The 60,948-nt window shown below is 39.0% G+C and overlaps 1 protein-coding gene across 1 annotated transcript; it reads left to right on the plus strand.

Annotated features, from left to right (window-relative positions):
• Positions 1-24,502: 24,502 nt before the first annotated feature.
• On the plus strand, positions 24,503-60,461 carry LOC134674152 (myrosinase 1-like). The gene is made up of 12 exons (XM_063532207.1): positions 24,503-24,531; positions 25,148-25,251; positions 25,425-25,572; positions 26,415-26,581; positions 27,056-27,182; positions 27,813-27,943; positions 34,852-34,940; positions 35,513-35,660; positions 35,976-36,136; positions 36,754-36,906; positions 37,646-37,737; positions 60,253-60,461. The coding sequence occupies exons 1-12, from the start codon at positions 24,503-24,505 to the stop codon at positions 60,398-60,400; spliced, it is 1,497 nt and encodes a 498-aa protein (XP_063388277.1). The 3' UTR covers positions 60,401-60,461.
• The last annotated feature ends 487 nt before the right edge of the window (positions 60,462-60,948 follow it).

Genomic DNA, 60,948 nt, shown 5'->3' on the forward strand with positions numbered 1-60,948 from the left:
AGGAGCCATTAGAAGAGAACCGCGTGCGGGTGAACAAGGAAGGTGTGTTGTTGTGGTTGCAGGGCGGCTGTCCATCGCCAACCAATACATGTGGCACGAGCCCGAGGACCCGGGAGACGAGCACATCGCAGAACTCGTTCGACAGTACATGGTATATTATGTATTTACTATTTACTTTTAACAACACCTATTCGGAAATAGTAGATTGTGTCACAAGGGAGCAAAGAAAAAGCCCTTTTCCGAATAGGTGATTTTTCTTCCCTGCTAGGAGGGTTTCTAAATGGCACTTTTCTGTTATCTAGGACACTATTTTTTACTTTATGCATACAATTTTTTAGCTTAAATCATATGTTCAAACATAAGTACTTAATAATTTCTTCAGAGGTGATGTACAAAGCAGTAGGATATATCACATGGTAGTAAAAAAAGGTAATAAAATAAATTCGCGACAGACCCGTCTACAAATGTGAGTCAATATGTGTTCAAAACGCGAAAGTTTTATAGTATTTTTTAATACAGTTGCTCAAAAAGTGCTACTTTACGTAGCTGTTTAGCGTGCGGAAAGTTGGTTATCTCGAACTAGTGCTTTTTACTTTTCCAATTTTTTTAAATTTATATTTGTTCCAATTCACGACTACTTATTGATGAGTGTTAATATTATTTTCCTTTAAACGTCGTAATCAGCATAAAAACCTACCGTTAATGTAAGAATACGAAAAATATTACATATTTCATATTTAATTACTTACCTCTTCGTCATTATAACACGTTTATTTTTTAATATTCAATATTGAAAATTCCGTTCTTAATAAGTTGACTGAATGGAACGGAATAGCTGTCAAACGCCCATAGATATAATATACTTAAAGACGACGTCTAACCGAGCTGTCACTGTTACCACTTTTGTTTAGTGTACGATTAACAATGTTTTTCTTATTTTTTCGCAACTGTATTAAAAAACGTCGTTCGATACACGTGCGGAAATGTCATTCTTCACTCGTCCCGAGTCTTGCCACTCGCCTGCGGCTCGTGGCAAGATATCTCGGTACTCGTGAAGTAATGACATACCTTCCGCACTAGCATCGAAATGTACTATTATGCAACAGTTTTATAAGAGGGGTCAAAAAATGTGAGTGGCGTGGGTAACAATGTGAGCTGAAGGCGAACATTGTTAATACATACGCCATGAGCATTTTTTGACTACTTATACAACGTTGCATACAATGCTTTTTCTATGAGTAGGCGATATTAAATAAAATACAAAAATTTATAAACAAAACTTTATTTATGAAAATGTCAATGTAAATTTTGGATAGTAGGCATTACTATATGTATGTAGCTTTTGCCTGCGACAAGCACCCATAATACCAAATATTACTGCAATCTGTAACAAGATAAATTTTAAGAAAAAAAAACCGACTTCTATGGGGCCCGGTGAAAGGTTATGGTAGATGGTGCACTATGTAGTAAAGGAGGTAAAACCAGTACTTTCTAGTAGCATTTCGTTTCCGTAAGGGTCGTAGTTCTAGCCTAACCTAACCCACTTCTCTGATAGCAGTTCGGTTCTGTGAGGATCGCAGTTCGAACCTAATCAAACCCACTTTTCTAGTAGCATTTCGTTTTTGTAAGGCTCGCAGTTCTAACCAAACCTAACCCACTTTTGTTAGGTTCTGTGAGAATCGCAGTTCAAACCTAACCTAACCCACTTAACGGCGCATGCGGTGCGGTGTACGGGGGTTTGAGCGGGAGGGGTTTGGCATCATCATACTTTATACCTACATTTTATGGTAGGTAATCATAGCGGTTTATTTAGTTTAGGTATCATAGTGGTTTTCCGGGTCAAGGTCCGGGTCTCTGAGTCCGAGTCCGGGTCCGAGTCCGGGTCCGGGTCCGAGTCCGGGTCCGAGTCCGGGTCCGAGTCCAGGTCCGGGTCCGAACCGGATCCGGGTACGAGTCCGGGTCCCAGTCCAAATCAAAATCGAAATTCGAAATCACCAAACGTGTACTATGCGTCGTTGAAGAGTTCTGTTCTGATCATCATCAGCAGTTCCACTTCATGAAATGCGACAGTTTTTAATGTAAATGCTTGATTCTATGATGAAAATACAGAAAATTCTATACGTATGCCTTTAAGATTTGAGGAGTTCCCTCGATTTCTCATTGATCCCATCATCAGAACTCGAGCTTGACAAAAATGTGGCTTAAAAACTTAACTTGCTTAACAAACAAAACGAAGAGGATAAATCGCCAAAGGTGAACTATGCGTCGTTGAAGAGTTCCGTTCTGATCATCATCAGCAGTTCCACTTCATCAAATGTCACGTTTTTGAATGTATATGCTTGATTTGTTGATAAAAACACAAAAATCACTATATGTATGCCTTTAAGATTTGAGGAGTTCCGTCGATTCCTCATGGATCCCATCATTAGAAATGGATTTTGACAAAAACGGGATCAATCTGTATGCAAATACATACAACCAAAAAAAGTAATTTCAAAATCGGTCCAGTAATGACGGAGATATGGAGTAACAAACATAAAAAAAAAAAAAAAAAAAAACATACAACCGAATTGATAACCTCCTCCTTTGGGATATGGAAGTCGGTTAAAAAAGGAGAATTAAATAATAGTTTCAATGCAAAAATATAAAATGTACCTACATAAATATAGCTCGTTGTACTGTGTACTCTAAATCAATATTTTTTTATAACATATACCAACCTTGCTTAAAAGATAGATCAGCCGGCCTAGCCAAGGTTACAATCGCTTTCGCTTCGACAACGAAAAGCAATATGTCTCTCTATCACTCTTCCATATTAGTGCGACAGTGACAGTTGCGTTTCGATCGCTACGGAGCGTAAGCGATTGGCATCTTGGCTACGCGGCCTGATCCGGTGCTTCCAATCAGTCTTTGAAAATACACCAATAAGACATTTTCAGAGAATGACGAAGTTTTGTGCTCCAATCTCCACGCCATGAACTTCTCATAAGATTTGTCGTATATGTGCTGCGACTTAGTACTTCTTAGGTAACAAATTTACGGTCGCTGATTGTGCTGCAGCGGATATTTCTTCAGATGTAGAAACAATGTTGTCCTCTTCGCCCATTTTCAACGCTTTTTATGAACGCAAAACAAATAATAACGCAAAGTACTCAAACAGCTAGAAATTACCGGGAAAGGCGGGAAACGTAAAAAGAAACGAGTAATGTCTATGGATATGCTTTTTTTTAAAAGCCGTTACACACTACCGCACCGCACCAGGGTCGTGGTGCTGTAGGGTATAAGTGTGTTACGGGCCTTAGAAGTCCACCTTCCAATAGTGATGATACCAAAGGGTTACTAATGGATTACCGAATTTTTTTTGCCAGATTTTCATATCCCAAACAATCTATCCCAACAATATAAAACCCAACTAATCATTTCCCAACTAAACAAGTCGCATATAAATATTTTCCAAGAGAAGGATATGCAAAAAAAATATTTTGACATTTCCTCACTTTGGCAACATTTAGTTTACCAAATTTTAATTACTCGAAATTATTAGTTGCCAAAGAATACAAAAACCATAACAAAACATGACAAATGTTACAGTTATCAAAACAAAAATTGCCAATTTTTATTTGAACAAATTTTAATTACTCCTAATGAGTACTTACCAAAGAATACAAAAACCTAATCAAAACTCATACTCTGTGAGGTTCTAACCTAACCTAACCCACCATTCTGGCAGCATTTCGGTTCTGTGAGGGTCGCAGTTCTAACCTAACCTAACCCACCTGTCTGGCAGCATTCGGTTCTGTGAGGGTCACAGTTCTAACCTAACCTAACCCACCTTTCTGGCAGCATTTCGGTTCTGTGAGGGTCGCAGTTCTAACCTAACCTAACCCACCTGTCTGGCAGCATTTCGGTTCTGTGAGGGTAACAGTTCTAACCTAACCTAACCCACCTTTCTGGCAGCATTTCGGTTCTGTGAGGGTCGCAGTTCTAACCTAACCTAACCCACCTTTCTGGCAGCATTTCGGTTCTGTGAGGGTCGCAGTTCTAACCTAACCCACCTGTCTGGCAGCATTTCGGTTCTGTGAGGGTCACAGTTCTAACCTAACCTAACCCACCTTTATGGCAGCATTTCGGTTCTGTGAGGGTCACAGTTCTAACCTAACCTAACCCACCTGTCTGGCAGCATTTCGGTTCTGTGAGGGTTACAGTTCTAACCTAACCTAACCCACCTTTCTGGCAGCATTTCGGTTCTGTGAGGGTCGCAGTTCTAACCTAACCTAACCCACCTTTCTGGCAGCATTTCGGTTCTTTGAGGGTCGCAGTTCTAACCTAACCTAACCCACCTTTCTGGCAGCATTTCGGTTCTGTGAGGGTCGCAGTTCTAACCTAACCTAACCCACCTTTCTGGGAGCATTTCGGTTCTGTGAGGGTCGCAGTTCTAACCTAACCCACATTTCTGGCAGGATTTTAACCTGACTTGACCTACAGGTGCATGCTGTTATAAATAAAATCAAATATGTCGAAATCGATATGTCGAGTAATAATATATGCATAAATTTTAGTAATAGAGATATTTATGTAGAATGACATTATGAATATAATAAATTCGAAGTTCCAATGAGTATTGTTTAAAATGAAAATGTACAATGATCATTAGGATGTAAAATTATATGAGATACATTTTCGGAGTTTCAATAATCGAATTTGCAATTTTATATGAACTTTGGCGCACCCGGTTTAGACTAACGCAACATATTCAAAAGTATGGCTTAATTGATAAAAAAACTATTGTGGCAGATAACAATCCCTTTTTTTTTAAAGCAAGAGAGTCGGCAACCGCTCTAATTTGTCAAGTAGTGGTTTTGCTATACATTTATTTGAACAAACATTTTATAAGTAAAGATATTTTTGGACAAAATAATTTTGTCCAGAGATTTATTTGACGAAAATAAATTTAAGCAAACATTTATAGTCTAAGTAAAAGATTTGGGAAAAAAACAGTTGGTCTTATAAAAGTTGCAAAGTAATAGTTTGGGAAATGATCATTTGTCGGAATTTAAGTTTGTTAAATGTTCATACGGGAAAGATTGAGTTGACAACCGTGCAGTTGGTAAAATTTGGTTGGGAAATGAAATTTGGTCAAAAAAGTTTCGGTAAATTAAAAGGATCCCGATACCAAAAAATAGTACATTACTACAGAGGCCGGGACGAAAGGGGTTGCCGGCCGAAGACATATAGACGGCCGAGCGAAGCGAGGCCGGATAGGTCTGAGCGCGGGCAACCCCATTTCCCGCCGAAGTATGTATAGTGCTTTTCTCAAACATGCAATGAAATAAATAAAATAAAAAATCCACGAAACCCAAGTTTTATTTATAGAAAAAACTAAAAGTAAACTACACCCAAAATATAACCAACACGTACCTATATCATTATCACGCGTATGTTTTACACGAGTCTGTATTTTTACTAGGTACCCGTATATTTTCATGTATCTTTGATTTTTTCACCTTGTATCCGTCTGACTATCGTTTTCGTCACATAAGTTTACATAGCCTTTCATGTTGATATCATGTTTCACATACATCGTTGCTTTATGCATGGAGTAAATAAGTATAATTTCCACAGTGTTGACGAATTTGTAGTTACATTCATTTAAAATATGCCACAAAACTGTTTCTAATAAACTGTAAGCCATTTTTCTTAGTTTCTCAAATAATAAAATTGCCATAAGCAACCATATACATACATACTTCGTCTTTGACTTGGTGGCAGAGGCAGCAAGTTATTTAAAATCAATTCTGCGTACGCTGCCAATTCCAACACCTACGATTACAATTAATTTCATTATTTCGTCGGAACTCATATTAAAGTCAAAAAATCAACAACGCACCATAAATCCAATAAAACAGAATGAAAATTTTTCAACTTTACCTCCATAACAATTAAAGAAAAAATAACTACGCGTGTTTGAGTAGACCTTTTTACCGCTAACGTTTAGATGACATATTTTTAATGTTTTTATTTGTGTAGTTAAATTTATAATTTAAAATTATAAAATTTGGTTAATAATGTATTATTTATTAAGTTCATGTTGATTTTATACAAATAAAACTGCAAATTATAGCAAACATTGTTTTTTGTTTTTTTTTATAGGCGTAGTGGCAGTGTCATTACGAACCATAAAGCCAATACTGCCTCAAGTTTTTTTTTATGGATGAATGCCACGATGCTGTGTCACAAATATCTGTGAAATGAAAATTAAAAAAGAGGACTTTGCCGGCCTAGGCCTGCAAGATTTGTATGAAATTCCATTAAATACCTTTTGTCCTAGCCGCACCTGAAACGTCATACTTCGCAGCCTATTATAAGGAACATAACATCAATATTTCATTGCATGTTTGAGAAAAGTATTTTTTATTATGTTGGTAGCAATGAACTCAGTACAATTTTGTTTTTTTTTAATAAATACCGTATGCATTCAATCGTTTGTCACGTTGGTAGCAATGTATCGGTATGTGGCACCTGCTACCCCCGCACTAGCTTACCGTGTCGTAATGTCTCTAAAACGACACAAGTGCTTTTTTGGCCAATAGACTATATACTTTTAAGGAGTATTAATAATGTATGCCCTTATATGTTCGTTCGTGACTATGTAAATGACAGATAAAAGTACACAAGTAGAAAAAATATTATACTCGGTCGTTCGTACCAGATCGGCCGCTACACGCACCCCATCTTCTCCGCGGAGGGCGGCTGGCCCCCGGCCGTGGAGCGGCACCTGGCGAAGAACAGCAGAGACGAAGGACACGCTATCTCCAGGCTTCCCCCCTTCAGTAAACAAGAGGTCGAGCGGATCAGGGGTGAGGATAGTACGATGCATATAGCTCCACCGCCTATCTCGAGCTAAGTTATGGTGATTACAATAGTAAAATACTAATAAAAAAATGGGTTGCACTCCGGGAGTGCCGGCAGAAGTGAAAACTCAATGACATTGTAACAGTTTTTCGATTAGGTTCTTCTTACGAAGCGTCTTACGTCTTACGCTGTCGCGAGTTTAACATTTTTTTTACATCACGAAATCTTACGTTTTACGGACACGTGACCTGTTCGCAAGCTTAACATCTTTTTCTCCAATATGCTCGGAAATGTTCACCTTACTGTAGCAAAAATAGTACGGGAAGTTCTTCGTTAATGTCAAACTCTAACTAAAAAACATCAAACTATCGCTGTCCTGTTCTAGCGGACGGGAAGTAAAAAAACACTACAGTAATAACTTATTACTGTAGTGTTTTTTACTTTTTAATAATAAAAAACGCAAACAGCCAATTATTATTGCCGCGAGCCGCTTCTACACGACCCGATCAGCTATCATTTCACGTGTATGATCGTGCAAATACTGCTTAATAAAATCAAAGATTATTTTTATATTTTTTTAAATCTCATCCGTGTTCATAAAGCTTACATAGTTTGTCAAAGGACTTTCTCATTTCAAACATAGACAAAGAGAATCATACTATCTGGGTGTAGTTTTCCTGGTTCTTACTGACTGAAAAGTTGGTTTGACAAACTATATTGCGCAATTATATTGAATGAACGAATATTGAATGGTACTGAATGGCAGAATAAGTTTGTGCCTTTAACTTTTAAAAATTAATTAAAGAGGGAAATTGTTTTTGACATTTTGGATGTGAAGGTTTGATTTGAGTGATGCTTGATGCTTAAATAATAATTATTTTAGCTTATTTCCTCGCATGTTTGGAGAAAAGCACTATATATGCCTCGGCAGGAATAGCAATTCGTGGATTCGTCTTCTTTGTCGGACTCCGCTTCGCGTCGTCCGACAAAATCGAAACTCATCCACGAATTGCCCTTTCCCGGCCTCTGCAATAATGTACTATTCCCCATTACAAAAAGTGCACAGCGCCGCTAAAGAAGTTCTCACTTCAACAATAGTGTGTTTCCAGGCTCGTTCGATTTCCTGGCGTTCAACCACTACACGTCGCAGGCGGTGCGCGCGGCGCGGGGTGGGGGGGGGGCGAGGCGCCGGGCGCGCGGGGGCCCATGTTCGACGTGCGGGAGCTGGGCGCCCGGACCCGCGGCCGAGCGGAGTGGAGGGCGGCGGGGAACGGCTGGCTATATGTAATGGCTCCTCTACACGATGGCCCAGCGCCGGCCACTCAAAGGCGCGCAGCCATGCGGTAGAATGAGATAGCAATATCACTTGCTCATCTAACGCATAAATGCGTCCCTTAGAGTGGCCGGCGTTGGGACATCGTGTAGAGGAGCCATAACTAGTGGTCACTATTACCGCTGCGATGGGCAGGCACTCGTATTAGCACGTCGGTGCATATTGAGTGATCAGCACATTTAATGTAGATCTTGAACCTCCAGTGGGGTTCACGATGTAGCTTTAAACAGCAGAGGACTTCGAATGTTTATATTGGGAAATTCAAAGACTAGTTAAGTCGGATACGGTATCAATAAATGGCCGATGTTGATTAAAGACGGCTCTTTCGTTTTGGCTCGCTGTGGTAGACGTGGATGAATATCAAACAATAGTTATTTGTTTTACAAGGGGGCAAAGTTGTTGTTTAAGCGCTCGTGCTAATATTGATACCTGAGCAAGCGAAAGATTCCAAAATTGAACCACGAGCGTAGCGAGTGGTTCGAAAAATGGAATCTTGAGCGTTGCGAGGATTTTAAAGCACGAGGGTTAAACAAAATTTGCCCCCGAGTGAAACACAAAATTTTTCACCACACCAACCCGAGGCAAATATTAAATGTAAAATATCAAACAAAATCAAACCAAATCAAATCCAAATGGATGTTATTAAATATTTATCATCCATAATCATCATTGAAAAGTCAATTCCACCAGTCAACATAAGAAAACAACTCAAAATTTGCATTTGATTACTTTGCCTCCCATGTGAATAAAATGCAACTTTGCTATCAGTTTTTGAAGTGCAAAGTAAGTTTTTCCAAGCTGGTGTGGTGAAAAATAATTGATTGATGGGTTACAATTTTATAGCGGTACGTTAAAGGAGAACCGTTTTGATTAATTTCGTTGTTAAGACGCGGGTGTCGAGTAAAGCTAAATTGAAAATTAAAAAATGAATAAACGACCGTGTCGGGTTAGATTGACGATATTAGGTAGTATTTGTTGCCTAAAAAGTCTTACACCTACAGCTATCCATGCGCAGCTACAGAGGTGTATGAGGCAAGGAAATAAGAGTACTTATAGAAGATTTTGGAAATGAGATCGAATAGCTGTTTGTTGACCTGACTTTGACTCAAGCCGATGGAAATACGGCAGCGCACGATATCCTTAGGCCGATAAATGAGAAAACTGCTATTAGGCGTTTTGCGGAAGGATTACTATTATTTACTAGTGACAGAATAGGTACCATTTTAGCATCGCGGGTTGTTAAGTCGATTAGGGAAGTATAGATGAATTGCAAGTGGTTCAAAAACCGGGTACAAATTGCTTTCAATTCTCAAGGCGGCCTTTCAGTCCAATTTTTTTTTTGTTGGTAATAATAACAGACTGCGTTTACAGTCAACGACCGTTATATGTTGGTAGTAGCAATAATAGGCATATTTCCGCACACCTCAGTTATAATCGCAATGTGACTCAGCAAGGTCGAGGACTGATAACAAATTTCCCGAGTAAGCACAAATCGGACAATTTTGCTGTCAGAAGTAAGTACGTAATGTCAATATCATAGATAGAGTTATCATATCTAGACACGCGGCAGCGTGTCAAGCCAAGTTCAAGCAAAGGAACTGGCTAGCCAGCGCCGAGTGTAATATTACACGAACCACTTGGTGCCACTTTTGACCCTTCTATAACTCAAAACATCTTTGACGTAAACACATAAAACTACGTGTGTTTAATTATATCCATAAGGATATCTAGAAGCCCAAATTTCATGAAGCTAGCTCAAACGGTTATAAAGGTATGAAGGTCAAAAAGTCGTAAATTTTAAGACTGACTTATGACTTATAGTACCTAAACCTAACCTACTTCCAGATGACCTAGAAGGATGAAATTTGGAATCCAGCTTGGTTATTGTGTGTAACCGTAGGAAAAAATCTAAAAATAAAATAAAGTTAAAAAATAGGGGGGGTCCCCATACAAAAAAACCACTTTTTATTGGGACTGACATATAAGTACCTAAACCTAACCTACTTCCAGATGACCTAGAAGGATGAAATTTGGAATCCAGCTCGGTTATTGTGTGTAACCGTAGGAAAAAATCTAAAAATAAAATAAAGTTTAAAAATAGGGGGGGTCCCCATACAAAAAAACCATTTTTTATTGGGACTGACATATAAGTACCTAAACCTAACCTACTTCCAGATGACCTAGAAGGATGAAATTTGGAATCCAGCTCGGTTATTGTGTGTAAGCGTAGGAAAAAATCTAAAAATAAAAAAAGTTATAAAATAGGGGGGGTCCCCAACTCCCCATACAAAAAAATATTTTTTTATTGTAGCGTTGGAATCGTTACAAGCAGATATTTGAAACTACCCCAATATATGTATTATTATATTTGCTATATTAAAATTTAGTCAAAAAGTAAGTGGTGTCCCCATACAAAAAACTTGTCATACGCTCTAAACAACCGGCCAACGGTGTGTCGTCGGCGGCGCGCGGCACCACATAATTATACAAAGAACAGAAGTAAAAATCATACAGCGGAAACACAAGAAAAAACATTAAATCTCAATACCTGCCTAGTTTTCTTTACAAAAAGTATTGATATCCCACCAAAAACATAAATGTAAAAAAGGAGAGCCAAGTTCAATACAAAAATTATGCTTGGCTGTGGGGCTCGCCGCAAAAAGAATGGAGATCTAAATGAGTGCCACTGCCAAGTTCTATGCAAAATCCAAATATGTATTTATAGGAACAAAATAACATTATAAACAAGTATTAAACTCTATTTCTTTGCTTTATTGGATACCTATAACAATTGCTGTTATTTAAAAAAATGTGAGATCTTAAAGTAGGTTAGATTTGGCTTGGCCAGGTTTTATCAGAATTACAATATAAATAAAATGATTGATATAATGAAAACTGGCCAAGTCAAATCTAACCTACTTTAAGATCTCACATTTTTTTAAATAACAGCAATTTTTATAGGTATCCAATAAAGCAAAGAAATAGAGTTTAATACTTGTTTATAATGTTTTTTTGTTCCTATAAATACATATTTGGAGTTTGCATAGAACTTGGCAGTGGCACTCATTTAGATCTCCATTCTTTTTGCGGCGAGCCCCACAGCCAAGCATAATTTTTGTATTGAACTTGGCTCTCCTTTTTTACATTTATGTTTTTGGTGGGATCAGCTGTAGTGCGCGACGGCGTGACTCTGCTGAGCAACGTAGCGAGTCGGAATTTCTTCGTGACTAACGATGAATGTATATAAATATTATCTTCTTATTTTAATATTCACGTAGTTGTAGATTGTTTAGATGGGAAATTATCTCTAGGTACTAGGTAGGTAGATACTAGGGCTCATGTGTCAATAATAAAAAAAAACCGGGCAAGTGCGAGTCGGACTCGCGCACGAAGGGTTCCGTACCATAATGCAAAAAAAAAACAAAAAGAAAACGGTCACCCATCCAAGTACTGACCCCTCCCGACGTTGCTTAACTTTGGTCAAAAATCACGTTTGTTGTATGGGAGCCCCATTTAAATCTTTATTTTATTCTGTTTTTAGTATTTGTTGTTATAGCGGCAACAGAAATACATCATCTGTGAAAATTTCAACTGTCTAGCTATCACGGTTCGTGAGATACAGCCTGGTGACAGACGGACGGACGGACGGACGGACGGACGGACAGCGAAGTCTTAGTAATAGGGTCCCGTTTTACCCTTTGGGTACGGAACCCTAATATAGTTGCATTAAAAGCTTTGGTTTACAGATAGTTCCGGCTAGGTGAAGGATAAGAGGAGTAAGTATGTGGGAATTGTTAGGTAAGGTCTTAAGTGTAAGAGCGATGACATTTAAGAAGAGGATTTTTGGTTAAGCATATAAGTGTAGTATCGACTACGGGAAACGAGTATTGAGGTTGCAACATATGTTGGGGAAAAGATTGTCGTTCAAATTAGGTAATTAAACTGATGTACAGCGTCATATGGTTTTAGTTTTAGTTAAGGCGAAGTATCGAACGCGGCGAGCTTCCGTTCGAGGCCGAGGGCTTCGTTAACACCGATGGCCAAATTTCTAAGCGAAAAGCGAGGCCGAAGCAGCTCCTAAGGCCCGAGGCCCGGCACGTCAGATTGCAGCACACTTCTGTGCGAAGCCAAAGTCCGAGCTGTGAGAGGGCAGAGCTTGGACTTAAACCGCTGTAATTTAGACTCTTCGATCGCTCGGCCTTTGTCCTCGCTCGACAATGTGACTAGCTGGGCTGGGAGGCCTCGAGTCCTCGGCCTTACTCGGAAGTCTCGGAACTCACCTTCGGTCTTCGCGAGGCCCCGAATTAGATCATCTGGCATTTAAATCTGCCACTGTAACTGACATTCCACGCCAAAAGGTACGTTATGGCGGCTGGCGCTTACGTCGCATAGCGCCGCAATAATATTGGAGCGGCGTCACAGAATAAGTTATTACTTACTTATAGAATAAGTTATTGTACTACCGTACAGAAAATTCACTCGTTCACAAAAGTCACATTTAGGTATAAAATTATACCTATACTCGCCGCCTGCAAGCAAAATTGAAACTTATATACCTACGGTCACGAACCGTGAATCTTCCTTGCGCGCCGCAGTTTTATGACCGAGCTGTGAGTGTCGGCACAGGGTTGAAACTTGACAAGTTTGTGTACCTATATAATACCTACCGATGACGCCACGAATGCTTGGCTGGCTGGACCGAGCCCAAGCTTGCCATCCAAACCAACACAACAAAGGGCATGGGACACAATAGCCTGCGTTGCCACTCTGAACTCTCTCGTGGCAACATCTTCAGGAAAAGACCGCGCGAGGCTTTTAGCCGTGTCAAAACCAGAATCGGGTCACTGGCTTCACGCCTATCCCTCGCCCAACGCGGGGACTTTAATTGACCCGGGTACCTTGCGCATAGCCGCTGGTCTCCGGCTCGGAATCGACATATGCACAGACCACACTTGCGCTTCTTGTGGGGCCCAAGTGGACCGGCTTGGCCACCATGGCCTTTCCTGCTCCTCGGGCGCCGGCCGCCTGTCTCGCCACGCTGCCCTCAACGACATCCTCAGAGGGGTCAGTGCCGGCGTCCCCGCAGCTCTGGAGCCCCGGATCGCGCGGGACGATGGCAAGCGCCCGGACGGGATGTCGTTAATCCCATGGAGAATGGGCCGCGCGCTGGTGTGGGACGCTACCTGCGCCGACACGTTGGCAGCGTCCTACATCCAAGCAACGAGCAGAAATGCCGGGGCAGCGGCGGACGCCCGAGAGCGAGCGAAGGCCCATAAATACAGCTGTCTCGGCGCCAACTACGAGTTCTTAGCTTTTGGCATCGAGACACTCGGACCGTGGGGTAGAGGAGCGCGTGGGCTCCTTAAGGAGCTAGGTAAGCGGTTAAGGGAGGCAACAGGGGTCTCTCGCGCGGGCAGCTTTCTCGCGCAAAGGATTGCTATCGCTATACAGCGCGGGAATGCTGCCTGCGCGATGGGCACCTTGCCGAGGGGCCTAGGCTTAGAAGGTAGGTTTTAGGGATTTTTATTTTTTTGTTAGGTTTTGTTTTAGTTAATTTATTTTTTAGGCACTTGTATTAAGTTTGTTATATAATTATGATAATAAATATATCCTACCGATTTATTATTTTTAAGATTAATATGTAGGAATTACAAACGTTGATTCTGTAACACAGACCAACCCCTATAGACCGAGCTTATAGGACGACTCGCGGTCACCGCACGTATGGTGTATAGGTCAAATATAAGATTGCTCGCGCGCCACTCCGATCAGTTGCGCCCAAGATTACGACCTGTTAGCAGTGTGCACGAGTCTCAGAAAATAAATCGTAAACTATTTAATTTATTGGGAAATCATGTGATATTGCAGCATAAAATGGTGTGGCAAGTCATTTAAGACTTCTACTTACAAAATAGATGGAATAACATCCCACGGGAAAGTAAAATTCATTATTTCATTGAATAATGTTTCTTGTCCGCGGGGTTCATTTTATACTGGTCACTAAGCAGAGGCGCAGTAGTCCGTCCCTTTTCGTCAACTTGAAAATGCAATGTGCTATCCCTTTCCCTTTCGACTAGTGATGTGACGATGATGGTTTCGTCAGTTGCGGAAACTTCGTGCTTCGTCATGCATGCCGTATTGTACCATTTTAGACATAATATGTAGGTAATATGTTTTTAGAATCCTCTAGGCCAGCGGAGCCGCATGTTATAAGATGGACCTGATGATGAAAGACGTGCGAGGGAACTCGGTGTTGGTTTGTAATAGACATATGTTGTATGAGTTTTTTAGAATCCTCTAGGTGAGCAGTTAGGTCTCACGTCACGAGATTGACCTGATGATGAACTTCAAAGAAGTGCGAGGGAACTCGGTGTTGGTTTGTAATAGACATATGTTGTATGGGTTTTTTAGAATCCTCTAGGTGAGCAGTTAGGTCTCATGTCACGAGATTGACCTGATGATGAACTTCAAAGAAGTGCGAGGGAACTCGGTGTTGGTTTGTGATAGATATATGTTGTATGGGTTTTTTAGAATCCTCTAGGTGAGCAGTTAGGTCTCATGTCACGAGATTGACCTGATGATGAACTTCAAAGAAGTGCGAGGGAACTCGGTGTTGGTTTGTGATAGACATATGTTGTATGGGTTTTTTAGAATCCTCTAGGTGAGCAGTTAGGTCTCATGTCACGAGATGGACCTGGTGATGAACTTCAAAGAAGTGCGAGAGAACTCGGAGTTGATTTGTAATAGGCATATGTTATTGGTCCATTTGAATATGTTTTCAATAAAATCTTCTATGACCTTAATAAAAGGGACAAAAAAAAATGTATGATATTTTGGCGACACTTTTTTTCTCGTATCGAAAGAGATTGCGATTCTGAGTGGAAATAATATAAAATTTCTAAACTTTAAAATTCAAGTTCTGGGTACTTTAAACAGAAATGCCCTAATATGTTAAGTAAAATTTTCAGGTACTTTGTTAAATTACTTAATGAAATATTAAATTATTCAATATAATTATTAAGTAAGTTTACTCTAAGTATACTAAATTGGTAACAATTTTACCACAATAAATTTCGGTATCACTAGTAGCAGTACCCACTAACTGTAATGAACATGTCCCATCCCTACGCTTACACGTATCAGCGCGCCATGTTTGAAACGACCAATCGCAACGCCGTGAGCACCCCTCCCGCACCTCACAGTTTGGTGATTTGCGTCGGGAACAAAATGGCCAATATTAGGTTTCTAGAGGCGGTGTTCTGTGTTCTGTAAACATAATTTTTTTATCCGGAGATAGTATGTCTGATTCTTACGGAAGTATTATATAGGTAGGTATGCCACAGCCGTATTCCTTTGAAAATATGTCAGTCAGTTCCTAATATTGTTTTCACGCCACTGTTCGGAAATGTGGCAATAGATGGTCTAAAACCAAGCTGGAAAGTAGGCAATAGCTGTAGCACCTGAAGCACTACTACTACAATGTTTCATTGTTGTCATCATCTGTCATTGGTGACAGTACGCTACAGCAATGAGTATCATTTAAAACATAAAAATCAATAAAAGGTCTTTTTTTGCGCAACTTTTTCCTTCAAAAATAAAATTAGGTTATTTATAGCACCAATTTCTTGTTTAAAAAAAAAGAAATATCAAAACCATTCACTTAATTTTTTTTAACAATTATCCATTCAGTTCACGCTTAAGGCGTTTTTTACTTTTGTAGCTGTTTGTGGTTTTATTAGCAAAAACGCTTCTAATTTTAGAGTCGGTTTGAAGCAAATAACAGAAAAACGCCTCTTAAAAGTGGTAAAAAAAGTAAAAAAAGCGGGATCTGAAAATACCTACTGAATTGGATAGTGTAAATTATGTTTGACTAAAAAATATAAGAAACGCGTATCTACGCTCGCTATAAAAATGAGTTCTTCTAGTGAAGAAAATGATATTCTTACGCCTACCGAAATTCAAGAGACAGTACAGGCAGTGGCTAGTAATTTGCTACCAGAGAAATCGCGGGCTAGTACTTATAGTTATGTAAATGTTTTCTTATTTCCTCGCAGTAGTCGTGAAAAGCACTATGTAATGCCTCGGCCGGAAACGCTAAAGATGGACTCGTATTATTCGAGGGTCTCCACTAACGTGTCGGCCCTCGAACTCACTCGTCCATCTTTTAGCGATTTTCCGTCCTCTCCTACAATGTACTATTCTGGGCGACCAATAATGATTTTAAATTGGTCTAAACCGCATTAGTTTTATGCAAACAAAACGAATTAGTTATCGAATTTATTACTTAGTATTTATGTTATGTTTTAAAGTTTAAAATTCACCTTTCAATGTCGTCCGGAATTTAATAAAATGTTATTTCTGCTTCCTTGTTCTTCAGACATCCGTAAACAGAACAATATCTTTTATACGGATTAGATCGAGATATAGGTTTCGAAGCCATTGTGTATTTTCAATGTGTATGCCTGCAGGACGACGATCGGCTGCAGTACTACAGGGACTATCTGAAGCAGGTGAAATAAAAACGGCCAAGTCGTCTGGCCTTGCTCAATGGAGGGTTAAACATAAAGACAGTTTATTATTCAAGTAGACATATGACATATTACATCCAATGCCCGTATGAACGTCAAATAAAGAAGCAAGTAAAGCTACATCGGCTCTAACCCTACGTTCCTGTCCCTGTTCCGTAGTTACTGTTATAGGCTGCCTTGAACGGGAGACATTAATTAGAGCACCATGTACACGCAGCTGCAAAAGTGCATACCCACTTTATAAAGGAAATTAATCCATAAAGTGGGGATATGCTCCAAATGTGAGTATGCAACAAACTCGCCATAAGAGGTGGCTTATTGTATTTTACATGCAAAGGTACATTTCAGTGTTAATTGTTAAATTTTATGCAGAGTTGCATGTATTAGCGATAGGTCAAATATAATATTAAGGTGGTTCGGCGTCCATACAAAAAACAATTGCGTTTTATTTTAAGTAATGATAAAAAATATAAAGTTTTTTTGCGTGATTTCCGTATGAAACAAAGTTTTTCTATCAATTTAGCGCAAGCGAATATTTGGGGTACCTAATGATTCTCCGAAAAACTTTTAGCAGATCATCGATTCGCCGAAAACGATTCGCCGAACATCGTTTCGCAGAGTCATTTATTTGTCAGTGTAACTTTTGGTCGACTAACGTTACGTAGACTCTTGGTTCACATACCGTTCAGTTCGCTTTTGTGTAAATTAGCAGTAACTATTATTGGACGATTTCCATTTAGCAGAGTAATCGTTTCGTTTAAGCAATGTTTAGTCGAATAACGTTTCACATTTTATATATGTCGTTATTTTCGAAACAAAAACTTTTAGAAGAAATAAGCAGAAAATAGCAGAAATAAAGAAAACCCATATCCAAAAGGATGAAATAAAATATTATCCTTTTTTAAGTAAATTATGGTTTATAAGAATTATTATATTTATATGGTTTAGCTTTGTTTTGCCGGCAAGTTTTTCTATAGATTTTTGTTTCACAGAAAAAAATTCAAGTTATTTCAAATGGCAAAATCTTTAACACAATATTTACTTCAAATAATTTTAGTTCGGATTAGTTATGGTTTACCAAAAAATTTAAACATTGGTTTAGTTTCAAGGACAATTTGTTCATGTAATTTCATTTCACAGGTTCATGGACCTGTAGAAAAGTTACTTCTTATAAATCCGGTTTTTACCAAAATTTTTATTTATTGAGTCGTTATTCGTCAAAACGCAATCTGCTTTTCTGGAAAGAATAATTTTTTTAGGGGTCGCAGTTCTAACCTAACCTAATAACCAACTTTTCTGGAAAATGTTCGTTTTTTTTCGGGGTCGTAGTACTAACCTAAGCCAATTTTCTGGCAACAGTTCGTTTTCTTAGGGGTCGCAGTTCTAACCCAACCTAACTCACTTTTCCAGCAACGGTTCGTTTTCTTAAGGGTGCAGCTCTAAACTAACCTAAACTGCTTTTTTAGCAATTCCAATGAATACTACGAGTATGTGAAAGTTAATTTAGTAAAGTAATAAATTAGAGAAAATATTAATGCCAAATGAACATTCGACCTATTGTGTTTCGACCAATGGTTTCTCGGGTAATTATGACTATACTAAATGATTATTCTACGAATAGTAAATATGCGTATCAATGTTCTGCTTATTGACTACTCTCGCAAATGACTATTATGCGTTAATAAGATTCGGCCAATCGTTACTCTGCCAAAGAACCCGTCGGCGAATCGTTGTCGGCGAAACAAAAATCGGCGTAATTTTTTTCGGAATATCAATAGGGCACCGAATATTTGTATGGAGGCGGAACCACTTTAAAAATAATAACATTTTCTCAAACATGCAATGAAATATTGATGTTATGCTCCTTAATAGGCTGCGAAGTATGACCTTTCAGGTGCGGCTAGGACAAAAGGTCGTTAATGGAATTTCATACAAATCTTGCAGGCCTAGGCCGGCAAAGTCCTCTTTTTAGGGTTCCGTACCCAAAGGGTAAAACGGGACCCTATTACTAAGACTTCGCTGTCCGTCCGTCCGTCCGTCCGTCCGTCTGTCACCAGGCTGTATCTCACGAACCGTGATAGCTAGACAGTTGAAATTTTCACAGATAATGTATTTCTGTTGCCGCTATAACAACAAATACTAAAAACAGAATAAAATAAAGATTTAAATGGGGCTCCCATACAACAAACGTGATTTTTTACCAAAGTTAAGTAACGTCGGGAGTGGTCAGTACCTACTTGGATGGGTGACAGTTGTTTTTTTTTGCTTTTTTTTTGCATTATGGTACGGAACCCTTCGTGCGCGAGTCCGACTCGCACTTGCCCGGATTTTTTTAATTGTTATGGAGGTAAAGTTGAAAAATATTAATTCTGTTTTATTGGATTTATGGTGCGTTGTTGATTTTTTGACTTTAATATGAGTTCCGACAAAATAATGAAATTAATATTAATTGTAATCGTAGGTGTTGGAATTGGCAGTGGAAGCAGAATTGATTTTAAATAACTTGCTGCCTCTGCCGCCAAGTCAAAGACGAAGTATGTATATGGTAGCTTATGGCAATTTTATTATTTGAGAAACTAAGAAAAATGGCTTACAGTTTATTAGAAACAGTTTTGTGGCATATTTTAAATGAATGTAACTACAAATTCGTCAACACTGTGGAAATTAGACTTATTTACTACATGCATAAAGCAACGATGTATGTGAAACATGATATCAACATGAAAGACTATGTAAACTTATGTGACGAAAACGACAGTCAGACGGATACAAGGCGAAAAAATCAAAGATACATGAAAATATACGGGTAGTAAAAATACACGACTCGTGTAAAACATACGCGTGATAATGATATAGGTACGTGTTGGTTATATTTTGGGTGTAAATAGTTTACTTTTAGTTTTTTCTATAAATAAAACTTGGGTTTCGTGGATTTTTTATTTTATTTATTTCATTGCATGTTTGAGAAAAGCACTATACATACCTCGGCGGGAAATGGGGTTGCCCGCGCTCGGACCCATCCTCTATATGTCTATATGTCTTTGGCCGGCAACCCCTTTCGTCCCGGCCTCTGTAGTAATGTACATATTATTTCGCACATGTTCGGTACTTTACGATACGAACGTTGAAAAATTTGGCGAATAACGAATAATGACCACTTATTCGGGTCACTCCTAAATAGGGTTTCCGCGATCGAGTTTTTCACTAGATGACAGCACCGTGACGAGAGGTCTAGCTGTCATAATCCACCAATCAGGTTTAACCATGTTTTTTCATTGGTGTATTTTGACAGCAGCTGTCAAAAAGGCCTCGTCACGGTGCTGCCATCTAGTGAAAATCTCGATCTAGGAAACCCTCATTGTAAAGTTTCCTATGCAGCTGCTGCTGGCCATCAAGGAGGACGGCGCGAACGTGACCGCGTACACCGCCTGGTCGCTCATGGACAACTTCGAGTGGGTCGACGGATACACGTAAATATATACATTAAGGTGGCGACTGACTTGGAACATTTCAGTGTAATGTAACTTTCACGGCGAACGTGTTACATTACAGCTACACGGCGAACGCTCTGCTCACTTGTGCTCAAATACCCGAGACTCGAGGCCTGTACTGACTTGTGATGTAACACTAAAAGGGATTCGCGAAATAACCGACAGCCTATGCTGTATGGTCGAGTTGTATCGTGTTACGGTTATGATACAAGTCAGTCGCTACCTTTGGGGCCCGGCGCAGACGAACTCTAATATCGGCATGGCACGGCAAGGGATCCCGCGGCATGTTGCCGAGGCGTCCTCAGGCATGCCGAGGTGTCTTAGACATGCCGAGGCGTTCTTACCGTTTCTGGAGAGAGCATATGTGACGTCCCATGGGTAAAGGTACCTTATGAGGGTTGGCGCTTACGCTATTATTTACGCCGCTCTAATATTATTGCGGCGCTATGCGACGTAAGCGCCGGCCGCCGTATGGTACCTTTTTTCGTGGAACGTCACATATCAAGAGGCTTACTGGCTATAGTGGACCTTATGTTTTGGCAATAAATAAGGCTTACGGATGGTTTTCCTTTCAGGTCCAAATTCGGTATATACGACGTGGACTTCTCAGACCCCGAGCGAAAGAGAAGACCGAGGAAGTCTGCACTGTTCTACCGCGACGTGATACGGACCAGGTCCCTGGATGTGCCGGACCCACATGTCAAGGATGAGCTCTGAATATCGCTTCGTAAAGTAATGCATTTGTAAGGCCGCGGACTGGACGCAAGCGGCATATCACCTAATGATTCTCCGAGAAACTTTTAATTAGCAGATTATCGATTCGCCGAACATCGTTCGCAGAGTCATTTATTTGTCAATGTAACTTTTGGTCGACTAACGTTACGTAGACTCTTGGTTTACATACCGTTAAGTTCGCTTCTGTGTAAATTAGCAGAACTATTATTGGACGGTTTCCATTTGGCAGAGTAATCGTTTCGTTTTTTAAGCAATGTTTAGTCGAATTAACGTTTCACATTTTACATATAAGTCGGTATTTTCGAAACAAAAACTTTTTGCAAAAATAAAGAAAACCCATATCCAAAAGGATGTAATAAAATATTACCCTTTTTTACAAGCTTTTATTTAGTCTCACCTGTCTGTCTGTCTGTGTGTAATCAAATCTAGCAAGTTAAATTTGATCCACTTCCCGGTTTCCGATTGAGCTGAAATTTTGCATGCGTATATAAATCGGATGACAATGCAATATTATGGTAGGTACCATCGAGCTGATCTGGTGATGGAGACAGGAGGTGGCCATAGGAACCCTGTGATGAAACAACGTAACCTAATTGTGTCAGGGGTTTTTAGAATTGTCTCGATGAGTATTAGTTGTCTGTCGTAAGAAAAATACAGTCAGCGATAAAAGCTTGTACCAAAAATGAAATTTTTACCAAAAACTTATTAAGTAAATGATGATTAATAAAAATTATTAAAATGATTATATTTATATGTTTTTTTTAATGTATCCTCGTCTTCCTGTTAGTTCACTGCCTACATAAGATTCACATACTTACATCCTGCTGCCGTTGTTAGTTTGTGTCACAAAAAAGCTAGTATATATGTACCAGGGACAGGAACCGGTTACCTTAACCGGGGTTTTTCATAGGGTTATTTTTTTTTTTTTTATTATGAATGGGCTTCCTCATGGCCACAGACTAGCCGAGGCGTAGACGTGGCCTACGATGGAGCGAGCTCGCCCAGAAGGTGCCTGTTCACTCTTGATTTGAAGGTTGCCGGGTTATAAGAACACGGAAATATAGACGCCGGCAGGGAATTCCATTCCTTGGCAGTTCGCATAAGGAAAGTAGAAGCAAAGCGCTTCGTGCGAATTGGTGGAATATCTACCATGTAAGGATGGAAACCGGCCGTGCGTCTAAAAGTCCGATGGTAGAATGGGGACGGTGGTATAAGCTCGTGTAGCTCTTGGGCACACTCCCCGAAGTGCAGCCTGTAGAATACCGACAGGCTGGCGACTTTCCGCCGATGGGCCAAAGACTGAAGCTTAGCCGTTAGCCTCTTGTCGCCAATCATCCTCCTGGCTCTGCGCTCCACTGAGTCCAAAGCGGCGAGTTGGTATTTAGCTGAGCCATCCCACAGGTGGCTGCAATACTCCATACACGACCGGACTTGAGCTTTGTAAAGTGTTAGAAGCTGTCCAGGTGTGAAGTATCGCTTCACCTTATTTAGGACGCCCAGCTTTCTGGCCGCAGTTTGAGCTTTAGACTCAATGAAGCTGCCGAAGCTGAGGACTGAACTCAGCTCCATGCCGAGGAGTTCCAGACTGTCGGCAATAGGTACAGATGCACCCCGGAAAGAAGGAGTCAGGTCGAATGGACTCCGTTTTGCGGAAAATAGACACGTCTGCGTTTTGGAGGCATTGAACGTGACCAGATTGTCATCACCCCACTGGGAAACGAGACTAAGGGTCAAGTTCATTCGCTCAACCATGGCCTCTCTCTGTGAACGTATATCCTCCCTGCTGTCCCCTGCACTAGCCAAATATCTTTCAACAACCGTACTGTCATCTGCATAACCTACAATGCTGGGTTGCAGCATGTCGTTAATGTGGAGCAGGAAAAGGGTTGCGGAGAGAACAGACCCCTGAGGAACACCAGCGTGAATGGCCATGAGGTCCGAAGAGCAGCCATCAATAACTACTCTGATCGACCGTTCACTCAAGAAATCAGATAGCCAGCTACAAAAGTCAGCAGGGATGCCGTATGCAGGAAGCTTGCTAAGGAGACTTGCGTGCCAAACCCTGTCAAAGGCCTTCGAGATGTCCAGTGAAACAGCAAGCGCTTCACAGTTCCTCTCGATGGCCTCGCCGCAGCAGTGCGTGACATACGCTAAAAGATCCCCAGTAGACCGACCTCGGCGAAAGCCATACTGACGGTCACTGAGCAGATCATTTGCTTCGAGGTATGCCAGCAGCTTGCCGTTAAGTTCCCTTTCCATGACTTTACAGAGCATGGAGGTAATGGCGATTGGTCGGTAATTGCAGGGATCAGCACGACTACCCTTCTTGGGTTGGGTTATTTTTAGAGGCGGTTATAAAAACCCCTACCATAACGGTAACCGTTTGATAAGGTAACACTTTGATTCGGTAACCGTATCAGATACGGTTATCCTCTGTTACCGGTAACCGACATAAAAACCCAGTCTATTCAGTTACCGCATTATAAGGTTTTTGTTCAGTTCAAACGATTGTAATTTTTACGCACACTTAAATTCAACTTGTTATTGAATAACCGAGGTTGGCAGGGGCGGTCCATGAAGCTTTCAGCACAAACAAGTTTTTTTGCCATTCCTTTATTTATCTTTATACCTATGTGGTGTGTTCTTATTATAAATCTTATTATATTATAAATAAAATAAATGAAATAAATAATATAAATAAAATACCCCCAAAGAGTATAAATATACTCCCAAGGTCGTCCATTTAAAACGAATCCTCAGCCTGCAAGTAGCTCTCGTAGCTAACTTCCGAGCCTCGACAATAATGTACTATTAAATGTAACAAACCAATAAGCAACCGATAATAAAGGTTACCATAACTGAATGAAAACCTGTTCAAAACCCTTAACAAAGTTAGGGTTACCGAATCATAAGGTAACCGAATCGATTGGGTTACCGTATTGATAGGATTAAGCGTAAAGAGGGGTTTTCCGGTCCTTGGCTAGTACCGGTATAGAATACCGTGATTGCTTCTGGTTTGGGTATTAATACATTTTTAACCTAAATATGAACAAAAACATAGGTAGGTATTTATGTATATAAACATAGGTAGGCATATTGTAGCAATATATTAAGCGGTAAGGGCATTTATTTGTGTGATGAACATAGATATTTGTTCCTGAGTCATGGGTGTTTTCTGTGTATTTAAGTATGTATTTATCTATATACGTATGTATATCGTCGTCTAGCACCCATAGTACAAGCTTTGCTTAGTTTGGGGCTTGAGGCTAGGTCGATTTGTGTAAGATTGTCCCCAATTATTTATTTATTTTATTAGTTTTATGTATTTGTATCAATATAAGTAAGTTTCATAAGCACAACATATAAACAACAGCCACGCAATTGTGTAATAAATAACTAGGTCCCTTATTATTTATCTTGTCATACTTTTATCTTAAGTACCTACTTATTTACATTCAATTCTTGAAGATAAATATTTTGGACGGTATGTTATCGCCGATCGCCGTGATTATTGTTTTCGTTATATATGATGATAACAGGTAGTTCGGTGATCAGTCGAAGACATGGCTTGCATGAAGGCGGTAATTATCGGGTAAGTAGGATGATTGCGTCGGTTCCCGTCCAGTGCCAGTGTTCGTCCACTTGGCGTAGTCGTATATATATTCAAATTATACGTATTTCTGTAGCAACTACGCCAAGTGGACGGAAACAGGCATTTATTTAAACTTTGTTGCATTAAATTATTATCTACATTAAGTTTATACATATAACTTAATGGCTGATCTAATACCATGAGGCATTCTCTATCAGTCAACCGTAAGGCAAAGCAGAATTGTAAATAATTTTAAACAGTAAAATATAAATATCAAAATAGAAAGTTCATTAAATCATTTGCGGAAATTACATTTACAATGTGCCTAAAAACGTAAAATGTTGTCGTTGTGGAGTTCCCTTCTGGTCTTCATCACGAGCTCCGCTTCACGAAATAGTACCTACTGGTTAAATGCGCATAGGTACTTGATTTAATTAACATAAATTACAGTAATCCCTTAGTATTCTATAAATTTGAGGAGTTTCTTCAATCCTCATGGAGCTCATCATCAGGACTGGATTTTGACAAAAATGGGACTAATGTGACGTTGCTTAAATCATCTGTCAAACTCCAGATGTAACAGGCCTCACGTTGACAATAGTAACTTGTGTTACAGTGTGTTGCTGAGTATGGCGACGGCGGAGCGGCGCTTCCCGGACGGGTTCAAGTTCGGCACGGCCACCTCCTCCTATCAGATAGAGGGGGCCTGGAACGTTAGCGGTAACTGATTCTCAGCTCGTAAAGTCGCTCTTTATTCCTCAAAAACTGACGCGCGGCTTGCATTTTATCCACAAGTGGCAAAGTAATTCGATGTAAATATTGAGTTTTTTTCTCATGTCAGCTGATGTAATTCACGTTTATGTTTGAATGATAAATATTGAATGGTCGCTCAGACAAGGGCGAGAGCATCTGGGACCGCTTCGTGCACACCAGACCGGAGGCCGTCAGCGACCGGAGCACCGGCGACGTGGCCTGCGACTCCTACAACCGGTGGAGGGAGGACGTTCAGCTACTCGAGGACCTTCATGTGGATTACTACAGGTTGGTAAACATATATGTATTTTTATTTATTTACATAAAATATATATATTGTGACATATTCTGCTCTTTTAAAGAGGTTTTTATACAGTGTATTTTATATTCATAATTTTATATTTGGTTTTAGAACCTTGTCACTGTAGAACAATTGGAATTTTACGTTGCCATAGTTGTCTACAAAACATCCTCATCTTACCAAGACCTATCCGTGTAAATATTCTCTGTAAATGAAATTGTGCTTCGTTTAAAAGGTGTTTCCGCGATAGCGCGACCATTACATCTGGCGACCGTGACAGGATACAAGAAAAGAGCAGAATACGTCACATATATACCTAGTGGTACTACTAAAAGTACTGAAACAAAATTAGTACTTTTAGTAGTACCACTTCAAGGCTAACACCATGCTGAGTCGGGACCATTTCGTGGCTGTTTTACTTGTTCTGTTATATAATGATATGTGTTGTAATGTTAAGTGCAAAGTAGCCCACTTTTATTAGGTAATACAGGAGTCATGAATTTGACTGAGAACTCTAAGCTATTATAGAGTAAGAATGTGCGAATTAAAGTCCAATTCATCGCGAGGGTCGTGAGGGTTCGTCTCGACACAAGGAAAAATGATCATACTTGACCGGTCGACAGGAAACGTGAAACTTTTAATATTATTTAAAAAATAAACATGATATAAAGCCATGATAGTAAACGGATACTATCATGCCTAGTAACGCTTGAAACTCCCAACGGTGTTGTTTGCGCATACGCCGGCCCTTTAAAACATTCTTCCTTGAAGTCTCTATAAAAATAACCTAATTTCTTTGTGTCATATTTGTGTAACATCTAATCGTCAGATTCTCAATATCGTGGCCGCGTCTGTTGCCGACGGGGTTCGCGAACCGCGTGAGCGAGGACGGCGCGCGCTACTACGGTGACCTGATCGACGCGCTGCTGGAGAAGGGCATCGAACCTGTGATTACGCTCTACCACTGGGACCTGCCGCAGACCCTCCAGGACTTGGGTAAGAACTAAACAAAAGGTTTTCTGTTCTTAAGATCTCAGGACCAGATAGACGAACTGCTAGAGAAAAGCTTAGAGCCTATGTTCACCCTTTAACCATTGGGTCTTGCTTACGACAGTTACGACTGCAATATAAATAAACAATCTACAAAATAAATCAAATAATCTTGCTTGGTACGAGTAAGTAGAATAACTATCACCACATGACTAATCGTTGTGGAGATCCTTATTGGGTTCGATTTCCAGTGAACTTCTTAAATAAATGTAAATGTGAAAATAAATGTATTTCTTCTTCTTCTCATCTTTAGTCTTAATATTAGGTCTCAATTGATATAATCACATGAAACATGGAAGACATGTTTGATTATATTTAATATGCATTTTTTTAAATATAGGTAATCAAAATTCATAAAATCCCTTTGTACACGCTTCAAAATGCCATGTCTGTGTATTCTAAAACAAGCATGGTTTCCAGGGGGTTGGACCAACCCACTCATCACGGAATGGTTCACGGACTACGCCCGAGTGATCTTCGACCTGTACGGAGACCGCGTCAAGACCTGGCTCACCATTAACGAACCCGTCGTCGTCTGCGATGTCGGGTATGTCAGGTGTGACAGTATATCCTGGCTGGACCGACCCGCTGGGTCACGGACTACGCCCGTGTGGTCTACGACCTGTACGGAGACCGCGTCAAGACCTGGCTCACCATCAACGAACCCGTCGTCGTCTGCGATGTCGGGTATGTCAGGTGTGACAGTATATCCAGGCTGGAGCGATCCGCTGGGTACGGACTACGCCCGTGTGGTCTACGACCTGTACGGAGACCGCGTCAAGACCTGGCTCACCATCAACGAACCCGTCGTCGTCTCCGATGTCGGGTGTGTCAGGTGTGACAGTATATCCAGGCTGGAGCGATCCGCTGGGTCACGGACTACGCCCGTGTGGTCTACGACCTGTACGGAGACCGCTTCAAGACCTGGCTCACCATCAACGAACCCGTCGTCGTCTGCGATGTCGGGTATGTCAGGTGTGACAGTATATCTAGGCTGGACGTGTGTTTAATATTACTTTTGACTTCATCACGTGAGTACATAACTTTATAGAAATTTGATTAAAAAAAACACACAAATACGTAGCTCTTTCAGAAAACATATCAAATTCTTACAAAAGGATTCTTATTCAAATGCAAATTCGTAATATTTATAAAATTTGTAATAATAATTGTCCAGGTACACCGGCTACATAGCTCCAGGGCTGGAGTCGGAAGGGCGCGGGTCGTATCTGTGCACCAAGCACATCCTGCTCGCGCACGCGAAGGCCTACAGGCTCTACGAGGCGGAGTACAAGCCTCTATATCAAGGTATGTACCCACAGTATGTACACACCTTAACAGTATAATCAAGCGTAGAAAAAACGACGAATGTTTGAAATGTGACCGTATTTAAGAATTATTTCGCTTAAAAGTTAGTATTTTCTTCGCTAGTGTGATGAAAACTTGTTCTGTATCTTGCTATATCTTATCTAGAGCATTTAGTAACTGGAGAGGTCATCGCTGTTATTTTCTTAGCAGGGTATGGTTGAACTCATTGATATGTTATTGTAAACCTTTGTAAACCCATATTCAGCAAATAAATAAATACAAAATACAAATACAGTCTGCCGGTTTTTGCGGGGGCGGGGACGTCAAATGTATAGCTATTTCTACATAATTTGTACGTAAAGTAAAAAAAAACCATATCAATCCATACAAAAGTTTGCACAATTGTGCAAGTTTTTCGGCAAAGGGGTAATTAAGCTCTCCAATCTCTCCATGGCCACTCCAGTTATTAAATGCTTTTAAGTGTTAGGTATGTATGTAATATTTATTTTACATAAACACTTGAAAATTCAAGTCCTGGCAAAATATGATGGATTAAATATAGTACGTCTGTCAAGTAAAGTAGGTAGGTATATCAGTAGCAATTTATGGTCAAAATTAAAAAAAAAAAAATGGTCAGCCAAGAAAGTGGTCTACCACTTTTCGACTATCAATCAGATGATAGAGTCGAAAAGTGGTAGACCACTTTCTTGCCTGACTGTACTGCAAAGGGAAATGAGGAGCTATCAAAGCGCCTCATAGAGGCTTCCGGTGACCAGAGGGCTAGCCTATATTTTGCCCAACGGATCAGCATTGCCATCCAGCGGGGCAATGCGGCCAGCCTTCTGGGCACCCTACCTACGGACTAAGACTTAGGGGGTTTTTATTATTTAAATTTTTAGTGTTTTTATTATGTTGCAAACATGTTATTAAATAAACAGAAAACAATTTAATGCCGAGAAAATCCAAACCTGGACGTGGAACATTATTAGTCATGCATGTTATGAAAAAAAAAGCTGCACTTTAGGAGGAAAGCAAGCCACTTTGTAAGTTGAATAAACATATGTTTCAAATTGGGAAGAAACAAGATGCGACATGCAGGTTCTGTCAGGAGTCAGAGGAGACTGCAATGCACATTCTCTGCTCTTGTGGACCACTAATGTCAAAAAGAAGTACCTACCTAGGGCGACACGTAGTGCAACCCTATGAGGTACAGAACATTACGGCCCAAAGGATCTGGAACTTTCTGGATGCAACGGGCATTAGTAATGAACTTTAAAGGGCTGTCACAATAGATCAATGCTGGTCGATGCGACACTCAAAGGCCCACAACACCACAATAATAATAATAAAAGCCACTTTGTACGGTGATAGTGGAGGCCCATTAAAACATTTTTTTTCGAAGAACCAGTAATTTCGTCCTTTAGGAGCCGAGGTGAAGCGAGGTCTGTTGAAAACAGAAAAATAATCTACAAGTTTCACGGATCATCCGATTTCGTTAAATTTGTAGTCAATTGAGAGAAAAGTACATTTTTTATTATAAAAAAATAAAAACAATATAGTTTTATACAAAAATAGTGTGAAAAGATTGATAACCTATTTTTTTTCTTTTACGGTTTACTTATTTGTGCAAATAGTGTCTTCCACATTGAATAATGTTTAGAAAATAGTAATATACTATAAAATTAAACACATTTTTCATAATATACTGAAAACCGCATCAAAATCGGCTGAGCAGTTTAAGAGATCCATGTTTCAGAAGTTGGCTTAGTTTTATTTATTTATTTTATAGACCAAGAAGCACGTAAATTTACGTGGATATTTACTTTATCTAATTTAAAAATATATGTTTATACTAGCTGTTGCCCGCGACTTCGTCCGCGTGGAATCTTATCTTCAACATTTTACATCTTTAGTACCTATAATTTTCATATCCAAGCAATGTTGAAATTAAGTACTTTTCTTTTTTAGCAAGTTGTATGAAGTTTTAAGTTTAGTGGATTTTGATGTTGGTCGCTGAAATTACTTTTCTTGTACTCTCATAATAGGTACCTATGCCCTTATACAAAGATTCAAGTTCCGCACTCACAAAATATCTGATCTCCATACAAACTTACAACCCTTTTCTCATCACCTTGAGGGATTATTTTCAAAAATGCTTGAATTAGTTTTCATGTTTTTTAATTTAATACCTTTGTTTTTGCAAAAAAGTTCAAGTTCCTAGTTTAAAATTAAATTTACACCCCAAGACGAACTTTCATCCCCTTTTTAACCCCCTTAGGGGTTGAATTTTTAAAAACGTTGCAATTACTTTTTTTTTGAAATCGGCTCTTATGTTTTTCTAAGAATATTCAAAGCCTTTGTAATGGATTTTTTAATACAGTTGCTCAAAAAGTGCTACTTTACGTAGCTGTTTAGCGTGCGGAAAGTTGGTTATCTCGAACTAGTGCTTTTTACTTTTCCAATTTTTTTAAATTTATACTTGATCCAATTCACGACTACTTATTGATGAGTGTTAATATTAGTTTCCTTTAAACGTCGTAATCAGCATAAAAACCTACCGTTAATGTAAGAATACGAAAAATATTACATATTTCATATTTAATTACTTACCTCTTCATCATTATAAAACGTTTATTTTTTAATATTCAATATTGATAATTCCGTTCTTAATAAGTTGACTGAATGGAACGGAATAGCTGCCAAACGCCCATAGATATAATATACTTAAAGACGACGTCTAACCGAGCTGTCACTGTTACCACTTTTGTTTAGTGTACGATTAACAATGTTTTTCTTATTTTTTCGCAACTGGATTAAAAAACGTCGTTCGATACACGTGCGGAAATGTCATTCTTCACTCGTCCCGAGTCTTGCCACTCGCCTGCGGCTCGTGGCAAGATATCTCGGTACTCGTGAAGTAATGACATACCTTCCGCACTAGCATCGAAATGTACTATAAACTTTCAACCCCTTTTTAACCCTGTTAGGGGATGAATTTTACAAAACGCTGAAATTACTTTTCCGGTCTTCTAATAATATCCCTAAATACAAAGATTCAAGTCCCACACTCGAAAAAAATTTTGATATCCATACAAACTTTCAACCCCTTTTTCACCACCTTAGGGGATGAATTTTCTAAAACGCTGAAATCAGTTTTCTTGTATTTTAATAATATATCTTTTAACGAAGTTTCAAATTTCTAGCTCAAAAGAAAACTTTAACCCCATACAAACTTTCATCCCCTTTTTAACCCTGTTAGGGGATGAATTTCTCAAAATCGCTTCTTATCTCTTGTACACTTTATAAATGCAATCTGGTGTGCAAATTTCAACTTTCTGGCTTTTGTAGTTTCGGCTCTGCGTTGATGAATCAGTCAGTCAGTCAGGACACTTGCATTTATATATATAGATTCACAAAAAACCGAGTTGGACTCGCGCACGAAAGGTTCCGTACCATTACGCAAAAAACGGCAAAAAATTGCGTTTGTTGTATGGGAGCCCCACTTAAATATTTATTTTATTCTGTTTTTAGTATTTATTATTATAGCGGCAACAGAGATACATCATCTGTGAAAATTTCAACTGCCTAGCTATCACGATTCATGATATACAGCCTGGTGTTTACCAGTTCAGTCTGTTTGGACAGACGGACGTACAGACGAACACCGGAGTTTTAGTAATAGGGTCCCGTTTTTACACTTTGGGTACGGAATCCTGAAAGGTCTATTCGCCGTCATTCATACTTGGCTCACATGGTATGCTGCATGCAAGGTATGTTTGTGAAGTGGAGCTTGAGTTGAGGGAAGGTTAGTTACAAGTTTGTTCTTTACTGTAAAAAACCGTTCAGTCTTCTGCATGTGCATCATGCAATTTAATGAAATGGTTTCTAGGAGACCAAATAAGCTTATAAAGGCAGGTACTTCAGGATGCTACTGGACGCTGGACATCCGACAGGCGTGTTGGAGTCTCCAGGCCTTAATTGACACTGCTTCCGTGAGCGCGAAAACACTGCCTCATTTGGGATGCGACGTGTGTAAGCACACTTGCCCCTTCTCACCTCAGGCCACAGGGCGCGTTGGAGCAGCCGCCGAAAACGCAGTAAAACTTAAACGAGCGAAATATTCGAATTTGGAGCCTGCCTACGAATTTGTACATACGAGTAGGTACCAGTAGCCGTAGAGACAAGCGGCTCTTAGTGTGCTGAGGCAAAAAAACTATCAATAAGTTAGGACAATCATGCCTACGTGAAAAAAGGGGCGACCCCAGGGTCGGCGCATCGTTAAATATCGTTAGTCACACAGCGAAGCAACGCGAGCTGCGTTATAGGCACGAGTTCATCGGAACCATCTACCGCAAAAGTACTGCAAGTTCCCGGCCCTAAAAGAGTTCTGCATCCAAAAAGGAATCAAACAGGATGATCGACCCACTATCTCCAAAGCTGTTTACCTCTTCCCTACAGGAAATCGTTCAGAAGCTGCTGCCTAATTGGTAAACAATGGTCATTGACGTCGGTGAAATAAGGTTGACATTGACAAACCTGCGTTTTTCCGACGACATAGTCTTGTTTCCCCCCACACTGCACCTCCTTTAGAGAAAATGTTAGAAGACCTTAGACTAGCCAAGTCTCGATTCGAAATGAACAGGACAAAAACCCAGTTAATGGTCAATGGCGTGAAACGTATGGTCACGGTAGATGGGCAGGATATACAATTTCGTTGACGAATACACCTGCTTGGGCGAGATAACATATTTCGATAATAAGCAGTCCAAGGAAATCGATCGACGCATCGAAAAAGCCTAGAAGAGTTTTTGGTCCACGAAGGGCCATCTTCCACTGGCATTCTTGCTTATCCTAACAACCTACAGCGCATAAACTTGGTCATTAACAGAAGCAAAAGTCTCGACTGAAGAATATGACAGTACTATCGCCAAGTAAATAGAACTTTGCCAAATTCTAAAACTTGAATCTCATAAACGGCTTAACCGATTTTGATGCGGTTTTCAATATACGATAAGAAATATGTTTGATTATATCATTTAGTGCTTTTGTAGACTTTTTTTCTATATGGAACACACTATTTGCAAAAATAAAGTGTAAAAGGAAAGGAAAGAAATAGGTATTCAATTTTTTTTACATAACTTTTGTATTGACGTATTTTGTTTTAATTTTTTTTTACGATGAAGCAAGTCATTTTCTTACAATTTACACCAAATTTAGCGAAATGGGAGAATTTGTAAAACTTGTCGATTTTTTTTTCTGTTTATAATAGACCTCGCTTCAATTCGGCTCCTAAAGGACGAAATGACTGGTTCTTCGAAAAAAAATGTTTTGATGGGCCTCTACTATCATTGTGCAAAGCGACTTGCTTTCGTCCTAAAGTGCAGCTTTCGGGCAAAAAAGCTTCATAACCAGTAAGACTATATACCTACATTGTTGCGTCATGCCGATAGCGGGCGCCGGTTACATATCAGAATACCGAAAACTGATTTACCTAATGTTGAATCACCTATGCTTGATTCACCTATTTTTAAATTACCTATCGATCATTTTACCTAAATATTGACTGACCTAAGTTTATAATACCTAAGCTCAAATAACCTAATGGACGAAACACCTAATGCACGATATACCTAATGCACGTTTTACCTACTGCACGTTTCACCTAAAGCTATTATACCTAATGCACGCATCACCTATAGCTGATATACCTAATGGACGATACACCTAAAGCTGATATACCTAATGAACGATGTACCTAAACTTCATTTACCTAATGGACGAAATACCTAAAACTGTTAAACCTATCGCACGACATACCTAAAGTTGATATACTTCCTGAACGAATTACCTAATGTTGATATGCCTAATGCACGGAATACCTAAAGTTTATATACCTAGTACAAAATTCATATCATTTTGCCGAATGATCAAGTGGCAACTCCACCCAATAAATCGTATGATTTTCCAACCTTACAGTAGAAACTGTTTGTTCGGAGAACAACTTAAAAATACACTTTTTGAAACGCTACTTTTTAGGTAGTAGAATGATTTTGTAAGTCTAATACAAAATTAGTTATCTTATCAAAAACTTAACATCATCATCATCAAAGTTTACATCATGACAATGAAATAAAAGTCGGTTTTGGCACTGTTTGGAGTGTTTGGTCGCAGTTAACCTAACACGCTCCTCCTCGCTTTGCTCGTCGTCGCACCTATCTCGACTCTGGCAAATGACTAGACCTTATATTATAATAAAAAATGGTAAGTCAATTGAATGATTTGGCTAAAAAAATGTATACCAAATGTTGTATGTCCTAATAATATTCTACTAAACAATAATTAGGTATATTTTTGATTTAAGGTACATATTTCGTTATTTAAGTGCATCGACTTCAGGTATTTCGTGCATTAGGTGTATCGAATTTAGGTATTTCGTTCATTAGGTATGTTAACTTTAGGTAATTCGATCATTAGGTATACCGACTTTAGGTAATTCGTGCAGTAGGTATGTTAACTTTAGGCAATTCGATCATTAGGTATACCGAGTTTAGGTATTTTGTGCGTTAGGTATATCAACATTAGGTGTTTCGTGTATTAGGTATATTAGCTTTAGGTATTTCGAGTATTAGGTGTTTTAACTTTAGGTAAATCGAGCATAGGTATTCTGAGCTTAGGTAAACCAATTGTAGGTGAAACGTGCAATAGGTAATTCGTTCATTAGGTGTTATGAGCTTAGGTTAATTGATCATTAGGTATTTAAAAAAATAGGTGAAACGAGCATAGGTGATTCAACATTAGGTAAACCGATTTTCGGTATTCTGATATGTAACCCGGGCGCCGAGCCTTAGTTTTTGAGTTTGCTTTGAAACTGCAGACGGCTGACTCGTGTTATGTATTGTGTTGTACAGGGCAGGTGTCGCTGACCAACCAGATGATGTGGTTCGTGCCGGAGACTGAAGAGGATGCAGAGCTCACGGAACTTGTTAAAATCTATACGGTAAGCGGAACAACGCTCAAACCCCAGCAATGGAATATATAAAATATATGTATATTTTTGTATTTGGAAAAATATATTAGTATCCTTTCTCCAAATAGATACTCACCAATACACCATTTCCCACTTTAAAACAAGTCAATGGTCTATAACATTTTTCATTGGCCAAATATAAAATGCTAAAGTACCTTGGTATTGGACGTTGTCATCATGCGCGCAGCACAGCTGAGTAGTTCGCGGCATAATACAAACTAAGTGGGGTTATTTACATTGAACTATTACTACGTAGGTATAGTAACCCAAGGTTAAGCAGACCCCAAGGCTCCCATGAGCCGTGGCAAAATGCCGGGACAACGCGAGGAAGAAGAAGGTAGGTGTAGAACCGGCACAGAGAACCAGTATTCTGCGTCATGAGTTGATGTTGTTTTGACACCACATCATAGAAGCGGAGCGTCAATTTTGTCTCGCGACCTAAACGCGTAAGCGCCATGGATTTTACGGCGCGTATTGATGGTTATTTATGAGCTATAGTCAGACTATAGTTATTTTAGTTGGTGTGTTTGTATGTATGTCAGATCGACCGGTACTGCCACCCCATGTTCTCGGCGGCGGGGGGCTGGCCGCCGGCGCTGGAGCGCCTCATCGCGCAGCAGAGCGCCGAGGAGGGCGAGCCGCGCTCCAGGCTGCCGCCCTTCACGCAGGACGAGATTGACCTGGTTAGAGGTAAGTACTAGCTGACTAGAATTATAGATATTTATTGTAACACGGGCGAATGCAATGACTACAGAAACCAGATTATATTTATTAACAGAAGTAATATTTGCACTTAAGCAAGTTTTCAGTGCAATCCAGACACGAGGTAAAAGGATAGGGATAAGGTATTCACACAGAGCGCCATATCCTTTGTCCCCTTCTAATTTAAATGTACCTCGCATAAGACCAGTTATTTACAGCAGAAAAGGGGTCCCTATGCACATGACGCATGAGGACCCTTCTCTGTAGGAGCCACGTAGCTAATATAGCATTGTCACGTGACAGGGTCGTACGACTTCCTGGCGCTGAACCACTACACGACGCGCACGGTGCGGCGCGCGGGGGAGGGGGAGGTGGGGACCTTCCTGGTGGACGGGTTCCGGGAGCTGGGCGTCATGCCGGGCAACATCCCCGAGTGGCTCACCAGCACGCCGCACCAGCCCGAGGTAAGAGAGTGTTGTCCAAATAAAAAACCGGGCAAGTGCGAGTCAGACTCGCGCACGAAGGGTTCCGTACCATAATGCAAAAAAAGGCTAAAAGAAAAAAACGGTCACCCATTCAAGTACTGACCCAGCCCAACGTTGCTTAACTTCGGTCAAAAATCGCGTTTGCTGTATGGAAACCCCACTTAAATCTTTATTTTATTCTGTTTTTAGTAATTGTTGTTATAGCGGCAACAGAAATACATCATCTGTAAAAATTTCAACTGTCTAGCTATCACGGTTCGTGAGGTACAGCCTGGTGACAGACGGACAGACGGACGGACGGACGGACGAACAGCAGAGTCTTAGTAATAGGGTCCCGTTTTACATTTCATTCATGTCTTCAACTTGACTTCTTGGGCTCATTTAACTCAGAATCATTTGTACATTCACGCCTCATACATGAAAACAGGTGTCCATATGTGGCTGGTCCACAGTTTAATGGTGATGAACGAAAATTATTAATTTGAGGCACCATCAAATATTTCGTTTTTCAAAAGAGCAACCAAAAAAGTTAGAGAGCCGCCGTCATGGGTCATAGTAAATACCGAAAAGTCCTTGACTCGTTATTTGTTAACCAGGTGCACCCCGGGGGTATCCGCGCGCTGCTGGGCTACGTGAAGCAGCAGTACGGCGACGTGCCCATCTTCATCATGGAGAACGGACTGACGGACCTCGGGACGGCCATCGACGACCAGCCCCGCGCCACATACTTCAGGAACTACTTGGACCAAGTACTCTACTAAACGTTTCCAAGCCTTAGGGCCTGAAGAAGGTTCCCGTTCAGAATTTTCAACTGTTTTATTTAATATGAGCGAACCGGCTCGGCTTCGCACGCGTTACATAAAACCTTAATATATTATACACCTAAACCTTCCTCAAGAATCACTCTATTGATTGGTGAAAACCGATTGAAAATCTGTTTAGTAGTTTCTGAGTTTATCGCGAACATACATACACACAAGAGCGCAATGGGGGACTTTGTTCTATAAGGTGTAGTGATTTATATCGCTCATTGTCATTTATTTCAAGAGTGATAGAAATCGAAAAAACTGTAAGACGATTTGGCAATAAATGTGCAGAAAATACCGACAACATTTCATTGGAACTATGCAATATTTGAACATTCTCTTTGAGTACCATCGCCCGCGCTGTTAATTGTACATCGGTGGCCCTTATGCCTTATGTTATAAGGTCCATCTATGTACAGCTAGGAGTGTTGCTGTTTGTACATTGCTAAGCCGGAGCAGCCGTGGCTCACTCCGCGATTCCGTCGCTTTGCAACAGGTAGCTGAAAGTACATCCGTTCCACACCAATTTTGGTGGCTAGCCATAAGCCGCGCGTGGCGCTGTCGCCACCTAGCGGCCATATCTGTCCTGATCGTAACAGACGCGTTTTGTTAGAGAGTGAATCTTGTGTACTGATACTATTATTTATTCTGTGGCCGAAGTTAAATTTTGCAACTTGTGCAGGTGCTCCTGGCCATTGAAGAAGACGGGGTGAACGTGAGGAGATACACCGTCTGGTCGCTCCTGGACAACTTCGAGTGGGTGCACGGATACCAGTGAGTACTTAACGGCTCGGCCACCACATTGAGCGACTTGCGACGGCGGCAGCGATAACCATAGGTTGTAGCGAGACGTAGTGATCGGACCTTTCCAAAAATTCCTATACCAAAATATGGTATCTGTATCTGACATGTAACTATTGTTATTAATAAATTATTTCATTTCGTTCCCACCTATGGTATTCGCTGCCGCCGTCGCAAGTCGCTAAATTCCGTGGCCGAGCCCTAATAGTATTCATGCATTTGCGCGAGCGAGACGCAGGGGCGAATGCGAACAAAATTACATTAAGGTAAACGGCCCCAAGTTCGTGTTAGTACGTTATTTCGTTAGTTTTTTTTCTGGCGCAAATGATAAGGAATTCAAATATCAAGAACTGCCCTCCGCGCCTCGCGTAGTAAACAACTAAAAATGATGCTCGTCACATTTAAATTAAACTATCGTGTTTAAATCGCTATCTAAAGTTGTTAATACGCAAAAATGGACAGTACTAAAGTGTAGTTAGTGAGTGAAAGACCTAGTGTGGAAGTTTGGTGCTAATTACTAACTAAAAATTGCCAAAATACTGTGAACAACAAGTGAAAAACACCGTCATGCCTTCGAGTTAAAAGTGCTCAGTTCAAAAACGCAAAACGCGCAAGAAGCTCCGCGGCGCTTGCGACTTTCTTATTAAACGCTTATAAAACGCTGGTTAACTCGACTTAATTATCTATTCATGCGCGATAGGCCTTATGCTCTAATCTCTAGGTGTACATTGGCCTGACTTGTGACTGTCATACTGTGTGTTTCGCTCGCTGAGAGATCAAACTTAAATACTTAATTACATATAATCGGTGAAATACATTTATCCCATCAAAAACATAAATGTAAAAAAGGAGAGCCAAGTTCAATACAAAAATTATGCTTGGCTGTGGGGTTCGCCGCAAAAAGAATGGAGATTTAAATGAGTGCCAAGTTCTATGCAAAATCCAAATATGTATTTATAGGAACAAAATAACATTATAAACAAGTATTAAACTCTATTTCTTTGCTTTATTGGATACCTATAACAATTGCTGTTATTTAAAAAAAATGCGAGATCTTAAAGCAGGTTAGATTTGACTTGGCCAGTTTTCATTACATCAGTCATTTTATAAAGTTATTCAACATATATATTTTGTAATTCTGATAAAAACTGGCCAAGCCAAATCTAACCTACTTTAAGATCTCACATTTTTTTTAAATAACAGCAATTGTTATAGGTATCCAATAAAGCAAAGAAATAGAGTTTAATACTTGTTTATAATGTTATTTTGTTCCTATAAATACATATTTGGATTTTGCATAGAACTTGGCACTCATTTAAATCTCCATTCTTTTTGCGGCGAACCCCACAGCCAAGCATAATTTTTGTATTGAACTTGGCTCTCCTTTTTTACATTTATGTTTTTGATGGGATATCAATACTTTTTGTAAAGAAAACTAGGCAGGTATTGAGATTTAATGTTTTTTCTTGTGTTTCCGCTGCATGTTTTTTACTTCTGTTCTTTGTATTAATTATGTGGTGCCGCGCGCCGCCAACGACACACCGTTGGCCGGTTGTTTAGCGCGTATTACAGGTTTTTTGTATGGGGACCCCCCCCCTATTTTTTAACTTTTATTTATTTTTAGATTTTTTCCTACGCTTACACACAATTACCGAGCTGGATTCCAAATTTCATCCTTCTAGGTCATCTGGAAGTAGGTTAGGTTTAGGTACTATATGTCAGTCACAATAAAAAAGAAATTTTTATGGGAACCCCCCCTATTTATTAACTTTTTTTTGTTTTTAGATTTTTTCCTACGCTTACACACAATAACCGAGCTGGATTCCAAATTTCATCCTTCTAGGTCATCTGGAAGTAGGTTAGGTTTAGGTACTTATATGTCAGTCACAATAAAAAATGGTTTTTTTGTATGGGGACCCCCCCTATTTTATAACTTTTTTTAATTTTTAGATTTTTTCCTACGCTTTCACACAATAACTGAGCTGGATTCCAAATTTCATCCTTCTAGGTCATCTGGAAGTAGGTTAGGTTTAGGTACTATAGGTATGTCAGTCAGTCTTAAAATTTACGACTTTTTGACCTTCATATCTTTATAACCGTTTGAGCTAGCTTCATGAAATTTGGGCTTCTAGATGTCCTTATGGATATAATTAAACACACGTAGTTTTATGTGTTTACGTTAAAGATGTTTTGAGTTATAGAAGGGTCAAAAGTGGCACCAAGTGGTTCGTGTAATATTACACTTGGCGCTGGCTAGCCAGTTCCTTTGCTTGAACTTGGCTTGACACGCTGCCGCGTGTCTAGATCATTACAAAATGAAATCGTGGGGATGTTGTGATAATATTGATTTGGAAGATGCCAGGTCCCTTGACTGTGTCATGTGTAAATTATATTTTCACTTAAGTTGCGTGTGGGCCCCGGGCTTTGAGCCGGAATATGCAAGTTTAGCGGACTGGAAGTGCCCGGCATGCGTATCTAACATACCGAAAGGCACCAGAGATGACTCGACTCCTGTCCGTAACGTAACCACTGTTAGAGGAAACAAGAGGCCGGCCCTGAACTCGCCCCCGACTCCCGCCGCGGCCGTCACAGCTGAAGACGTCCGTACCATAGTCCAGAGCCTACTGAAGCAAGAACTAACCAACGCTGCTAAGGAGATCACTTCCTCGTTGCGCAAAACAATTGCAGATCACCTAGAACCTATAAAAGAAGAAATAAAGGGGATGAAACAGTCGATGGACTTCATGAGTTCGCAATTTGATGACATGGAAGTTGAAATCGGTAATGCGAAGAAAAAGATGGCTGAAATGGAAGCAGAAAATAGGAACCTGAAGAGTACTGTCGTAGACTTGACTCAGCATATTAATAATCTAGAACAGCAATCCCGTACTAACAATTTGGAAATACAGTGCGTTCCAGAAAATAAGAAGGAAAATCTATATACTATTATTAACAACCTGGCACAGACAGTAGGATGTGACATAAACAGCAGCATCACGAATTGCACCCGTATTGCAAAACAAAATACCGAATCGGCTAGACCCCGCTCCATAGTAGTACAGCTTGCATCCCCTAGAGCCCGCGATGCGTTGCTTGCCGCTGTTTTAAAATTCAACAAAGCCAACCCTCAAGACAAACTTAACTGCGCACATCTCGGTTTTTCGGGCATAACTTCATCGGTTTTCGTCGTGGAACACTTGTCACCTGCCAATAAGAAGTTGCACGCCGCGGCCAGGCACGCTGCTAAAGATAAAGGCTTCAAATATGTTTGGGTTCGAAATGGGAGGATCTTTATAAGGAAAACAGATGACAGTGAAGTCATATACATTAAAAACATAGACATTTTAAACAAACTTAACTAATCATTATATAGTTTAAGTCTTAATTTTTTTAAGCACGTATTTATTGATATATTATTAAAAGAGCTAGAATTAAATATGTATTATCAAAATGTACGCGGTTTACGCACAAAAACTGATTTATTCTCTCTTAACTTAAGATGTTGTAATTATGATGTTATAATATTAACGGAGACATGGCTTAACAACTCTGTACTGAGCAGTGAGCTATTTGACGATAGGTATATTGTCTATAGAAGGGATAGAGACGAATCCAGCGTTTACAAGGGTAAGGAGGGAGGGGGTGTGTTGGTCGCTGTTCTGAAAACACTACATTCTAAACGAATGCCTCATTGGGAAAGTAAGTTTGAGGACCTATGGATTGTCATCGATATTTCAAGTAACTGTACTCGTCAAATGGCTCTCTGTGCAGTCTATCTTCCACCTCCCTTGCAAAGAAGTTCACTGAAATACTTTGTAGATCACTGTAGTTCGATCATAGAAGAAAAAGAACATCATTTATGTATAGTTGGAGACTTTAATTTGGGAAACATTAGTTGGGATCTTATACAAAAAGATGACGGTAATTACATAGCACCAGGATTTAGCAATATTTTAATCGATTTTATGCACCTTACCAAGTTAAAACAGTTCAATTCTATTACTAATAATATGGGTCGTATTTTAGATTTAGTCATGTCTACAGTAGTGTCATGTAATGTTTCTCAAAATGTAAGTCCTCTGAGCAATATAGACCCTTTCCATCCTTCACTTGAAGTTCTTATTACGTTTGCAACCGCACCTCGATTGTCGTACAATAATGTTAACACCCGGCCAAACTTTTACAAAGCCAAATATGACCTTATACGAGCAGATCTTAGTAATTGTCAATGGGATGATATATTTTTTGGCCTCACCGACGTAAACGACATGCTAAGCGCGTTCACAGAGGTATAGTCAAACAGCTAATTCGAAGACACGTACCACTTGCTAAGCCTAAAAGCAACCGTATTCCCCCATGGTTTGATAAGAACTTAAAACGAGCGTTAAACGAGAAGAATAAAATAAGGGTTCGCTATAAAAAATACAAAAATCCTATGGATGCCTTAGAGCTAAAATTGCTTAGCAAGCGATGCGAGTGTCTGGCTACCTCTCGGTACAATGCTTATATATCAAAGGTGGAAGATGAGCTTACTGCAAATCCTAAATTATTTTGGTCACATCTAAAAGCTAAGCGAGGTGGGTCAAGTGCTTATCCGGCATTAATGTCTCACGGGTCAATGGCCACCATAGATAATACCGAAATCTGCGACATGTTTGCATCCTACTTTTCCTCGGTGTACATCACCGATTCTTATGATGTCGGTTTAGAACATAAATCACCGTTACCACAATCCCTTATCAACAATAGCCAATGCTTACCATCTGTTATCATAGACAAAGAAGCTCTACTTGTTAAGCTGAAAAGTATGGATTGTAGCAAAGGAGCCGGACCAGATGGTATCCCACCTATCTTTATTGTTTCTTGTGCATCTCAGTTGGTTGAGCCCTTATGGCATATTTTTAACAAATCACTTTCCTCTGGAGTCTTTCCTATAGCTTGGAAGATCGCTAAGGTTGTCCCTATTCCTAAATCAGGCGACGATAGCATAGTTTCAAACTATAGACCAATATCGATTTTATCGTGTTATGCTAAGATCTTAGAATCCCTTATCTACCCTTATATACAAAGACATCTTAAACCTTATTTGACTGACAATCAGCATGGATTTGTGAGTTCTAGATCGACATGTACAAACTTAGTATCATTTACCGAGTTACTAACAAATGCTGTGGACGCAGGTAAACAAACGGACGTGATATATACTGACTTCAGTAAAGCTTTTGATAAGGTCTCTCACTCAATACTTATGTACAAATTATCAGCATATGGTGTATCAGGCAATGTGTTACAGTGGTTACAGTCTTATTTAACTGAAAAGGTTTTCTATGTGGTGGTAAATGGCTACGAATCGTCTTATCATAATATAACATCTGGCGTACCCCAAGGCTCGCATTTAGGTCCTATCCTTTTCAACTTATTTATTAATGACGTAACTGAATGCTTCCACCACTCTACGGTTTTTATGTATGCAGATGACCTTAAGTTCGCACGCGTTATTAACACAACTGAAGATATCACCTTACTTCAAAGCGATATTATAAGACTGAGTAATTGGTGTAAGCATAACCTAATGCACATTAATATCAAAAAATGCATACATATAAAATTCACCCGAAAACAAAATGTAACACAGTCCGACTACTATATAGACGATTGCAAACTAAACGAAGTTGAGAACACTCGCGATCTTGGAGTTCTTTTCGACAACAAATTAACGTTTATCCCTCACATAGAGAATATTGTCAAAAGGGCATCTAAGACTTTGGGCTTTGTCATAAGAAACACTAGATCATTTAAGCGTAGCGCAACCAAAATATTACTATATAATAGTCTGGTGAGGAGTATTTTGGAATATTGCAGCGTTGTCTGGCGGCCGCATTATGCTACTCACTCATTACGGTTAGAGCGTGTTCAAAAAAGGTTCACTCGTCACTTAGCTTTTCAGGCACGTGTTATGGCTAAAAGATCAATATCCTATCAAAGGAAACTGCAATATTTCAAGATGGATTCCCTAGAAGACCGACGGGCGCTCTTGGATGCAACTTTTTTGTACAAGTTAGTGAACCACAAAATAGATTGTCCACAACTACTGACATTGCTGAACTTTCGTGCTCCGTCTCGTTTCCCCGTAATGCTATCACCCCTCTTTACGCCCCGCTTAGAAGATCAGTTTTAGGCACTAACTCTCCAATATGCAGGTTATGTAAAATTGCTAATGGTTGCTGTGACAAGGCGGATATGCACTATGACCCACTAAATAAATTTATAACATCTGTCCGAAAATATTTCCTTAAACATAAATAATTAGAAAATAAGTTTAATTTAGATATTTCTTTAGTTGTTTACTTATATATGTTTTGCATGCGGTGTTTACCTGTAAGTGATTGTGACATCACTCCTTTCATGTATAGCTTGTACGTTTTAAATGTTTTGATGTCAACAATTGTTGGTGAACCTTAATAAAATAAAATAAAAATAAAAATAAATCTTTTATTCAAATTATAGATATGAAAAAAATCTGTATTATTTAATCTCTTCAATAAAATGATAACCAATATTTTAGTGATTAAACTAAGAGTAATACGACGGTCGAAACTGTTAGACGGCCGCGAATAGCTGTGTTGTATGCGTGCACTTTTTAACCGACTTCCAAATCTCAAAGAAGGAGGTTCTCAATTCGGTTGTATGTTTTTTAACCGACTTCCAAATCTCAAAGAAGGAGGTTATCAATTCGGTTGTATGTTTTTTTTTTTATTTATTTTTTTTATTTTTTTTTATGTTTGTTACTCCATAACTCCGTCATTACTGGACCGATTTTGAAAATTCTTTTTTTGATTGAATGTATATGCATACAGATTGGTCCCGTTTTTGTCAAAACCCAGTTCTGATGATGGGATCCATGAGGAATCGAGGGAACTCCTCAAATCTTAAAGGAATACACATAGTGATTTTTGGTTTTTTATCAACGAATCAAGCATATACATCCAAAAAAGTGACATTTGATGAAGTGGAACTGCTGATGATGATCAGAACGGAACTCTTCAACGACGCATAGTTCACGGTTGGCGATTTGTCCTCTTCGTTATGTTTGTTAAGCAAGTTAAGTTTTTAAGCCACATTTTTGTCAAGCTCGAGTTCTGATGATGGGATCCATAAGGAATCGAGGGAACTCCTCAAATATTAAAGGCATGCGTATAGAGATTTTTGTATTTACATCATAAAATCAAGCATTTTCATTAAAAACTGTCGCATTTGATGAAGTGGAACTGCTGATGATGATCAGAACAGAACTCTTCAACGACGCATAGTTCACGTTTGGCGATTTTTCCTTTTCGTTATGTTCGTTAAGCAAGTTAAGTTTTTAAGCCACATTTTTGTCAAGCTCAAGTTCTGATGATGGGATCCATAAGGAATCGAGGGAACTCCTCAAATATTAAAGGCATACGTATAGATTTTTTTGTATTGTCATCATAAAATCAAGCATTTACATTCAAAACTGTCGCATTTGATGAAGTGGAACTGCTGATGATGACCAGAACAGAACTCTTCAATGACGCATGGTACACGTTTGGTGATTACGAATTTCGATTTTGACTTGGACTGGGACCCGGACTCGGACTCATACCCGGATCCGGTTCGGACCCGGATCCGGTTCGGACCCGGACCTGGACTCGGATCCGGATTCGGACCCGGACTCGGAACCGGACTCAGACCCGGACTCGGATCCGGACTCGGACCCGGACACGGACCCGGACTCTGACCCGGACTCGGACCCGGACATTGACCCAGAAAACCACTATGATACCTTAACTAAATAAACTACTATGATTACCTACCATAAAATTAATGTAGGTATAAAGTACGATGATGCCAATCTTACTAGCCCCTCCCGCTTAAACCCCCGTACACCGCACGGCATGCGCCATTAAGTGGGTTAGGTTAGGTTTGAACTGCGATCCTCACAGAACCGAACAAGGATTAGGTTAGGTTAGAACTGCGAGCCTTACAGAAACGAAATGCTACTTGAAAAGTGGGTTTGATTAGGTTCGAACTGAGGAGTGGGTTAGGTTAGGCTAGAACTACGACCCTCATGGCTCCTCTTCACGGTGGGCCAACGCCGGCCACTCCAAGGGACGCATTTATGCGTTAGAGGGAGCAAGTGATAGTGCATGGCTGCGTCCCTTGGAGTGGCCGGCGTTGGCCCATCCTGTAGAGGAGCCATTATACAGAAGCGAAATGCTAATAAAAAAGTGGGTGGTTTTACCTCCTTTTCTACATAGTGTACCATCTACAATAATCTTTCATCGGCCCCCATGGAAGTCGGTTTTTTTTTCTTAAAAATTATTTTAGGCGTAAGGTGCGCGCTCTCTCTTGTTAAGCTTATAGGAAGGAAAAGCTAAACCCATTCGAATAAAAGTTTTTGGGAGTGTTTCTGTGGGTTCCTTAGTAATTGATTTGATAAGAAAAAAGATTGAATATATGCCTATAAATAACTTAAAATTGCAATAAATCGACTCACGAACTAGCGGTCATTTTATCTAACGTGTGTCCCCTATTTCGTGCCACTAACTAATCAAGGATTTTCTAGATACATTTTGAGTGCTTGTTTTTAAATATAACAACAAAGATAATTAAAAAAATAAATTAGAAAACAATTAATGTATTTCATGAAGTTTCGTATGAGCGAAATTCGGTATATGTTTTTGTCACTAAAATTCTCATAAAACGAGTTTGAATGTGACCCGAGTTAAAATTTTTAAGGTATGTTCCACGTATATTCTCATATTAACTACTAGCACAATTTTATTTATTATTGAGATTTGATTTATTTTTGTGTATGTTTATTTTTAACGTATAAGATAGTAAATTATTTTTTGTAAATAATTATTATTTTTTATTATCTTTATTCATCATTTTTCTTAGGCTAGGGTTTTTATAATATTAATATAAAAGTATTAGTATTATTATATTATTATAAATAATAATAATATAAAAGTAAAATATATAAACACTTACAAAACAATAAAAAATACATATAAACACATTATAAAAAACCTAACCTAGGGTGCCGCCAGCAGCGGGGCAAGGCCCAAGCTACCGGTGGTCAGGGCTGCAGAGAGAGGAACCGACGTACTATCCGCGCCGTGTCCAAGATCACTATTATTATTATTATTATTTGTATCTCTTTTGAAGTCACGGGTATATACATCCCGGTCATTTGATAGGCGTGCGTGGGGATACAGATCCAACACGTAGAGGCCCTTTGGAGAAGTTTGCTGTTATGTAATACACCTGCTAGAACCCATTCACGGGTACAAATAGATACCCGTCAATCGGTCCCAACAGGCGTAGGGGCTATTGTAAATATAGTGGAGAAAAGTGCTGGTTATGGTAATGAATGTTGGCTGGTCAAAAGATTGGGCTATTGCTGAGAGGTCCGGACACCTGCCATAACAATGTTAGTACACGTTATCGAGGCAGGTGGTGACTCGCCGCTTACTAGATGGGCCCCTGAAACTGCCGTCGTAAAGACGACCAGGGGCAACACCGGTGTGAGCGACTCAGGGGTGTCGAGAGGTGTGCGCCGCTTTCTACCCAGTGGCTGTTACCAGCCACTGTGCCAACTCGCGTCTTATGCATCTTTCACTTCCACCCCTGGAGCATATAGCTCTTACGACTCCTCTCTGGACGGCCAATGAAGGCAAGCCAGAGCTGAGAGTCCTGTGGGTCCCCTTGGGGTCCACTCCGACCGACGAAGACACGCCGGAGACGGAGACCCTGACCGACTCTCGGGAGCACTCGGGTCCGTGGGGTCGTTACTCCCCAACAGCTCGCCACAAGCTGCCCTGCGGGCTTATTATTATTATTTGTATCTCCTTTCTGGATTTCACGGGCCTATACATCCCGGTCTTTTGATAGGCTTGCGTGGGGATACAGATCCAACACGTAGAGGCCCTTTGGAGAGCTTTAATGTCATGTAGAACGCCTGCTGGAACCCGCTCACAGGCGCAACAATAGACACCCATGAACCGGTTGCAGCAGGCATTGGGACTATTGTAGAAAAAGTGAACAGTGTTCCGGTCTATAGATTGAAGTTTGGGTGGACAATGAAACTGGTCTATTGCAAAGAGGTCCGGACACCTGCCATAACAATGTTAACACCGTCATCGAGGCAGGTGGTGACTTGCCGCTGACTAGATGGGCCCCTGAAACTGCCGTCGTAAAGACGACCAGGAGCAACATCGGTGTGAGCGGCTCAGGGGTGTCGAGAGGTGTGCGCCGCTTTCTACCCAGTGGCTGTTACCAGCCACTGTGCCAACTCGCGTCTTATGCATCTTTCACTTCCACCCCTGGAGCATATAGCTCTAGCGACTCCTCTCTGGGCGGCCAATGAAGGCAAGCCAGAGCTGAGAGTCCTGCGGGTCCCCTTGGGGTCCACTCCGACCGACGAAGACACGCCGGAGACGGAGACCCTGACCGACTCTCGGGAGCACTCGGGTCCGTGGGGTCGTTGCTCCCCAACAGCTCGCCACAAGCTGCCCTGCGGGCTTATTATTATTATTATTATTTTTTTTTTTATTAAATAGTTTGACTTTTAATCAAGTATTAAAGTACCCATATTTACCTAAGTCTTAATTCAACCATTAAAGTCGACGAGTACACAAAACTTTAAGCTAGCTCTCAATTTAACATTTTTTTTATTATTATTTTTAATTTGACCTTACAATTATTCGTAAGTAGGTAAGACCGTTAAATATTTAAAATGATTATCAGCAAATTATCAATTTATCACCAATTACTCTAAGAAAACTTTATGCCGAAACAGGGGACACGAATTTAGGAGCTGACCTAAATTTGTATCACGAAATGGGAGCCAAATAAGAGGTTCACGAAAAAATTCATATAAAAAAAAGTTTCAACTAAAACCCTACAGTTTATACATTAAATTATTAACAAAGAACTAATATAACATATTCAAAAGCTTTCAAGGTATTGATATGCTTAGTAATATTAAAAAAAATACACAAACTCTCAACTCACTCTCAAGAGCCTTAACTAGTCCGATAGCAATAACTTTTCAAGTTATAAGATTATTAATGTTGCCTATTTTTTACATATAGTTTTCAGACCATATACTAAACCTAATAATAATAATTTGTGTCATCCTAGGTATTTGCTTAGGTAGAAATTTAGGTATTTCTTTTTTTAAACAGCATTCGGTAAAAAGAATATTCGAGATGAAATTCTTTGTTTCCCTGTAAAAGCAAAGTGGCTTCTGACGTACACACGCATTTTGTGTCATTTTCATCCACGGATATAATGACATTTAATAAATACCTAATAGTGAACCTAAAATGCCTAAAATAAAATTATAGTCGGTAAGTGAAGTGTTGTACTTCACAGGATATTAAAATATGTTATTCAAACAAATGTGTGTCAAATTCATCCACCGCTTTTATTTTTAATCTTTTTTTTTCTTATAAACTTCATGTATCTGCCACAAAAAAAAATTCATGTTATTAAGTTTATGTCTACATTATTATAATGCCACATCGAGACAACATTCATAATTTGGGTCATTTTCAACAACGGTTTTTTACTATTTGGCAAAATAAAACTTTGCATGAACGGCGTACGCGGGGAAGGCTACCTACGCGGGTAGCGAATACCTACTTGCTCCCTTGGAGTGGCCGGCGTTGGCCCATCGTGTAGAGGAGCCATTACAGTGTATTTATTTCATTCGGAGGCATAATTCTTATATTAAGTCTTTTCATAGTGTGGGAGTAGGTATGTTGTAAGTATATTTAAAAATAAAATGTAGGCTCCTCATACTGACCAACATTCGTGACGTTCGCAATCAAAAGGTATCACTTTATCCTTGCCATAAGGACTCTCTGACAGGTTATTTGTATAAAGATACAATAAAATTTCGTCTTTATGGTAAAGGACAAAGTGGTCCCTACCTTTTGAATGAAAATGTTACATCAGCAACTTTTAAAAATAACTTTTATTCGATATTTAGTACACTTTTTAAGATTATATTAAGATGCAATGTATTGCTAATTTTGTGATGTATAAAGCGTGGCAAGCAACGCCAATTACAATGATGATGGTGTACATTGAATACAAAACTTCATAAATTTTAAAAGTTATTGAAAAAAATATGTTCCTTTGAGGAGCAGAATATTTTCTGTTAGAACGATTATGAAACAATTGAATGAATGAATGATTTTATAGGACATTCTTACACAGATTGGCTTAGTCGATAAACAACGATATTATAGAATATAAGAAATTATGTATATATATAATATACTATAAGAAATTCCACTGCGAGTAAAACGATGATAGTTGCTGAAAAACACCGAGCTGAGGTTTTTAATTTGAAGAGAAATGTAAGTCCGTTTCGCTAAGTCCATGTTACTTGTTTTAAATTTAGAGTTTAGAAAGTAATTCGTGGTAGTAAACGATACAAATATTAGAAAAGTCCTTTACAACCTTGTTCGCTTCATATACTTATGGTAAAATCATTTTAGGGCGGGTCATAAAGGGCAAGTAAAATAAAAATTGTCAATAGTAAAATATGTCCTTTACGACCATATTGACCATACGAGATACGATATGAAAAATCATCAAGACAAATGAAGGGCTTAAAGGACGACAAAATACATGTAAGTCATTTACAATCATATTTATATTTAGCGGTAACCTTAAGGATAATATCTAGGAATTTCTAATTTATAACTGGTCATTTACGCCCCTTTAGATAAGCTGTTTTTACAAGCTCATAGTGCAAAAATTTGGTCGTAAAGGCAACTTTTTAAGGGATATAAAAAATTTCACTATACAGAACGAAAGCGCTTGGCATTCTGAACAAAACCGACTACCGTATAACGACTACCGTAGGCTCAAAGGGCGTAAGGGACAAAATTGCAAAAATGCTGTTATACTCAGTATTTTTTTCTCTATCGAATAGTATATTTAACGTATTGATAACTTGAAAAAAATGTCCGTTAAGCCCTATGAAAAATCAATGCTTGAACACAGTTTTCCAACGCATTTGGCCGTATCAATTCAAAAAAATGTTGTGAGACATTTTGGCGTAACTCCCAACTTTGTGTAGGATACGCCATTTTGCATCGGAAATTTTTGAGTGCTAAATGTACGTTACGCCCACAACTAATGTAAAAAAAATGTATAACTATTGTATATTTATGCGAGAGAGAGATTCAATGTAAGAGATACGCCTGCGCCCCCATACTATGTATAATTTCGGGTTTATAATTGTTGCTTTTTTGTGTTTACGTGGGATGACCTAGTTATACCTACCTACTTTCCTTGTCAATTTTTAGTGTTCCGTACAAAACATTGTTCACGGAACACTTATGGGATCACTTCGGTCTTGCAAATCGGTTAAATGCGTTTTTCTCAGAGACCGTTTGACGTAGGTACCTAAAATTTGGAACAGTTATAGCAATTACCACCACTCATATTGTAAATAAGTCAAAACTGCTTATTTCTTATTTAAGGGGGAAATTTAGGGGGTTGAGAGGGGTAGGCTGAAACTTTTTTTATTTGTAAGAATCGTGTGGGGTACCATTAGAAAGCTTGCAAAAAATTGAGTCGATGGACTGATTTTGACTTCATTTTAGACTGCAATAGTTTCGTCAAAAAATGCATTTAAAGTTGCAAGTTTTCATACAAAACTTTTCACCTCTGTCCTGGCGATTTTCGCGAAATCTATAGCTCACAGGCAGCTGACCAGTCAATATCCAACCGAAATAAGCATGGAGACGGCGGGAAAATTATCAGGATAACTTTATCTTTATTAGTTTTTGAACTGCAGCCTGATCTTTGGTTGCTTAGGGCTAGCTAACTGATGCTTACACTGGTCATTCATATTAGGAAGTAATTTACGCTAGAAAGAGCCTTAGTTAATACTTTGGCATTGAAATTTATGACTTATGTCTTTGACACAAAGTTTAATTCTGCTTGCTTATTTTTGTGGGATATTTCATTTTATCTGAATAGCCTACTATAAGTATGAGAGAGATTTACAAAATACAACCTTATTACATTGCAAATAAGTTTAAATTTCGAACGGGCTTTCCAACCAATTGACTAGGTATCGATATCGGTATCTCAAAAATCTGAAAAATTCAAATTAAGAATTCCGTTCTTCACTGTCGTTGTGTTTTTTTTTGGACAATAGGACACATAGAGTTAGTAAGACGTATAGAAATAATAAAGTCATTTAATATTTATTAACAGCTATGGCCTCGTCTATAGATTTTATTGAGAGTATCTGATTCGACGAAACAATATTACACAATATTCCTTTTCATTAAGAACCATAACATTTTTTTTAATGTGTTCATTGTATATAATAGATCATTTAGATCAACAATATCTTATCGATCGGCTTATCTTGTTCAAACTTGTTTGAGAGATCGGCTAACTTTATATTTCGTCAACCTTACAGCCAGCGCAGATACAAAAATGTCAGTTATCATTTGGTACTAGACGTGCTCGCCGGTCGAAAAAAATCGGGCGGCGGCGCGCCACGAAAAAATCCACGGCGGCGGCGTAACGCCGGCGGCGTGGGATTTTCAACTTTTCAATATACGTATAATGAGCAACCAAGATTAACTCTTAAATCAACACGGGTAAAATATCAAAAAAACTGTGTTACATCGTTTGTTTGGTTTATTGTAGAAATATCATGAAAAAACATATGTCAGTATGTTGGACGTTGCCAGGATCGGTGTAAATAAAAAGATACGCCGCGTAATGAAAAGACGTCCATTATTTTGGACATTGCCGAGTATGAGTACCTACTTTATGTGCATAAGGTTTGTTTTTAGTCCAATTCATGTTTTTTAAAACAAATATAGAACAATTGCATATTTTAATTAGAAATACACTTACTGATAATGTCAACTTATGTAATGAATTGAAGTAAAACCTATTTTATATTTTTGGAATAACTTTATAGCTTGTAGGTGGTAAAATTTTACCAGTCATTGACGTCATTTATTTAACATTAAATCAAAGAGCGGGTTATCCTAGGAAGCAGTAACATCTAAGCAATGGTTTTTACAATAATGCATGCACTTTTATCAAAATTTTCCTAACAAATCTCAAATGAAATCGGGTCTGTCTCTTAATGAAAACAAATCCACACACAAACAGGAAACAAACACACACACCACATTCACAGGGAAAAAATCCATAAAAATATATTTTTTATCTATTTGGTTCATTACATAATACGGCAAGTAATGACTTTTTAAAATTAATTTATTTACTACAAAAACTACCAGAAAATTTAATAATTTTACTCTTTGCATACTTGGCAACGTCTAACATATTGGACTTAGCAAAAGTGCCGTGTTGTCGATTACAACGGGCAAAATACTGGACATTACACTTTTTACACTCGTTTTACCCATAAACAAAAAACATTCTTATGTATATCATATTGCCACGTAATGAACAGACCAGTAACTGGTCAGTATTATGATCTATTTTATTTTAACGTTGCTTAATATACTGTCATATAAAAAAAATTAAATATGGGTAAAATGTCAGTCTGTCAGATGCTTCCTTGCAAGTTCTGCGTTCTGTAGGACTTTGACAAAAATATTATGTTCACACTGGTTCCCAATATTTTCTTACATACTCATACTTAAAAATAACATATCATTCAAGTAGTATTAGTAGTTTCCTGGTAGTGTAAGTACGCTATCAGAGGAAAGTAACGCTATGCTTTAATATTTGGTGCAGAATTTTTTCTTGGGATGTCCATTATAGTGGACGTTATCGATTTAAGGGTTAAAATAAATCAAGCAATGGATTAAAATAAAACGGAACAGTCGGAACGCTAAAGCTAGGCACGTCGCACGCGCTTTATGTCAATTGATTTTAAATTTGTACTCTTGCGGGCTTTATCTCGGCGCAAATGTTAAACTACCGGCGGCGGCGGCGGCGCGCTGACTCCTTATGGCGGCGGCGCGCCGCGGCGGCGCGCACGTCTATTTGGTACTCATGAATGTTCTACTAAAATATTTTTTCTTAAATTATTAAAACAAGTTTCCTCGGCCAAAATTCAAGACGTGCAGAAAATATTAATAACTGACTCATACTCATAACTTGTATTTTTTGTCAGCTTAAGTAGAGTAATAAGGTTAGTGTAAATAGAAGTACTTATAAAAACTTTAAGTTAGACCAAGAAAAGTCTGCAGCGATTCGATTTTGATGGCCCACGCAGTGCAAGTGTTATTTATACGTCATAATTTCATAGAAGTTTCATGGTTTAAATAATGCTTGCACTGAGAGTGCTATCTAAATCGCTGCAGACTTTTCTTGGTCTAACTCTAATTATATAAACTCGGACTGAGTTTAGTAAGTATCAATTGAACGTAGTTTAGCGAAAAGGATTCATCCATAAACTACGTCATTTAAATTAATGGCTTTTGTTTTTTAATTTAACAGATTATCGTGGATTAAGTATATTCTTTTCCCTAAAAAACTACATCCAATTATTGATAGAATTGGACCGAGCTAACTCTGTATGGAATTTGCAATGACAAAGTGTGACTGTGTCATCATTAATGTCAATTTTCTATGAAAATATGACGTTTATCTCACTCTTACTTTGTTAGCTTAGACGGACTCCACATTTTTTAGCAGTTCTAAATAATATTAAAGTCTATATTATGGCATGGAACTAGAATCAAAATCAAATAAAAAAATAATAATGAGTTCTATATAAATTCAAATTGAAGGAGTATACATTTAAGATATTATTACTCAAAATTATTATAATACATCAAGCATTCGCGAGATGCACGACTTTGGTATTCAAACACAAAGCAATAGTACAAGAGTCTAACTAAATGCGAAGGCCGAAGGCTGAGCTCTGCGTAGGACCGATTTGAAGGTCCGAAGCGTCCGAAAGACGCGCGCCTCCCGTAACTTTTCCAAGTATTTTAATGTATATATATAAGTATCTAAATCGTAAGATCCAAAGGCTGAAGTCGCGTTGGGCCGAAAGCACGTACGCATCCACGAGGTCAGTTCTAAACACAGGTCATTAGTACAAGTGTCTAAATACGAAGGCCGAAGGTCGAGCTGTACTTAGGGTCGAAGGCCCGAAGCCTGCAAGATGTCAGTGGTTAAACACAGAACTGACAGCCTCGACGCTTCGGGCCTTCGGCCCTACGCGGAGCTCGGCCTTCGGCCTCCGCACTTAGACACTTGTACTATTGTTCTTTGTTTAAGCACTGGCATCCTGGACGCTTCGGGCCTTCGGCCCTACGCGGAGCTCGGCCATCGGCCTTCGCAATAGTTGTCTACACCACGTTTCACGTCACCCATAGCGGCTGTGTCCCTGATACAGCCTGTCTTCGTTTTTTTTTTTTTTAGTAATATTTCGAATTCAATATTTACATAAATAAATATATTAAATATGTAGTAAAAACTACAAGGGACGAAACTATAAGGGTTCCTATAGGGTAGTTGAATACGGTATCCCAAAAACAGGCAAACAAAACAACCATTGTAAAATGTAACGATGCGAGCGGTACGGCTACCATCAGTTTGGCATTGACATAAACGCTACCGTGAACGGAATTTACTTTCTATGCCTATGCGTCTCGTTCGTACTGACATATTAGTCCAAAAAAGATATATAGAAATTAAATTACGTTCACCATATCGTTTATGTCAATGCCAAACTGATGGTAGCCGTACGGAACACTAAATGCCTCGAGCTATCTCGGGCTTGGCCAAATTATTTTGTTAAGTAGGTACTTGCATTACCTGCTCATGTGCTCATTGCTTTATTTATAGGGTTACTAAATTTTGACAATTTAAACTGAACTAGTGGGTACTTTTTAGAGATGCACCGGATATCCGGTTACGATCCGGTATTGACCTATCCGGCTATTATTTTACTATCCGGCCGGATACCGGATAGTAACATTGCTTGATTTCGGAGTAATAAAATTGGATTTAAGAAACAGACACGGTCATAATCGTACTTATTTATTATTTTAAAACAATTTAATCATTCCACTGACTTGTACGCGCACTCATTTCGAACCTAGAAATGAGTGTGCGCGAACTTTTACTAGGAAACAGGTCAAACCTGCAGAATGCGCACCTGAAAAACCGAAACGTAGGTATAGTTCCTCTGACCGGATATTCGGCGGCTGGATACTGGATATTCGGCCGATGGTCAGGCAGAATATCCGGTATCCGGTATCCGGCCAAACAACTATCCCTTGCATCTCTAGTACTTTTTCATCAGTTTTATAAAAATAATAAAACATGACTATATTCAAATGATAATTATGGCGTTTAATTAAGGTTAGACTGATAACTATTAGTTTTGTTTGTGACTGGGTCATTGGTAATATTGATTAAGACGTCATATTAATATTTTTTTGTTTAAACCCTAATTTACAGGATTAACCTTATGAAAGTTACTGTCTAGGTATAACGTTTGCATTTAAATCCATAGAAGTACGTAAGCCTGGCCGCATGCCTTTTTCTACTCTAATATAATGTCATAAATATGCGATCATATTCAATAAGTTTTACTGAATAGACATACGAAATTTCAAAACCACTACTGTACCTAATAGTACTTTAGTATGTATAAAAGTAAAATTTATAATCCAATTAACATTACAAACAGAAATAACGCGTAATACTTTCTATAGTAAAATTAATTTGTTACAAATTGTTGTATATCAATATATACAGGATGTCCAGTAATTAATGAACAACCTTCTAACCATCGACAGGGCACCTCAGGCTGGTCCAGAGAATGCACTTATAGGTCTAGTAAAAGTTTCGTGGTTTTCGAGATAATCGCACTTTTATGTCTTTTTACTAGTTAGCACCATACTTCACTTTAACCACCATCTAGGCCATAATCTTTGTTTGTAGAAATGTAAATAGCATGTGTGATACCATTTTAGAATCAGTATTAGATAAACTATTTTTAAAAAAGTTGGCCACTCTGTTCTCCATACGTTTTTTTTTTTCACCACAAGCGATCAGACTTCTTAAAAATGTTAGAGTCCAATGTATTTTTTTGGATTAAGGTCTTCTAAAAATATACCTTGGCTATGGAAAAACTGTATTGCCTATCGGTTCGGTTAGCAGGCCTATTTGAGAATATTTTTCAAAAAACAGAAGGTAAAAATCTTTTCATTTATGTCCTAAGCGATCATTACAGTGAAACAAGGAACCAAAATTAGAAAAGTGCGATTATCTCGAAAACCACGAAACTTTTACTAAACCTATAAGTGCATTTTCTGGACCAGCCTAAGGTGCCCTGTCGATGGTTAGAAGGTTGTCCATTAATTACTGGACACCCTGTATAAATGGTAGGACAGCAGTGATTATGTTGAAGTAATCATCATCATCATTGTTCTTAAGAGCCTAGCTCTTGTCGGTGGAGTATTCGCCATTCCGTTCTTTTCTCTGCCACTGTTTTGAGCTCATGGTACGTCACTACATTAATTTTCTCTTTGGCCTGGTCAATATATGCACGTCTCGGTCTTTCTCTGCCTCTCTGTTCTTCTATTCTGCCTTCAATTATAGATTTTTAGTAAGTATCGTGACGTATCAGGTGCCCCAACATGTTTCCCCTTCGGTTTTCGATTGTTTTTAGCAGAGATCTCTTCTCACCTACCAAATTTAATTTAATTAATATACTTGAAGTAATATAAACAAATAAAAAAAAAACATTGTTTATGTAGTGTGTAAAAAAACATTGTTTTCTTAAAAACGACCTTTTCCACGTTTAAGTATCCAAAATAACAAAAATGGGGAAAACTTGACAGTGAATACATACATCTCTATAATTTTTCAGATAAAAAATGGAAATTATAGTACTTAGAAGTACAGTGTTCCCTAAATGCAAGTTGCGAATATTGCCATGAAATTGTTGAATTTACGCCAAATGGTACTAAAACAGTTTAATTTTTAGTATATTACGCCCTGTTTCTGATAAGATAAACATTAAAGAAGAGGCGTAAGGGACGCCTTTTTAACAATAGTCGTGTTTTTTGGCGTAACGGACATGCTATTTTTGTAAATAAGCATTGTATTCAAGAAATCAGTTTTAAAGACCTCAAAAAGTTAGGAATAAGCCACATACAGGCATCAGTTAATTCAAACAAACAAAAAAGGTCTGATTTTTTTCTCAAAACAAAACTGATTTTTGGCTCTCCTGGAAAGATATCCTGGCGTTTTGTCAGTTAAACCCTTTGAGGCTACGGTAGTGGATATAACTCATTTTCGCCAAAATGTCCTTTACGCCAATTGAACCCTAAGGTAATTATTATCCAAGAACCTTGAACTATCAAAAGTGTTGGTAATTATGATTTAAGGTAAATGTATTCAAAACATCAGAATAAACAGGCATTAAATAACCTCAATACGTGTACATAATTAATAATATCTATTATAAAAAAATGCTAAGAACAAAAAATACATTAAAAAAATAATGTGCATAATTTACGTTAAGTATGGAAAGACTGGTTTGTGCTATTTATAATGAAAAAAAAAATTATTATATTAAAATTTATTAGTCCATATAATTAAGATATATTGAAGTTAGACTTGATTAGATATAGAAATCAAAATTTTGAGAACATTAATATAAATTAAGTTCAAGAAGTAATATTTTTATCAAAGAATGAAAGTTACCTCAAGTCACGGTATTAATAAGCAAATTTTACTCAAGTGGTACCTATTCCCTGTCATTGTCACAAGTATATGATGCGTAACCATAATGTGTATAGATTTATAAACAGACCTTAATTCTCGCAATAAGATGTTCTTTACAGTTACAGATACAGATACAGTTCTTTTGATAAATGGTGACATTGTACAATATTTATAAGTTCTCTTTGTAGTAGTATAACTTTGCATAAGTTGCGTTAATTTGGCGCGCAGGCGAAGTAAACATGCGTTGCGTACGCAACGTGTGGTTTTTAGAGAGAGGCCCTTACCCGCCGTCACGCCAAGGTCGCGCTGCGCCCGCCGCGCCAAGGTCGCGCCGCGCCCGCCGCGCCCGCTCCCCGTGCATGGCCCGCGTTGCCCGTTAAGAGCCACCCGCTAGCGTCGTATGAACGCGAACATTATTTTTGTATTATTTGTTTATGCAATGGATGAAACTGACACAAATTCATATTTCTTATTTATCCCGCCTTTTATATTAATAAGGTGTGAACTCTAGTACCCTTAATATTCTTTTGTTATGGTAATAGCTTGTTAGAACAAAATTATCAAAAATCTTATGAAGCTGTGCCTCAATAAGACACAAAAACATGTAATGTCCATATTGACACGATTAAATGCGACGTCAGCAATTTTTTTTAACTTTAATTATTTTTTGAGTAATTTTGAATAGTATGACATAGTATCCGATTGCAATGGACGTAATTGACACAAACTATGTTTTCACATTAAAAAAACTATCCTAAATGCGACACAGTTACATGTTTTCTCTCGAATATTCTTTTCTCCAAAATAATTCAAAATAAAAATGATTACCACAAATTATTAAATAACTTAAAAAGCAAATAATATCTGTGACACAAAACAAAATGTAAGATTAACAGCTTAAAACAGCATTCGTAAGCGAAACAAAATTTGACTTTAATAATACTTTAAGTTAGGGCTCAAAATATAGCCAGCGCTGCAGGACTATAACCTGCCGAAACACCCTTTACCTTATTTAGATATCCTTTTGTACCTATCTATGTATGTACATAAGTATGTATGTATAAACTCTTTATTGTAGTACAAAACACAAATGTATGGTACAGGATATTCAGTACAAAGGCGAACTTATCCCTTTAAGGGATTTCTTTCTTTTTGATGTCAGGTGTAAGTTTGAAATGGTAATTTTTCCATACAAACGTTCTCGACATTTTCCTCTCTGCACTTTGGCCCTAGACGAGTATTTTACATGAGTTAAATATTTCCAGCACCTCTCCTCCTTCTTCCTCGCGTTATCCCGGCATTTCGCCACGGCTCATGAGAGCCTGGGGTCCGCTTGTCAACTAATCCCATGATCAATTGATCATTTCCAGCACCTGTGTCGGTAAATTTTGCTTTATTATATTCTTGTTTTTATAATAACTAGATTACTTCAAATAGCGCTAAAATCCGCTAAATAATTATACAAAATCGGCAACAATAAACGCAAAAATCACAGATAATATCATTCTCATTTCGTTCCCAAAATTTCGTTACGATTGGTTCAGTTTTGGAGGAGGAAAATGTCGAGAACTAAACCTCGATTTCTGAGGATTATGCGCAAGTTTTTTCACCTATGCTGCAGTTGTCCTTATCGCACTAATTTAAGAAGCCGACCCCGTCAGCGCAACGGAGATATTTACCTAAAATTCTCAAATCTGATTAGGGGCTCAGCTAATATCTAGTGTTTCATTGTGTCAGGCTGCACTTCGGTCTGCACCGCGTGAACTTCTCGTCGCCGCAGCGCACGCGCACGGCGCGGCGCTCGGCGCGCTACTACGCAGCCGTCGCGCGCACCAAGGACCTCGACGCACAATACCACTTCGAAAACATAGCCGACGAGTTGTAGACAACATGGCCGATGAGTTGTAGACAACATGGCGCTGGTTAATGGGGTTGGCCGGGCGAAGTATTTAGCAGACGGCGCCAGCATAGCTTGCCCTGTCAATCCCTAGAATTGTGTCAAATTCTTGTTCTTGAAGTGAAAACTTCTTTAGCGGCGCTGTAGCCTGGGAAGTAGTGTCATAAGCTTTACGTATACTACATCTGTGCCAAGTGAATTCATCCGATACCAAAATTTGCAGGTCCCATACATTGGGTGACACTGCTTACCTCACTACTGAGCACTTTTTGAGGTGGGGAAAAAAATGATTAACTCTAGACTGTCTAGACAGCATAACGCGTAACGCGTAATGCGCTGACGTCATGTGTAACGGACAATGTTATTCACCAAATAACTTTAGTCATAACGTATCATAATCAGGTTAATTATTTAAAACTGGACTTTTATTTTAAGCAATAAAGCTCAATGTTATAATCTTGTACGGACTGAAATACGAGGATCTCACAGTTACATTCAAACTTTATATCACTCCAATATAATTCAATAAAGTCTCA

This window comes from Cydia fagiglandana, chromosome 19 (genome assembly GCF_963556715.1).
Source record: "Cydia fagiglandana chromosome 19, ilCydFagi1.1, whole genome shotgun sequence".
NCBI classification, from domain to species: Eukaryota; Metazoa; Arthropoda; class Insecta; order Lepidoptera; family Tortricidae; genus Cydia; species Cydia fagiglandana.

What these genes read in the sequence shown, in the direction of transcription:
- LOC134674152 (XM_063532207.1), top strand. Translation starts at nt 24,503, where the DNA reads ATGGCTTGCATGAAGGCGGTAATTATCGG. An exon ending in GTACAAGCCTCTATATCAAG is followed by an intron (nt 27,944 to 34,851) that starts GTATGTACCCAC and finishes TGTGTTGTACAG; the next exon opens with GGCAGGTGTCGCTGACCAAC. An exon ending in AACTTGTTAAAATCTATACG is followed by an intron (nt 34,941 to 35,512) that starts GTAAGCGGAACA and finishes TATGTATGTCAG; the next exon opens with ATCGACCGGTACTGCCACCC.